Source organism: Macrosteles quadrilineatus, unplaced genomic scaffold, assembly GCF_028750875.1.
Source record: "Macrosteles quadrilineatus isolate MER2022 unplaced genomic scaffold, UCM_ALF_1.0 Scaffold_5__1_contigs__length_97177068, whole genome shotgun sequence".
In the NCBI taxonomy this organism is placed as follows: domain Eukaryota; kingdom Metazoa; phylum Arthropoda; class Insecta; order Hemiptera; family Cicadellidae; genus Macrosteles; species Macrosteles quadrilineatus.
Genome location: NW_026542598.1, coordinates 65,911,694 through 65,972,559, shown reverse-complemented (window position 1 = coordinate 65,972,559; position 60,866 = coordinate 65,911,694). Strand labels below are relative to the sequence as shown.

At 37.3% G+C, this 60,866-nt stretch overlaps 2 protein-coding genes across 2 annotated transcripts; one reads left to right on the top strand and one right to left on the bottom strand.

The window, feature by feature from the left end:
* The first annotated feature begins 29,339 nt into the window (after window positions 1–29,339).
* Window positions 29,340–35,193, top strand: LOC128995656 (uncharacterized). The gene is made up of 3 exons (XM_054420673.1): window positions 29,340–29,505; window positions 31,229–31,554; window positions 32,116–35,193. The coding sequence occupies exons 1-3, from the start codon at window positions 29,340–29,342 to the stop codon at window positions 35,191–35,193; spliced, it is 3,570 nt and encodes a 1,189-aa protein (XP_054276648.1).
* A 1,760-nt stretch (window positions 35,194–36,953) lies between these two features.
* Window positions 36,954–38,276, bottom strand: LOC128995655 (uncharacterized protein F54H12.2-like). Its single transcript, XM_054420672.1, has one exon. The coding sequence runs from the start codon at window positions 38,274–38,276 to the stop codon at window positions 36,954–36,956; it is 1,323 nt and encodes a 440-aa protein (XP_054276647.1).
* Between the last annotated feature and the right edge of the window lie 22,590 nt (window positions 38,277–60,866).

Below are 60,866 nucleotides of genomic sequence, written 5' to 3'. Positions count from 1 at the left end.
TTTCAAGATAAAAGTATAAGAAATGTCAAGGATAAATAACCCTTTCCTACAGTCACGACAAAGTTGGCTTCCTTGCACTGATTATAGTACAGAAAGCTGCTAATTGCTGCATTTACTTTGTCGCACCGTTTATACTTTGGCGCACGGTTTATACTTTGGCGCACACCAGTATTGCAATCAAACAACACAAAACAGCGTGATTTTATTATGCACGTAATCCGAGTATACTTGGAAATAGGTTGGCAACACTTAAAGATACTATTAATATGATCAGCTGATTGACTATTGATACTACGATTTAACCTGTCATTTCGTGTTTATATTCTATTTTCGTTCAACGCTTCGTGTGAACATAACCTAAAGTGTAGTATTTGAAAGAATAATTATAAGTTTACATGTTTGAGAATAATGAATTCAGTGATTGTGATATATGTGTTCACCAGAAGAAATGCATAGCAGAAACTGCAAAGCATTTTTCATTAAACCTATGTCCTGAAAAATGCAAGAAAGAAGTATGAACTGGTGCGTAAGTAAGAAAGTTACAAAATTACTTGTTTATTCTGTTTATACTGATTATTACTGTTTATAAGTGTACTCTTGAAAATAAGTGAGACCTAAAGAAAGATACTACGACTACAATCAGCTGATGCAGTGTTTCCCTGTGCGATTGTGCTTCCGTTCAACGCTTGGGTTTAACCTAACCTAAAAACGTGATGTATAGTGTTTGAAAGATCATTTATATACTTTATAGTGACTGTAGGAAAAATATAACTATTAATTTCTTTGGAATGATACGGCCACGTTATAGCTGTGTGATTAATTGAGATAGGGATGCAATGATGCATACTGGATGTACTTTTATATTGGTTAAACATGATGACTGTTAAATGGAGTGATGTGCCTTGCAAACGAGTAGCTTCGCTACTGGCTACTTTATATTCAGCTAGGACCATTTATTACAAGCTTAAGTTCTAATTAACATAGTTTTGAACCATCCAAAAACTGCTGACATTAGCAATTTTTATGTTTTTTTAAGGGAATGGTCCAACACACTCCTATTGTTACTTTCTAGCCGCGAACTTTTGTAAGCATTAATTGATAGCTCAATGAAAATATTATATTTGGGTCTAGAATCGGTTTCACTTGGAGTCGAACCAGCGACCTTCATACTTTGAGGCGAGCGCTATTACTATAACCACTTAGTACTACTATTTTCACCCAGACATTGCGTCATGTCTCATTTCCCTTTGCAATCAGTTATACAAACCCAAATAAAAAACAAACTTTGTAAACATCTTCGTCGTTTTAATTCCTAGTTTACAGGAGGATGAATGATTTACTCTTGTTTCTAATCGCTTATTTACCACTTCTTCAGTTTTGTTTTCCTAAGTGCAATATCAGTCTGAACGTTGCCTTCGAAATATGGATCATATTTACATCGGTGAACCGCTCATACCGCGTCACTATGACTTGAATGTTTCTATGCCATCGATCTCACATGTGTCATAGTATGAGGACTATGAGGTGCTACGTCTGGCAGTCTCATGCTCATGCCATCTTATATCATTGTCAATTGTCAGTAGTGACGTGAGTAGGTGGAAGTCTTGTACACCCTCGACTAAACATGTCTTCGTCATGTCATACCAAGCAAACATGCCAAGTATGCGGTGAAGTGGTGAAGTAAAAGTTTTATTTTAGGTCGGAAAAGCTACAAAGACTTTGATTGATGCAAAAGTGATATTAATTGTGTTTAGGCTATTGTTTTTAAAGCTGAGTAGCTATGGTTCTCGCCTTCAAATCTGAAGATCACTGGTCCGATTCTAAGAGAAGAAGATTCTTCCAGATGAGTTTTGTAATTGAGCTATCTATCTAACTAAGTACTGACGTTAGATCGTGATAAATCAAGGTTTGAATTGTCTCCTTAGAAATAGCGGAACTGGCGTAAAAACACACTCCAAACATTATCCAATATTAACGAAAACTATATAAAACAATTCGAGCCTTTGAAATTGAATTGATATGACTATAGCTGTTCCTACTAAAGTATTAAATAATAACAATTAGATCGTTTTCTTTGTCTGAATTTGCCTTTTTTGTATAACAGAGCCATAATCGAAATTTCTTATTACACCCTCAGTGAATGGATAAGTAAAAATATGGATTAGTTTTAATCCCTTGTGAATTATTCTGTTTTTGTATGGACGACATTAAATTTCAATAACATGAAAACAAATCTAACCAAATATAAACTACAAGAAGTGAGTTTCTGTATATTGCCATCAACCTTAAGTGCTATAACAAAAAATGAGTTGTAAAAATTTTCCTTAAAATAGTAGGGAAAACTTTTCCTCAAGCAGTGATCATATATTTTATTCAGTCACATATAAAACCTTTGACCATCGATGGTTTATTCAAGGATTCTAATAGGATGTGAAATGGAAATTCAATGGTATAGCAGACTAAAGCTCACATCAGTGGTAAAACACACTGGAAGTAGTTTAAATCGTAGTAAGGCATTACAAAAATCATAATACCTAGCCTTGTATAAATAATAATTCTGACTTATCGCTGCCACAAAACACCGACGCTACACGCCGTTTCTTATAAATATTCAAACTTTCTCAGCCAGTTTCTACGTGCCATGTTCACTTTGAGAGAATCATAAAAATATTACGAAAGAGTACAAATAATAAATCCACCAGTTTAATTCTGTATGCATGTTCCCGGCGTATAACTCTTCACTTAGCCCAGCTTAATTAGAATTACGCCACGGACTGGCAAAAGTTCAACTTTCCCGAGACACTCCAGCCCCAAAGATGGAATGCCGCGGACGCTATATGCAACAACGGTTTACAATTTCCTACTTTCCATGGTGTTTATGTGCAACGGTTCAGGGATCAAGCTCAGATGTTAATCAGAGGTGACAATAACAAGTGATGACGTCATCAGGTCACTTTCCCGCACGTCCGCGTGGTCAGCTGGCTATCTTCCCGCCGAAACCCGCGCGGAATCTCAACAGCTGATTTATTACGTCTGTGATGTAACTGTAGACACGTTGGAGTATTTATGGAATGTTTTGGGAATTTGTGACGGCTTCGATGGTATTTTATTTAGTAATAGCTGTCAGCTCGTTTTATATACGGGGTAATATTTTCAGGTATTGACCTAAAGACTTAATAATCAAAGTAGTTGATAGATAACGCCTCTACACTTCTTGTAGAGCTCAGCAACTTAAACTGATTATGACTAAAATATTGTTTTAAAACATAATCTATTTAATTATACCGAAAAAAATAGACCAAAATATCTTCTTTTGTTATGGCGATGAACTGAAACTAGTGTTTAGAACAGTTTTTATAATGAATCCAGATCACATTATACTTATTTCTTAGTTTTCTACACCAGTGTATTCTTAATTTCGTATGTTTGAAACTCAAACGTGTTTGAGGGAAAGCGATCCAAGTCTCTAAATATTTGTGGATGTGCAGGGAATCAACCCCGCACTCCCCCGTAGCCCGAGGCAGTAACCATTAAGCACACTCCCTACCTCAAGTTTATTGTATGTAGTCAGTAATTTTAGATTACATTACAAAAATCACTTTAACATATTTGGACACGTTTCTTAGTATTTACAGAGAGGTATACACCATCCCATGACTCTACTTGGTAGTTAGCGCGCATATTTTCTACATACAGCAGATAGCAGTAAAGGTCGGTGATAACATCGATTAAGATGACAGACATCTGATTGGAAAGATCACTGATTGACAAGCTTTCTCTGTTGCTGGACCTTTAGCCTGCTGCTGCTGTTGATTGCCTACTTAACTGACTACTGTGGTTGATAATATTCCCGCGATCCAATCAGCAACATAACACTTAACATAATGGTAATTATAGTTGTAAAAATCCTTAAGAAACGAATGATCCTTAATATTACTGGAGTGTAATTCGTCTTGCATAAGCCGTTATGTACATTTATCACGACATTTTGTAGATTAATTGTTATATTTTAGTGTGTAAGATATAATTTGTATAACATAATACTTGTTACGCTCAACAGTTCAGTCAGTAGATATGTATTTAATTATATTGATTTTCATACAATAATTTTGCCCTCAGAATTGTTTAAGCTAGTGATAAATACCGAAACTTTGTATCTTATCTACTATGGCTTCTTCGATGGTACATAAATCGATTTTAAATGGCTAGGATATTAATTAAGTCGTTTGGTGCAATGACGTTTCTTCCTAAAATATACTTTATAGCCATATAAGTCCTGTTGAAAAAATAACGAAAACATGGACAAGCAAATGTAAAACATGGGAAGCAATGTAAAACCCCAGGAGAAAAAGGTTCAACAACTAAGGCTAAATTAACCCTATCTTAGCTTAGCATAACCTAAAATACTCTTGATTGACATTTCAACCCATCTTGTGACTACAGTGCATTAAAAACTACATTATTTGGTTGTCGCAAAAAAACAAATGATATAAAAATTAAAACAGCTTTGGTCCATTTCTGCTTTAAACACCATTGCACCTTGAATTCGATCTTTTACCTAATTAGAACATGTTATACTGAGTCTCTCAAACAATTTGATAACAGAAACAGATACACTTCTTCAATCAGTCTGCCGTAGCATAACGTTGATGAATACCAAAAGATACCAGAGCACACATTTAGTTGTCTCCAGTTTGAAACAATGTAGTATTGATGAAAGAAAATCGTATTTTACAAAAGTAAATTTCTTCGATAACTTAACTCAGTACTACCTTATTATTCTTACCCTGGCTACAACTTTAACTTTACCAAGGTAGTTGATTGTCTACTACTGCCTGTAGTCAAACCAACTATAATCATTCTTGCAAGATGACGTGGAGATCGAAGCAGCTGTTGAAGTGATAAGTGATATCAGGTGATACTGGACGGGCCAGCTGATTGGACAAGTCAGCTGATTGATGAACTCTCTCCCCTTGTCAACGTCCCTCGCTCCTGTACAAGCTGTCAGCACATTGGTTTAGCAGACGGTCATTTTAAAAATATACTTAAAGAAGTAGCACTTCACTGATATCTGAAAGATCTGCGATCGTCAATGATAAATATGCATTTCATGAATAGGTGTTAATTTTGTTTGGATCAAGGTTTATACAAATCATTATTTAGGAATTAGAAATGCAAAATGTTTATATTATTGTAAACAAACTTCGAGGCACATCTCTTCACTTAACATACTGTAGGTAGTGTTCAAATTTTAAAGACCTTATTTTATCAACGATTAAGTTGAAGCTGTAAGAATGTTTGCTATTATTCTAGTTGGATTTTTCCAAATTTGACATTCAAAGTTTAAACTTTACTGCCAGGTACTTTTTTGCTTTTTCGGGTTGCAGTGGTCAATTTCTTGTCCAAGTTGAAGATAATTTTTTGTTCTTTCAAAATAAATATTGATAACTTTAAACCAAACTTTTCATCTGAGAGACCTAATATAGTTCACATCTTCTTTTTCATATCAATTTTATATTTAGGAGCCTAATCCTTTTACTTGCCTTGTTAGAATAGTCATACAGTTCTGAAAGGAATTTTTTTTATCCGTTGCTGTTTAACGTTTTCAAAACTATGTCAACCTCGCCGAAGCTCCAAAAACATCTAGAACTCATACGAATTATTAGGTCCTATATCTTAAAGTGGCAGAAGTGTTCAAATTATTGGCTGTGAGTTTTACCTGTTTTACAAAGTACAGCGCATAGCTGCATCGCACCAGATGATCTGAGCCTCGCACCAGTGAAAGTGCATTACTGTACTATCAATATGCAACTGCGGCGTGGGAGAGCCACTTTGATCTGATGGACTAGCGAATGATCTGATGAATTAGCATCTAGGCTCCCAAGGCAACTATCGTAAGAGGAGTCTGTGATGGATTCTGGATTAGGAAATGACGTGCAGACGATGTAGCATGCAGGCTCCTTACTAGTTTCCTTGTCTGATTCCAGGATTTGAACAAAATTGTGTCTGCATTTGTCTATAAGTCTTAAGAGGCTTTTAACCACTAAAGACCTTTGAAATAGCTAAACATACCAAAACTGGTAACAAACATATTAAATAGGTCATAACGATATCCAAGTTTACTTCATATGCTTCCAATTATTAAGTGATCTTACATGAAAATCACTCGCTCATTCAAGTGGAAATGCAATGTGTACTCGTTGTACCGTAAGTGACTATTGTATTACTATCGATGATAATCTCCATATTAACTAATCCACCAGATGTGGCCTCGCCTACTAGCCAAGCTGCATGTTTATCACACACTTTCACTCGTATGTTTGCTGAACAGATCAGCCATAACGATGCGACTAAGGATCCAGTTCAGGAAATGCACTTTGCATCTGACAACCTATGTGCGTTTCCTCTAAGTATACTAACTGGATGTCTTCAATGACATATACTGTGTGTACTTGTATACAGTCTTAAGACTGTTAACCAGATGTGGTGGTAGATGTGATTTTTATTTATTTTTTTTCCTCCGGATTATGTACAGTATGAGCATTGACTATAAGGCTGGTTAGCCTGTTTTACGTTTGGTGTGTATACCACACTTTTTCCAAAAATTTGTTTTTTTGTCATAGTCATTCGAACCTACGAAAGTAATAAGGCGAAACCATTGGTCTTTAGCAACATTTATGGTACCGGTAAAACGTCATTTTATGGTTATACGTATACATTATCACAATCATGAACTACTATCTGCTACAACAGTGCTGGATTTCATAAAGAGCGTACCTATTTGAAATACACTAAGGAGTAAATGAACAATTCATTTCCCTTCTAAAGAAATTCACTGAAAAAGCTAACGTTTATTCTAATAATTTCAAAAGTAAATATATTCAACCACAGTTTACATTCTCCAACACCTCCACACGAAATAACCATTTTTCACAATGCTTACATGAACGAAGTCATTATGGAAGTGATCAATAATAAAGATCGCGAGCGTACAATGGGTTCATTACCATCCCACGGAGAGTCCCGACCACTCGCATTCGCCATCACCGACGTTTGAACTGATAGTCCCTCATCGACAGCGTCGTGGAGCGGGAAAGCTCTGGATGGATTGATGAGTGTGGAACAGCGGACCACGGACCACGGACCACGAAGCAGAGCACGATCGGTTATGTAATATCGGATACACAAATGATCGGACCCTCGGGCACTGGCAGTGCTACACTTCCGGTGGCGCTGGGTCGGCCTGATGCATGTCAGAAGAGATCAGAAGTCTGTGTCAGAAGTTTATTTTAACGTGTTGAAAAGATGCACTGAATTGTACGTCGGAACTCCACGTTGTATGTACATTCTAATGTAAAAATGTGGAGTGCCCCTGTCTTCCAATCGTGGGAACATAGGAGCTAAAGGCTGTGTTCATAATATTTGGGTGTGGTGAGAAAAATACATCATGATTTTCTTTTAGCAGGAGAAGGTGCAAACTTTAGTCTTTTTACTGTCAAACATCGTCATGGGTCATTAATTAAAGCACGATGACAAATGGGTGTTACTATTCCCTCGGTGTCAGTGGTAATCGTGGTACTAAATCCGTTTTTACAGAATCACTAAGATAACCTCTCTTTCTATCCTGTAATCATACCCCACTACTAAGAACAGACTACAAGCCATCTAAGACAAAACTTATCGCGATAAACCATAAATGGGACAAAGTTTGTATATGTCTTTTACGGAAATACCACCAAGCTTGCCTTACTTTACTTTTCAATGAAATGGCGACCATACAAAGTAGGTATTTTAAGCCAAGTATGAATGGAGATGAGTGTAAGATGAGTGGCGCGATCTTGTAGTTAGTGACTATCTTTAGTGATGACTATAAGTTAGTGACTAAGACTCTTCATAATGGTAAAACAAATTTGTTATTCTTGTTTTTTACCATAAAAGTATCAAATTAAGTCATTATTGTGAAGCACTAGTAGTAAAGCTACTAAGTAAGCTAACTACTATAAACTGCCATTAATCTAACAACGTTACAAGATTTTAGGCGGTTATATAAGAAACTTTCGAAGTATGGATTATAATATCTTGGGATTAGAAAATACAAACTCCTAGAAAATTAGTTTTGTTTCCTGTTCCATCACAACCCGTTTATTGCGTGTTATAGAATCATTGGTCAGTTCGAAATTGTTGCTTAATAAACCTGAAATTGTTTGAGAAGCCTAGTTTTGCTGCTTGTATTGCTCGTGAATGTGTTCCTGAGAAAGATTGATCTTGAAAGATTTGGATCAATTTGGCTGCTGTCATAGAGCAAATGAAATGATAGACTTTTAACAATTACTGTTTACGTTAGATAGTAAACTGTAGTCTTTGAGTTTAGGCTGTTGTCCACCCGAATTTCCATGAATGAGGAAGTGTATGTATACCTTCTGTGACTGCAAAAACTTGCGGTGAAGTAAAAAAAAAGTTAAGTTAAAGTAAGAACTGTTCAATTTGCACACAATTCTTTTCCAGACATTTTGGTTTAAGAAGGGGAGATATTAAAATCAGTAAAAGTCAAAATGGCAAAGTCCTTAATTGTCACTATCTGCTTCTATTATTTACACTGAAAATGCATACATTTTTAAAAATAGTAGTTTACAAACTGTGCAGAAGTAGTGATACTTATCCTTAGTCTTGTCTAAGGATGGGTTGAAAAGATTACCAGTAAAAAAGTGTGGCGACATATTTGGAATACTTCTTCATTCAACTTTTCCTTTCTAGTCATCCACACGGTCGTTGCATAAGCCAGTTTCAGACACAGTGTTGAGCCACTCTACAGTATATCTATGGGGGCCACGTATCGCTGTGTCAGCGGTTGTATAAATCGGCTGTTTACAAATACTGGAGCCAACAGTCTCAGTGAAAACATTCTACATAAGCAGCTTCTGTGTCGTTACAACCATTGACTTTTGGTCTTTTGGATAAAGAAGTAGGACATCCCGTCTATAAGGACAGTTGTAGTAATATTTTTATCCCAAAAGACCTTAAAGAGTTACTCGCATCTTGTGCTACGGTCTATAATTGTGTTTCTTCTCTAGTTTTTGTTTCTGAGTTGGTTTATGTGGCGAATGCTAGCATTCAACAAGTTATCATTTCAGTTTAGATGGTTAAACATTTTTTTAGTATGTAACCGTTTCAGTACAGTTCTTAGAATTGATAGTTATGTTTAATTTCATAGCAGCATAGTTTTACTCATAACAACACGGGTAACGGACCAATGAGGTTCAAGGATTGAGAGGAGAGATAAGAAGTAAAATTGTAATGATCCAAACTTCAACTAATCAGCTGTTCAGACCGATTTTGTGGTTGAGTTTTGCAATTAGTGTTTGGTACAATGTTTCGTTGCATTACTGTCATTGGCAATGAGAGGTTATAAACGAAAACATAACCTCTCTTAGATGTTGTGAGTAGTGATGTTTAGTAGTTAAAACACTGTCTTAGGTAAAGTAGTGTACGCAACTTTCGTAAATAGTGCGACACTCGTAAAAGTTTTTAAGGCACTCGCCCAAGCTCGTACCTTAAATTTTCTACTCGTACCGTTAACACTATGTTTACGCAATCGTTGCGTAAACTGCTATAAAAGTATTCTTAAAGACTACTATAACGTATAGAAATCAGTAATTTGTATCAGAACACTCTGTTAGTGACTCAATTTAACTAGATTCTATATCCTAATATTGGTTACAAAATAATGGAAATGTAATATCTAGTTCTATCTATAGCCAAGTACAACACAAAGTTTAATGTTGTTGATGTATTTTATGTTACGAAACAAACTAATTACAATAAAGACCCTCAGCTTAGAGCAGTGTATGTGGTTATCACATTGATTTATTGTAATCGAATTAAACATTTTGATTGCAGTAGTCTAAATATGATTGATATATCCCTAATAACTGGAAATGTTTCGGTAACAGTTATATTCTTACCAAAATAGTATAACTGAAAATGGTCAACATCTTTGGATTGGATTCATGAAATTAATTTATTTATTATTATCAACGGTTCCACCATTTTTACAATGTTGATTAACAATAACAATCAAGACAGCTAGATTTCAAATGACTTAAATAATGAACAATATAAACAATCAATTAATAACAAAATTACAACTACAATCTATTTACAATCAAGACTTTTGCAGTTTAATAAAAATATTATAAGGTTACATGCAAGTGCAATAATGACGAAAGATAATGAAAATGCTCATTGATAAATACAGTAATTACCTACAGTACACACAGAAATACAGAATACACAGAAATTACAGTAAATACAGAAATGACCTTCTTGTAACATTCTTTTAATTATTTTGCAAATTCTCCCAAATATGTTCATTTGAGAAGTTTGTCATTTTATTAGGCCTCATGCTATATGAATTATATGGCGAAACGTACACCGTTAGCTCATTACTATAGTTATTTTTACTTTTATAATTTCGATATTTTTTTAGCTAATACAGCGTATCTTGGTTTGGATTTCAAACAAATTTGTTGTGTCTTTCCTAATTTCCCTTATAACCAACTTTAACATACAGACCTCCACCTTCTTCCACCATCTTCAAGAGCTTCTCTGACTTCAGCCCCTGGTGCACTAATTTCTCACTCAGCATTAAGGTTAAGCTGTCCTTAGTTGTTGTAGTTAGAGAGAAATTATTGTTCTTTCAGCATGGTTGCAGTCATCGTTTTAGTGAAAATTACGTTTGCCAAGGATTGCTTGCTTATTATTATTATTATTATTATTCCTTGTTGTTTCACAGAAGTTGAGGCCTCAACATGTAACGGTCTACACAGATTAAATACTCAGGATCGTTCATGTCTGAACATGTAGTCGTACACACAACATCACTTCCAAAGTAACTGATGACAGCCACTTAGCAATGATATTGTTGTACTATACAACTGCAAACAGCTGGGAATACTTGATCAGCTGTTTTCCCCACTCTTACTTCGTGTAAAGAAGGAAATAGTCACGGGTGTGTTTCTCATTCAGAGATAGTAAGGGGTTCTGGAAAGTCGCAAAATGTAAAATGCAATGAAACAAAAAATATATTTAAAACTTAAGATTTTGGCTATACTACTAACCGAATTTGGATATGTATATACTCATTTTACGCAGAATTTAATCCTCTTTGATATTAAAAGGACGTTGTTTGCGTCCAACACACTGTTTTTGAACTACTCGAAAAAAAACTAAAAAAAGTACTAAAATTTAATTTATTTTAGGCTGCCATAATGTAAGCTCACCTCATAGAACGGTGCAAACTCAGATTACACTTATTTGGGACCAAATGAAGGTAATAAAACAATTTCCAGCTTGCTGGGAATTAATTCCTAGAAAAATTCTTATTTGACTGGCCTATTACAGTAATCGCACTCTATAATAACACCCGATTTCTAAACAGGGTAAACGCAGTACACACTGTGATGCAGCTAATGGCTTATAATTGTAAACATCCTCACCTCACAAATGATACGGGAAACTCCTAGAGACGTTGATGGAATGCGGAACACCATACGAAGATGAGACTGCAAAGGGTGGTTCAAATTGGCTTTTACTGACCAATCACAGTACGCCGTAGGCTAAGCCACCCAATCAGACGTATTATCTAATCATCGGAGTTGCCACTAACCAGATTGGAATCTGAGAAAGCTTCATCGTTAAACGACCAGAATGGCGAACCCATCTTCGAATGCGTATCACTCAATTCAAATTTCTCTTTCCCACCGGATTGCGCAACTCAAAGAAGTTTTGAGAGCGTTTAGAGCTTGTTGTGCAACTCGGTAATTGGTCCATGTTACGTTGATCTGTTTTGGCCCCGAAGGGAGCGATGCAAATGTGTGGGAAATCTGTATACAGCTTAGCGACAAGCGCTCTTCTCTTCCTGATTTCAACTACTTTTTCTGCCACCTGTTTGGAGTGGACCACTCCGTAACTGGACTTATGTCAACTAATGCACGGATTTGGAGCAGGAAATTCCAAAGGTTTTTTGAAGCGTGTTCTTCCACATGAGAAAAATTACGCCGACTTTTGGAAAGTGAATACGATTATGTCAGAGTGTATGAGATACTTAATAAATATATGTGTTTCCATTTGTGTGGAATTTAAAGAGATTAGGAATTGGATGGCTTATATTGTGTGTATGACCTCATTGGCCACATTTGAATCATACACGATGTGTCCTAACCAAAATCCCTATAGAGTAAACATCTCACCTTTTAAAGAAACTTATGAAGAAAATGAGATCTCGAAGTTTGGACATTGTTCATTGGTAGCAAAATATCTCTTAAATAAAGTATCATACAAACTGAGGGTTGCTTGTTCGACTAATATGGTTTGATAAATCCGTAAAAACACAACATGTAATACCAAGCTAAATTTGAAACTACAGACAGGTCGAAACACAGTTTCAAGTCTATATACATAAAATGATGGCTTTTATGTAAACCTCATTTACATAAGCAAAATAAAAATAATGCCGGTTCTAGGACCTTCTCAAGGGGGCTACCGGGGTGTCTCGCACTCCTAATAAAAGCAAACTAGGGGGTTCAGGGGTCCTCCCCTGAAAATTTGGATATTTTAAAACCATTTGGTAACTTTCTAAATCAATTTTTAATGTCTAGAACTGTATCCGAAAAAAAAACCTTCGTTACGTTTTTAGGAGGAAATGTATGTTCTAGGGGGAACAGTTCATGATATTCATTATTTGAGTTTAGCTAATCTGTTCTTGACTGTTGGAGGATATAGGTTTGGATATTAATCAAACTAACCCACCGACCAGATATTCAAAGTTGTATACATACACGTCTTGTGAAGAAGAACCTTGAGGAGATATCTTAGATTGTACGACACCAAATATTTTTTTGTGATGACCACATAAGTCGCATAGCCCGTTCCTTAAACAAAATTCAATTGATTAAACATCTCATGTTCAAATTAATTTGAACATCGTACAACTTAAATTTTAGTCCCATCTTTGAACATTTGTTCCTTCCTTGTATGAAAATATAGGTAAAGGTATTTCCTAGCCACACTGAAAATTCCACCGAGGAAAATCAAGGTGAGCAACATTACTCCAACCTTTCTTCTCAGCCGCGAACCCATATTTTCCCAAGATTGACTTGCAGATTCTGTCAGAGACTTTGGTCCGCCCGGTGACACATCTCTGACGCTCCTCCCGAAATAAATCCACCAACTTTCTCCGCAACATGATATACGGACTTGCACGGCAGCGTAAACTTGTGGGATAGGACTGTCGCGGCGCGCGGTGCGGCGTACCTAGCTGTAAATAGTTGAGATAGAAACTCCGTGGGAATGTTGTGTTATGTCACCATTTATGTGACCTTTGCTATTACATGTATTACGTTTCATGTTACTTCGGATTAAATAATATCTTTCGGTTACAACATAATGGAAAGATCTTTATAATATGACTTAATCTTTGCACCTGAATACCTGAGACCAAAGAATTTTTTCCTCTCCAAGCTCAACCTCTCCACTCGAATACTAAAATACCAACTGGGCTGAGCTTTAGGTCGACATAAAAACGGAAACTGCATATAGTAATCGCAGATTACCCATGGGTAAAATTTCAAATATATTTGCCAAAGTTCTCTTTGCATAGTACAAATTCAGACAGCCTGTTATTGTTTTTTGTATTTGTGTTTCCATTTAGACGGGGCACAATTTTATTTTACCAAACTTGAACGAAGGGTGGATGTAGAATACAATGAAATGTCTGGTACCGGTACAGCTTTCTTACTAGGATTGGCAGCTTTTTCAGCCAGGACTATTTATTTAATGATCAATGGGATATAATCCAAGCCCACTTACTTGAGGATAAGAGCTTTAAATTGATACCCAATATGCCTCACGAATACTAGTGGTGGCCTATACTAGTATTTTTCTAGTGTTTGTGATATGCCTATAAAAATATTTAGTGGTCGATTTGCTGGACACAAAAATCCAACAAATTCTGTTAATAATATAGATGAAAGCTGATCACATTTTTGGACCATTACAAACCTACAACATTTTCTCGGTATTGAACCAGAGAATTTTTGATTACTCAAGCACTATAATTTCTAAGCTATCCAGCTAGTAGAAATAGAAATATTTGTAAACCGATACTTTTGGCTATACAGCAGCGCTCCAGAGATAGTGCCGGGAGTTTCTACTACGGAAGTGACCAAGCCACACGCAGATCAGCTGTCTACTGCAATCAGGAAATTATTAGTCAAGACTTATTTACTTTCTATGGTCAAGTGTAAGGTCCAAGGGTCGCTTTCGCTGCGTGTTTTGGCAGAGTCTACAACTCACAGGTAACTCTCAGCTGTCAGTTCACAGCTGTACGTAGGTGAGTATGGAATGCAGGTGTTACGTGTAAAGTCATTATCTCATTTGAATTTGGCACGAGCAGATATGACTTGCTAATATAGTCACATCCTGCTGTTGGTGATTCTGGCACAGATTTCTTGATACGTAAAATGTTGGCCAAGCCACTTTTTAATACATAAAAATTTTAGGAAAACCATTCAATAATCTCTATAGTATGTTGAAACTGATTGATTGATCATTATTGTTTTGTTTCGTCCAAGGTGCAATTATTCTAGTCATTTATGTAAGGCAACTCGTCAATGCAATAGAATGCAAAAATATGCCTAGAGTATTATAAAGAATAAATATTATAAATCATACTATAATATTATAAATGAGCAAGTTCGGATGTATGGATGTATGTATGTTTGTGACAAGTAAACGCGAAGAATACCGGTCGGGTTGGGCTGAAATTTTGGCACGATGATAGCTCACATTCCCGATTAACATATAGGCATATTCTTATCTCAAAAATCCTTTTGGGCTCCGCCCCAGTGGCTCTGCAGTTCCCCATGTTAACCTTATGAAAAGAATTTAGCCAGCTGTTTCAACTTAAAGAGTTGGTTCTATGATATGCAAAAGCATTAAAAATGTATAAGATTTACCAACATGGTGCAGCACTATTATTTTTTTCATTATTTATGAAAACAGCTAATTTGAATAAGCTGCAACAGTCACAAAACTACACACAACTGTGATACACAATGATAACTGCCAAAGTAGGATTGTTTAAAGTTATGTTTATTTTTTTAATTTCATGAATAATTTATGATATTTTGCAAATTTTTAATAATCTATCTTTCTCTATTGTGTAGGTGAAGTATTAGAACATTATGGCTTAGTAGATGTGTAATACTATCGCATACCGTAAATTTGAGTGTGTGTTTTCTCACATCGCAAACGCAAAGATCGGGTATAACTGCAATAAGCATTTTATACTTATTTGCCAACCCCGTGCGAAGTATAGTATATAGATAACATAAAATAATTTCTACTCATAATTTTTATCCAGCATATAAGATATTATTGATATCATACGGCAATAACAACCCTACCATTCTAAACAGAGTAGGTATGACGGCGTTGGGATAGGCAATATAGGGGCTCTGTACTGCGGGGCTTGCGTAGTGGAGGGCGTTCCTCACTAGACCAAGAATTGAGTTGGGATGAACGTATCATGAACAGTTTGAAAACTATAATACATTGTATGGTTCATTTAGGAATCGGAAATTAAGATGTTTAATATAGTGTTACTTTTGTTTATTTTTCTTGTCAATATATTTTACTAAACTTAAAATACACAGGTTGAAGGGGTATGTTTAAGTTTTTTTTAATTTTTTTATTATTTTTTTATTATTTTTTTTATAAGAGTAATTAGACCAATAAAGTAGTAATACTAAATTATAATCATGTGCATTTCAATAATATTGGCTTATTTCCAGAATCAGTTTCGGTATTTGATTAAACGCAAATTTATTTACAAGTAAAAGGTATTAATTTCAACCAGTAGCTTTTCTATACCGGTGTTGACCATTTTGATTTGTTGTGATTTATCATATTGGTTGTTTTACACTGCAGTTATGTTACAGCACTGTTGCCTGGGTTGTTCTTTAAAGTTTTGGACGTGTTCAAAATAAAGAAAATCAATCTACAAACAGTTTCATTAACCGATAACATTTTATCCGAATATAGATTATTAGACCCATCTGTACTGGATGGTAAAATAGTGTAAGCACCTGCTTATGGCAACCCTTTAAATTGTACCAAGTAACCGGTTTCGGCACCGAAGTGATGCCATGCTGCATCGCACCACTTCGGCGCCCCATGCTCTAAACTATTACATGTGGCTGTATTATTGTACTTAACAAGTCTTGTATAGCCTGAGGATGACACCAGTTGGCGCCGAAACTAATTGCGATTTTCATTATAACCATAAGCAAGTCCTACACAATTTAAATGTTATGAGCATTAATATAAATCCTTCTGAATTAATCTTACAACTAAATTTCCTACCAGTGCCTCCGATAAAAAAGCTTAATACTCTAATACTTAAATACTTAATACTTATCGATGAAATGGCGATCATACAAAGTAGGTATTTTAAGCTAAGAATGAATGGAGATGAGTGTAGGAAGAGTGGCGCGATCTTGTAGTCTTGTTAGTGACTAAGGCCGACATTCCTTAGACACACATGTTAATTAATAGCCCATACAGCTAATGGAAACTAAGGGACCTACAGTTAATAGTGGAATCCGAACCACATTTCTGCCTTGATATATATGAATTGGTCTAGTTTTCAGGATAGTACTGCGGATAGTCGTAGTACTCACTTGAGATGGAGTGAATATGTGGCTGTTTCTTTCACAGTGGTCCCTGTGGATTACAACGCAATATTTATGTAAAACCATTGTGTTCCTAGATAGTATAATGCATGTTTACCTACCACACAGCTTGTTTTGACGAGGGTAAGCAGAGCTGCTGCTACTACTAGTGTCAAGTGGCTGCTTTCTCCAGAGACTCTTGTCGGTCAACGGCAGAACAAAGGAAGTGGCGTTACATCATGTAGAAAAACAACAGACCGAGCCCTTGACCGCAGCGGTGGTCGGCACCCTTCACTGAAAACACGATTGTGACGTAACTGACTATGGGTATAGCATGTCATCTCTGCTTGTTTACTAAACGAGTCTGTAGCTAGAACCATTGGTGTCGTGCCAGAAGCGACCGTGCCAGAAGCGACCCGTGCCGCTAGCGACCCACCAATTTTCTACCGTGCCGCTAGCGACCCAAGAATTAACGAGTATGAATTAACGCGGATTCAACTTATATTCTTAACAAAAACTAAACAGAATTTCACTATAAAGCCATTAAAACGATATGCTGTCACATTAAATACATAACAAAGTACTCCCGCGCAGCAGTCCTGCAGACTAAATTTATTCCCATTTGGGGAAGAAATAATAGTTTTTTTTATGTAAAATTGTATCGTATAATTCATACGAGTACAGTATACATTTACCAACACATATCCATAAATAAAATAAGCAAACTATAACAGTTTTGTAGACTCCAGGTGCATTTATTGTAATAGGCCTATTTATTTTTTATTCGTTCGTGTATGTGTGTGTGAAAGTTTATGGACATTAGTAAACAATGATAAGTATTTTTTTCCAACTGCAATGCTTTAACAATGGCGGATACAAGCCGAAACATGTAAACAACCTACTATTTGAGCTGTTTGTCGGATTATAAGGTATGTATACCTATTTATCACATTGAATATTACAGCTCAGGAGCTAGAATGGAAATGAATTATAACCAAATTACTTAAATTACAAATTACATATTTTTTTTACGAATGGTGTTTTTGTTCTCTCGGGGCATCAAAACGAAAAATAAAATAGGTCCCGGGTGTAGGTCTTTCAATGGAGACCTACGGTAATAGCTTATTCCCTAAATGGAAAAGAGTATTCTACCACAACTAAATGAAGAAGATTTTGATGTTTCTAGTCATAGTATGGCAGCTTACAACCCCTGATGTTGTTGACCTGCTATCACGAAAAATGACTCAGACTCTACTAACTCAAAAATAATAATATGAGGAATTTATTGTAGAAAAACTCTATATATTTATAATGACGAATACAGCTGATGATTTAGATAAAAAATTCCCAAAAAATTTAAAACGCTTATACAAATTGTGGCTTTTGTTATGCCTATAATCCCGGTTATGTCACAAATATTGTTTCTTTTGCACCTGCTAGTATGTTGTGGTAAATGTACGATTTGTATATTTGTAAATATTTTTTTAAAATTTAATGATTTAAACTATATAGACTATTTTTATTGTTTTTATATTTTTGCACTGTTAGATAAAAGGTGTAGGCCAATAAATCCATTGCATTGTTATTAATTATCTGTCATAGGCTATATCATCCAACTGTTATTGTCACACAAATAAAAAAAAAAAAAAATTGTAGCCAGACTGTTGATTTTTTATTAAGAAAGTCCCTATTTGATTGGCTGTGCTTTCTGAACTGAAATATGTATTTCCTAAGATCAAATTCAGTATTTCATTTCAGTTTCGCAATATGTTTTGGAAATACATTTACTTCTATTATGCAGTAAATTTGGGGGAAGGGAAGGAATCATTTATAAACATCGGAGGGCCATTTTAAACGTAATGAAATAAATGAAAAATTAAATGAAAACAAGCTGTTGTAATTAGACATACGCTTTACAACGGGCAGGACGTTGAAGAAAGAGTCCAACTATCTATTTCAAATCCTAATCCAAACATAATATGTTAACAATTGTTAGCACGTCAACTTCATTAAACTCTAAGAAGCCACTATCTCCAAACAGGCTAGTAGCAAAAATCCAAAGTTTGACGATTCGAATGGTTTCTGCTTTTTGAATTTTGTCTGAATTTTATTAGTCCATACCTTTATTTTTTATTGTAGTTATTATTTATTTTTTTCTTTCAACCAAATTATTACCAATTAACTGTCATGTCATGTTTTATAAATATCTATTTTTTTTTTTTCAATTTAGAATATTTATTTACTGATAGAGGGAATTTCTCACGCACGGACAGTAGCCTGTGTGAGAGGGATTTCATATTTAATGACTATGTCAGTATAGTATTACATAACTATGGCATAATTATAAAATATGTACTGACAAAGTATTGTAATATGGTATTTTACTTACTGAAATAAACATTATTTTGATTGTATCTGATAAACTACCTCCACGTGAAGTTTTATTTAGATCTTTTGAGGTGCGATTAAGTAGTAGACCTATACAAACACACATCCACCATCTCATATTTACATATTTATTTAATAAATTGAAAAATAAAGAAAAGATAAGTCAATTGATTATATTTGGCTCTTATAAAACGATAAAAAATTTAGAAAAATTGTTTGATTAAGTTACCACACATAACTCGAGTCTATGCTAGCAGCTGGTAACTAGAGATGCTAAAACAGCTCTTTAGGCGATTATTGGGCTCTTCCAGGTGGTACACATTACTATAACTGGGACTTACATATATTATATGACTGGGACGGGTGGCATCGTCCTGTAATCCAGCTACTAGGAGGTCACGAATTGTGGATATTTATAGGCATGCACTGTGGATGCGATACTCCCTGGTGTGGATTAACGTCCGCACGAGTGAGTACTACGACTATCCGCAGTACTATCTTGATAATTAGACCAATTCGTATATACCGCAAGGAAAAATGTGGTTTGGATTCCACTATAAACTGTAGGTCCCTCAGTTGCCATTTAGCTGTATGGGCTATTAATTAACAGCTGTGTCTAAGGAATGTCGGCCTTAGTCACTAACAAGACTACAAGATTGCGCCACTCATCCTACACTCATCTCCATTCATACTTGGCTTAAAATACCTACTATGTATGGTCGCCATTTCGTTGAACAGTATTAACAGTATAACGAGAATAGGATTTGTTTATAAGCGATTAACACCGATTTGAACAAAACATTGTAAAATCCTTTATCAAACAATGGGTCGCTAGTGGCACGATTTTTGCTGGGTCGCTTCTGGCACGGTCGCTTCCGGCACTTAATCGAACCATTGGTCTTTGGATACTATAAATTATAAATTTGGTTCGCATAATCACCAGAAACTAGTAGTTTTAATCAACGCACTCTGTTAATGGCCATCAGCACCTCTTTCAACCACCTACATTTTAATCAAAAACTGACTGCTGCTCTAATGTGTGAAATATATGTTTACTTCTATCTGTGGTAAATGCTACAACGTAATATATTTACTGTATGGTTCTAGATAGTAACAAAATATATATTGTAGCATCTGTGACCTATTAGTTGTACTCCTTAAATTATTTAAACTTCTTTACAAGGTGAATTTTAGCTTTCCATCGCTGATTCATCTTAATTGTGGAGTCGAGCTAGTCCACCTGGAAGTACAAGATCAAACAACAACTCAAAATCATTGTTACAGTGAGAAAAAAATTCACAATACATAACTTTTAACACATTTGAGGCGACAATGATATATTGCTAATTGCTGACAAAGACGATTCTACAGGCTGAACCGATGTGACGGCGCTAGGATAGGCAATATAGTGGCTCTGTGCTGCTGGCCTTGCCGACTACAAGAGTCCGTCTGTTTATAGTTCTATGGTCTCTACACGGCCGGTCCTCACGTACGCAGCCCCTGCATGGTACCACCTCACCTGCAGAACCGCTAGACGGAGGCTGCTCGTCGTCCAGAGCAGAGATCTCCGACAGGCGACAGATTCACCCTGGTACTTGAGGAACTCCGTCATCAGGGACTCCGCAGCCATCACGACTCTCCGAAACTTCGAGCGAGACTTGAAGAGACGGCGGATGTTTCTCCGTGGGAACACGTCAGGGACATGGTTGCTGAGGAGGTTCCCCAGCTCCACACACAGATCGACGACTAACCTCTAGAACGACGTTGACGTCTACAGGTAGCTGAGCTACCAGGGCTTGGACCCACAGCTTCCCAAAAGTATATGCTCCTAGCGAGCAGGGGCTTCACGAGATGTGGCGCTAGTCACCAGTCACCCAGACTTGGACTTGGACTTGGCTTCCGATGGGTGGCGTATTTTATTTTGGTGTATTTCCCTTTTAACAGATATCTGATGGTTCGTTCACTGTATAGCTATAGTTTTTCCATAGTTTTTTTCACTCGGAAAATTCTGTATTTTCCTGTAAAGGTGATGAATCTGTTTGCAAATAAGTTAAATTGTGATTAGTTTGTATAGTACTTTTTATTATAGTTTATGACGTAGATTTTCGATCACTATAAAGTGGAATGGTCGTTTAAAAGCTCATCTACATTCTTCCGGGAACTCCCAGTTGGACAAAATCATTAGAGGAAAGCTGCACTCGACAATGAGTGGACCGTTGGACAAATCTCTATGTTAAGACGTCCGCAGCACGCTGACAATGTCGAGGACAGGGGACGGCTAGATGACATGTCCAATTCTGGTAGGCAGATGTGGAGGAAGCAGTGGTACCAACCCTGCCCGACCATATACGTGAAAACGCTCTGTTTCCTGTCCAGCGTCCAGGACTTTCTCCTTACATAACCCAAGGTTAGAGTCTGCGACAAGGTGGGCTTCTGCACCAATTATCTACACCTTGTCATGTGTTGTTGATTAGCCACCGAGACAGTAGCAGTTGTTCAGGTTAAGAAAGGAAATTCAACTTTGCCGGAGGAAACATAGTGTAGGACGCATCATCAACAACGTGCTATGCTGCACTTATTTTATCGTAATGAAAATGGTCTAACCAATAGCTGCTCACCCTTATGAGTAAACCTGTAACCTAAATAAAGGAATGTCATATCTTCACTGCTTTTCCTTGACCTGCAAATATTGAGACATCCAAAAACCGCTTGACCAACAGTTTCTCTTTTGGTTCATATTTATTCATCTTACATCTCCACAAACCAAACGTTCAGCAGATGTCTTATTAACTGCGTGTAGCTCAGTCATTTCATTTACCCATGTTGTTAATATTAAGATCGAAATGTGAGCCTTGTGATTTACGGAGGGAGTTTTGTCTTTGGAGTAACTCAATAATTACTTTCATAAGCTTAACTTTACAACATTTTACATCTCCAGAGCGTGGATTGAGGAAAATTATTCATAGGCATGAATAGACTATGTTCGTGATTTACCCGTTTGTAAAAATCCAAGCATAGCAGTAGTTTCTCACTTACTCGGAACCCTTGGAACAAACGCATGTCTTCTTTAAAGTACTTTAGATATTTAACACACTATTAGCTTTGCTGGCCATGCCAGCTGTCATCGTCATTTAAGGACCGAGCAGGTTTTTACGTCCCTAGGGCCGCAAAATCGGTTGCTTAAACGGTTGACCTAATCACAGTTGTCGTTTAGAATTTAATAACCACCTTCAACCTTTAAACGCCGTTACTCTCATCACGCCATAATCAGTTGGGTAGAGAGTCATTGCGTTGAATAAGGTAGCAGAATTTATCGAGGTTAATCAACGCATTGCGCAAGTTATATTACCGAGGAAACTCTCAGAGGAAAAGGAAGTCCACCTCCCACGATGCAACAATGACTAGCCTAGGCTGGTGTGATATATAGACACTAGAGTAGAGCCTAATTGACATCTCAGACTGAGACTGCTATAGTGGTGTTTATGACTCAGGACAATGTACGACTATTGTGTGCAGGCTGCAATGAAATCCATCATCTGCTTACCAGTAAGGTCTCTATTAAAATTGCTGGGATAGAGAAGGATCGTTGAAGCTAATTTACCTGGTCAATGTTGGGGTTTCTAATTTGAGAGACAGCATATTATTTATTTTTCTATGAGTTGCAAACCATGTTCTAAATTTATTTGTAGGCTATCAATATTTTCGTTTCTTGTTCAAGTTTCGTTGTAATCGTTAATTTGACTTGTATTGAGCAAATCTTGTTTGGAATATTCTTCAATCATAAAATAATAGGGTTACCTAGACATAGTTCGTCAGCAGTTTAAATCTTAGAAATAATTAATGTAGACAATGCCATACTTTTGATTGTTTTCAAACTGAGGCTTTTGTGACCGGAGCCAGAATCTCCAGCATTTCGGTATCAACCGCGTCGCCAGATGAAATACACTGTTACTCTAGCTATGAAGAGGCGTCCAAATATGAGTGTAGCCACTGGGGATTCCACTTCACCACCCAGTCAATTTTCCCTGAAAATACGGTTCTTGTAAATACACCTATGGATACTTTTGGCTAATGAAACATCAAAAATTGAATATATTTCAGATGGGCTTTTGGGTCTAAACACTCCAAAGTGATGTTAGTTTATTAGAATGATTATTTGATGGTGTAAAATCTTTCCCTAATATATCTTTGAAACACATACACGGACACAAAAACAGCAATTCTGCAACATCCCTTCGCTAGCCTTTTTTCCACGGCTGGTGCTTATCCCCTCTTTTATAAGAATGGTCTACAAAACATCAGCAAAATCGTGATTGGTCTACGGTTTTGCCACAATTACAGTCATACTTAGGTGATCCGAACGTGGCCCTACTCTTGCGTGACCAATGCTCTAATAGCAGTCAAATATTGCTTTCCCGTGCGTGCGGCCCCCGCGCTGCCTCGCTGTCTGCGCTGTGTTTATTACTAATAGGACACGGTCTTCACTCTCCAGTGCGAAAATGTTTTCCGGCTTCTGAACCCATTAAACGCCACGTCGGTTTATTGCAGTTTACCACTCTAGGCTGAGAGATTTGCTGTGAGACTTTGCGGAAGTAGTCTTAGAACCTATTTTGTGTATAGTAGTTTTAAGAATCACTTTCATTGCTTGGAACTAGCTTTTACACGGAAATCTTTGGTGGGTAACAATATCTTCTTTTGCCTTAACCTTGATTAGGTTGTGAAAATAACGGCTTACTAAAATGCGCAAATTCTCAAAATTATTCTGTTTTTTACACACCAGTTAAAAACTTCTAAAAATAAATGAAACTTCGTTAATGGAAAAGGTAGTAAAGCATTTATTCGTATGGCTCGCTATACCAGTTCTGACATACGACATTTATAGAGGATATAGTTAAACTCAACCTCCAACCAAGTTAGCTGCCAACAACGATTACTTTCTCTAAGATAACATCCACATTGGTAGTTGGGTAAATGAGTTCACTATTAAGTTTGTTCTTTCGTTTAACTTTCCAAAGGTTGATTGATGATAGTGAAACAGAAGAGCGAAGATGCTTTTACTTCAGTATCCAAAACAGACCCAATGCCAAAGAAGTATAATCTCTCCTTGTGATTTTTGAAACACTGACTCTTCTCGACCGAAGACCTCAAACCTTCCTCCTGCACTGGATTTAGTCAAAGAATCATCTGCCATACCACAATCCTGAACAATCCTATTGGCTCCTTTTGTAATTTGTATTATTTTGTTCGAAACCGCATTCCTCTATCTGATTACCAACACGCCCCTTCTCTCAGAGGGTAAAAAAGGACCATGACTTCCTAAGTTCGCCTCATTAAAGAATCATTTTCATTCAATTTCTCTCACCCGGCACCGAAGCAGCAGAATTATGAATACCGGGTTTTCCTTCCAATTTTCTGAAATCTGTTATATTATTCCTCCGCTGTTCCCTGGTAATTTTCCCTCTACCTTCTTGCAATCATAAAAATCATGATTCTTGATTCACAATCCTTCAAACATGAGAAAAAATAAGACTGCCAATTCATCCCTTAAATTTATAAGAATTTCTAGCATGAGTATTCTTTAATTCACTTCGTTCTTCTGAATAGTACTATTCATGTTGTTTCTAGTCCTTTGTAGTGTGTGCATCATTCATAAGCTATGGATAGTCTAATTAAAGGACCAAAGTTTCCATGTCCGCTCATAAATGTTGTCAGGAATTGATCAATTAATTGAACTATCTTCCTCTGTCGCACTTCAGGCATGATATAAAATAGTTCTCTTCTCTTGTTCGTGTCTCCAATCTTTCTTGCCATCTATCTAGCGTTTCGATTCTTCGTGTACGCTCTGTTTCTTCTCCTGTTCCCTGCAGATTTTTGTCCGGTCTTCACTTTAACCTCTCTACTATCAACTCCACACCTTTGGCCTGCAGTGGAGTAGTCGAAAGCACTGACCATGATGCCAAGTCATGATCCCTCGCCACTTGTCATATTTGTCATTCAACATCCAGTGTTTCATTAGCTACAAGAGAGAGGCAGAGAAAGGTCGAGTCAAGACCGGGAGTGTACGTGCTGACAACACTCGTATCTTCCATCAATCACCACAGCCGCGGTGGTGTCCCGCAGGGTTCCACTCTGGCACCCCGCTAGTTGCTTGTTCCGCTGCGATATTATCGCCTGTTCTTCCGGGTCATTGCCTGCCCCGGATTTAATTTTATTTAAATTTATTTAGATCTGTTATTTACCAACTATATACTTGGATAAGTAGTTACAGTGCTCGTCTAGTGTTCAGAAGGCCACCGGTTCGATCATGGGAAAGGTCAGAAGCTTTTTGACGTTTCTAAACTGGATCGAGCTGTCCTTGGTCATTGCGCTTATCGGATTTTTTGGATAATGAACTTGCTGATAATTGGTCAAGGTGTCATTCTGTTTATTCATTCTACAATCATCTTTGCCCTAGATTAAAATTCAAAATTCAAAATGGCTTGATTCAACTACGTATTTTAATTCTCGAACTGGCTTCAGCTTTGACACGCGATGGGAACGGGATGTTTACTTCTATCAACGCTCGAAGGTGAAACCAAATAACTTGAATTATTTGCACATGGGCTCTTAATAATTTATTTTGTATTATTTACTGTCAAATAAAAGCATCAGTTAGTGTGGGCCAACAGAATCTGTATACTTGGTATTGCCATTGGGATCTTACTTGGTTACTAGACGGACACAAAACCTGCGTACATATATAACACTAATGCTCAACACGTTTTACAAATACCATTCACTTTTCCCAAACAACACACATCAAGGCCCAAAACTTACATAACCACAACACCAAACGTATCTTAATCCCAACATTTCGCCTGCTTGAACCCACATGCAAGCCCATTAAATATCGTTGTTTAGCTAAGCCTCTTGCTCGTGACCGAGTCTACTTCCTTCCTGGCTATCAGCTATAAGCGATCGGGCTCTAAATAACTGGGGACAAAGTTTCTCTGGGACTGGTCCACGGGTGAACTGGTTCTTGAGATTTATCGAGCTTGTTTCGTAACTCGATTGTTCTATTACAGCATCCCCGGTCATATATAATAGTATATGTTTAGATATAATAGCGCTGTCGGACGAGAAGTGTCGGAGAGGGTATTCAACACTCGCCAGAGTTGTAGGATCATGCTTATTATCTATTGTGCCCGATGACCTTTGTTATATAATGCAGTTTTCAATTTTACAGTTGTAACACCATAGTTATTGGCAGATTGTCTTTAGATAATGAGAGCTATTTATTTTAATGAATCCTCGTCCTAAAATTTATTTTGATTGACACGGAACTGAAATTAATCGACACAGTAATTCAAATTAAAATACTGTCACAATGAATTTCAGTGACTAGTTCGCCTAGTTCATTCTCAAATCGCCTACTTCTAAATTCTCAAACCACAGACCAAAAGACAGCAACAAAAATGAATACGTCCTTTTATATTTACCTTTTAAGGCGCTTGTGAATCTATTTATTGGCTGGATCGCACATAACTTCACATGAAGTTTCCGCTTGTAAAAGCTAGACTTCCTACTCCAGAGGTACCTCGACCCCAGTGTGCCCAGATGTACCTTACCCCCAGTGTGCCTAGATGTGCCTCACCCCCAGTGTGCCTAGATGTACCTCACCCCCAGTGTGCCCAGATGTGCCTCACCCCCAGTGTGCCCAGATGTACCTCACCCCCAGTGGGCCCAGATGTGCCTCACCCCCAGTGTGCCCAGATGTGCCTCACCCCCAGTGTGCCCAGATGTACCTCACCCCCAGTGGGCCCATATGTGCCTCACCCCCAGTGTGCCCAGAGGTACCTCGACCCCAGTGTGCCCAGATGTACCTTACCCCCAGTGTGCCTAGATGTGCCTCACCCCCAGTGTGCCTAGATGTGCCTCACCCCCAGTGTGCCCAGATGTGCCTCACCCCCAGTGTGCCCAGATGTACCTCACCCCCAGTGGGCCCAGATGTGCCTCACCCCCAGTGTGCCCAGATGTGCCTCACCCCCAGTGTGCCCAGATGTACCTCACCCCCAGTGTGCCCAGATGTACCTCACCCCCAGTGTGCCCAGATGTGCCTCACCCCCAGTGTGCCCAGATGTACCTCACCCCCAGTGTGCCCAGATGTTTCCTCGCCGCTGATGGAGCGTGCAATGCGTTATCTCCTGATCAGTGATCAGCTGTTCTTGTAGTGAACTCCCGTCCTTCAGCACGATGGTAACCACGCCGCCAAAGGACGCTTTCACCTAATGAGCCATTTACCATATCAGCTGTTGCAAGGTTTAAAAACTATCGAAATGCTAATAACTTTCAGAATAAATGGCTTTCTATTACTAATTGTATTGTTTTAGTACCTAACGTACATTATTACTATTTATAAGGGTCACGTTCATAAAATAAAGCAAATCATGTCACATGTCAAGGCTACATTATGTTGTTAAATCCCAGATGCTTACCTAGTAATCAACTCCACAGTGATACTAACTTCTCAAACCTTTGTCCAAAACTAGTTTTGTGTTCTAAAATAAAATTTAAGATAATAAACCTAATTGACCACACGCTCCGTTTCTTACTGTGGAACTCGAATGAAAGTTACATGATGTAACTACATCGTAACTAACAATTGCTGATAAGGAAGTTAATATCTTACTGCAGTAAATTGAGTGAATTCTCTACGCGTGCAAGTCATGCAGTTGCGTTGAAATAATTGTACGAAACTTGGAATTATCCGTTGCAAATTGGTAAGAGGAACTAAGCTTGATTGTTCCTGTTCAGCTGGGATACGCAAATGCGGCACGTAGTCAGGTTATTCGCGAGAGCGTTGTGGAGATCTTGGCATATTGCTCCGAGAATAAGCAAGCTTGAAACACATCTTCAGAGAAGTGCTATAATTAGTAATTCCTTTCCCAAAAATAACTATCTTATCATGATAATGCATAAATTTAAATTTATTCAAAAAAAGTATTTAAATTTATTAAAAAAAATTATTTCAAATTTTTATAAGGTTGTAAGTAGCTGATAATAGCCGAGTTCACACATGCCTCCCCTCCGGTAATTAGTAATTACAATGAGTAATTACAATTAGTTTTTTTTTTTTGTAATAAGTTTTTTTTTTGTAATGAGTTTTTTTTTTTTTTTGTAATGAGTATTTACAATTAGTTTTTTTTTTTGTAATGAGTTTTTTTTTTTTTTTTGTAATGAGTATTTACAATTAGTTTTTTTTTTATGAGTAATGAGTATTTACAATTAGTTTTTTTTTATGAGTAATGAGTATTTACAATTAGTTTTTTTTTTATGAGTTATTAAAATTTTTATATGTAATTAAAATTATTTTTTTCGATAATGTGTAATTAAAATTATTTTTTTCGATAATGTGTAATTACCAATTAATACACATGTTGTAGGTGGCAGAGGGTACTCCTACCCCTTCCTTGATTTTTTAAGTGTAATTATTCTTTACATCTTGAGAAATCATCGTGATGTTGCTTCCCACACACTAATCCCAGGCGGGGGGTACTCATCCCCTCCAGTGTTGTGATCTTCTCACAAAGATAGAAAGGGAGCCTCGACAAGCTCTCCCTTCGCCACCCTCACCACATGTTTCAATATGATTTATGACGTCTAGACACGTGGGTGCGTTGGACTCAACAGAGAGGGTTCATCGCAGACACTATTACATCACTGTCTTAGCTAAGCTGAGACAGTATGGAATAGTTCTAATTATTAGTTTGTTTGTTTGTTTGTTTGTTTTTTTTTTTTTATTTTTTTTTTTATTAATTTACATTATTGAGGAACCAGGAAGTCAAGCATTTAATATATTATATCTAACTTAATCCTACTAATACTAAAGCTATTGGAGTCCTCGGCTTCTTATCTCCGCGTCCAGGTTTACATATCGCTGCAACGCTATCCTTACCGTGTCCTGCGTGTGAGTGTCGCAATATGTCCGTAATTCCCATTCAAAGGCCACATCAGTCATCGCAGACATCAACTGTGATATACTCATTGTCTTCATTAAGGATTGTTCCCATCGTACTTCAACCTCGATGCAGGCTTCGATTAGAGTCATCTCACCAATATCATTGATGACATTGTCTTCAGCCTCCGCCGAAATAGAAGCATCGATTAACTGTTCATCATTAATATCACTTCCAAAGGACATCGTGATGTTTGCTGGAGTGTAGGACGAGAAATGACGCCAAGATGAGAGATCTCCGCTCTCATCCCCTCCCCCTCATCCCCATCAACCCCCCTCTCATCCCCTTCCTTCCAAATAACAAATCCCAGCCCTATATTAAAACATCATTCTGCTTCCATTACTCGTGTAGTGCGGACGGACTAATCACCAACCCACTTCTACAGTCGATAGGTGCATAGCAGCATCGAGATTTTGGATTAACCTCTCAATCATAAAATGTAAGTACATATCATTATGTATACAGTACTATATATTTATTGTTATGTATTTCATATTTAAACAAATGTAAAAAAGAAGTGACTAGAATTACTCCAGGTAATTAAATTTACTAGGAAGAAAAAGAGATAAATATATAACTTAATATCACACTTGGATTAAAAAGTTTGGATTTAATTTATATATATATATATATATATATATATATATATATATATATATATATAATGGTAGTAATACTATAAAGTAACAATATTACGAAAATAAATCCAATCTATCGTGAACTTAATATCATACTTGGATTAATAAGTTTAGATTTTAATTAATATAAATAGTTGTAATAGTACTATAAATCAACAATATTACAAAAAGAAATTGACTAAACAGAAGTGCTCTGATCGTAGCAAATAGTGAACGTAGAAAACTAATAAGATCAATTAACTAAAATGTATGAAATTAAAAATATTTCTCTTGGTTGAGAAAAACATTAAAATATTGCATCAAAGGTTTTTAGTATGTATATTAAAAGTATTTATTTATGTTTTCAGATCATGAATAATAACACCGTACGGCGTAGTTTCACTTGTGCCCTCTGCGACAAGGCATTTACGCGGAAGGACAATTTGATGCGACATACTAGAGTCACTCATGGTGGTACAACTGAAGCCTGCTCTACCTGCGGGACAACATTTAGGCGCAACGATGACTTAAAACGTCACATGCTAAGCACACATCGCTAACAGCCACAACAACCGGAGAACCCCGCATTTAGACAGAACATTGCTATTACTACCACAAGTAATCGGCTTGTACCATCATCCAGCGCTCCCGACTTCATCCCAAGACCTGGACCATCGACTGCCCCAGACTACATTCCAAGACCAGGACCATCGACTGCCCCAGACTGTCCGATGATAGCACAACCCACTGTACCTCACCTTATAGGTACGTTTTAAATAATATAATCACCAATAAACTGTACAATCGTTTTAATTAAATATAATTCGATACATAACCTTTAGTATGATAGCAATAGAGTATTGAATTATCTTTGAACTCTATTGTTAAAATACTAGTAGTAATTATATGCTTTATTCATTCATTTTATTTCAATACCAATTATTTCACAGTAAAAATATGAAATATATATTTATCTTTTGTCACTTTCCTTGTAGGCATACTATAACAAATCAATATATCATATTTCATTTTATTTCAAAACCAATACGTTTTACTATTTCACAGTAAAAATATGAAATATATATTTATCTTTTGTCACTTTCCTTGAACAATAACAAAACAATATAGTATATAGTATATAGTATATTCCTTATCATTACACTCTTTTGTTTAAAGTAAAAATATTTTTTTCATTAGGTTTTAGTGTACTTGTTCTTTTCTGCTTACTAGAAACGTCAGCGGGGCCGAGTCATACTCGGTTGTGGTTAATTGGGTTTAATCGTCAAAACAATACCAAAAATAGATATTTTATAATTTACGAAAATAATTTTATTACAAACAATAGACATCCAATCGCTGAAATAACAACAACTATATAACGTAAAAATACTATATGCAATTAAATAAATTGATATAAACTTCTATGATCTTGTTTATGTTTACGAACTACTCACACCGAATTGTTAGGATTAATTTTTTGTTGGTTTGTTTGATATAGGCTACACATGTGACGGTTGCGGGAAAACATTCTCCAGGAAGAATATCTTACGAACACATGCCCGCTTCAGCTGCAGAATTCATAGATCTGAGACAGCACTCAATCAGCCCTCACCCGCCTCACCATCCATCAACCTGTCATCACCTCAGTCGACTAGTGACGAGGATGATACTAATGACCAGGTCGAGATTCCTGACAATTTGGCTCCACAAGGGTTCGAGGAAATTGAGACGGCGTTCAAAGGTCGGCTTAAAACCTATTGTTTATCCGAGCCTGCCGAAAACACCGTATCACTGCTGGAGTTCCTCAATGACATTCGAGATAAGGTAATCACACTCATGCGGACTATATTAAATCACACTCATGCCATTAAGTGTAATATATTTGTAGAATGTGAATTTGTAAATGTTCATGGTGATACATGCAGGCGAGCTTTCAAAACTAAAAATGTACCTTTTTTTCAATCGTCTCACATTGACGAATTAGTGCAAGAGTTTATTCAAAATGTATTACTAGAAAAGGAAACATGTGAAATGAAAGGATCTGGCTGGAGCTTTATCAGGGTTTTGGACATGCAAATCCGTGTAAATGTCTATAGCCCGCTCAAAGGCAGTTCTTTCATTCAACTGCCGCATGATATCACCATTAAAAAAGCAACGGTTAATGTGCTAAACGATGCGGATGAACGTTGTTTTGAATATTCAATACTTTCCAAATATTTTGATAATCATCAACATCAACTAACACCTAACATGTTCACAGCAGAAATTAGAGAAAGAGCAAATTTAAACTTTAATGACTTAATTTTCCCTGTAAGCCTTAACCAAATCCGCACGTTTGAGCGCAATAATCCAGGTGTTAGTGTTAATGTGTATGGTCTGGATAAGAAGAAAAAGAATCATTTCATGGACCCGGACAAACACATTGTCTACCCTCTTCGTGTCGCAGATCGTGAGTTGGTCAATCACTTTGACCTACTCCTTATAACAAATGATGTCACCACCCACTACGTTTGGATCAAGAGCTTTACGAGATTGGTTTCATCCCAGCTGACTCTAAGAGGACATCGCCTTTACATATGTAAGCGCTGTTTTGCACACTTCGATAACCAGCCAACGAAGTTAGGTCTTAGAGGAGAGGAACGTCTTTTGGAGCATCAGCGATATTGTTTTAACAATGCTCCGTTAAGAACTGATCTTGCGGAAGACAAAACAATACATTTTAAAAATTTTGAACGCACTCAACGAAGTCGATTCACCATATACGCTGACTTTGAATGCGCACTCGTACCTCTTGAGCCTGAACAAACAATCGATCCTCCGCCAACTGTTCCACCGCCAGTATGGGATCCCGCATTAGCAAGAGGAGCACGTCGACACCGACCTGGTGAAATGCTCAATGCCAGAAATGTCCATGTACCATATGCATACGCCTATTACATTCGAGATGATAATAGAAATGTAAGTGATGGTGACACTGATGACAATGACCATACAGCTTTGACGTTCTCCAAATTGCGTCTGTACAGAGGTGAAGACGCCGCCCAGCACTTTATCAAATCGATACGGGATGACGTACAGAAGATTGGCGATATAGTGTATGGGCAACGTCTGCCGAATGACCCTCCACGGTTAACACAGGTGGAAGAGGATTCTTTCCGCGAGCAAACAGTATGCTACATATGCAAGCGAGAATTCACAATACTCGACCCCCGTGTTAGAGATCACGAACACTCTCCTCCCTATACTTACAGAGGAGCAGCACACCGTTCCTGTAATATCCGCCACAAGGAACAGGACACTATCAACATTTATCTCCACAATTTATCCAATTACGATGCTCACTTTATCATCAGAGAGCTATCCGTTGATAAAGGAAATATAAATGTACTCGCAAATACGGAGGAAAAGTATATCACATTCTCCAAACGATTTAAATATCCGGGAGCAGGTCGGCAAGGTGGTCTCAAACTACAATTTGTTGATTCCTATAGGTTAATGTCAAAAGCATTAGGGACATTAGCATCAATCCTGCCGGCCGATAAATTAAAAATTACAAAGTCACGCTACCCCAATCAAGAACAGTTTGATCTGCTTAGGAGGAAAGGTGTATTTCCGTATGAGTACATTTCATCGATGGAGGTACTCAAAGAAGATGTCCTTCCACCAAAGTGTGTATTTGGAGAAGGAGTGAGTGATGCGGATTACGAGCATGCGCAGCGAGTATGGGAGAAATTTGACTGTACGACCCTCGGACAGTATGCTGATATCTATTTGGCGACTGACGTATTGCTATTAGCGGATGTGTTCGAGGGATTCCGAGAGATGTGTCTAACACATTACGGATTGGACCCAGCGCGTTATTTAACACTACCATCATATGCTTGGGACGTAATGATGTTCAAGACAGATGTTATCCTTGATACCCTACAAGATATTGATATGTATCTGTTTTTTGAGAAGGGTATTCGAGGTGGACTGACCCAATGCGTTACTAGACACGTTGTTGCCAACAATAAGTTTACCAGAATGGAAACAATTGGCAATGACCGAGACGGTCAGAACGCAGCAGCATCAAGTGAATATTGCGATGAAAGAGATGACGATACATTTATAATGTATTATGACGCAAACAATCTTTATGGCTGGGCAATGTCGGAACTGCTCCCTCACTCCGAGTTTGAGTGGTTATCACGTCAGGAATGTGACGACTTGGACATTGGAAGAATTCCAACAGATGGTGAATATGGATATGTGCTGGAAGTAGATCTAGAATACCCCAGAGATCCAGCACTGCACGATCGACACAGGGATTTACCATTCTGTCCCGAGATATGCAAAGCACCGATTAATCAACTCCCATACTCGTTGGAGGAAATTATCAATAGTGGAGCAGGAAAATCGAAGAAACTAATGGCCACACTGATGGATAAGAGGGAATATGTAATTCACTATCGCTACCTACAACAAGCTATAGAGAATGGATTACGTGTAACTCGAATCCACAGAGTGATTCGTTTTAAACAGTCGGCATGGTTGAAACCGTACGTGACTATGAATACCGAACTTAGACAGCGTGCTGCAAATAAATTTGAGGTAGAAATGTTTAAACTTATGGTAAACGCTGTCTACGGTATGAGTCTTCAGAATGTGCGCAAACATCAAGATTTAAAGATTGCATCATCCCGCAAAACATATACAAAGTATGTAGCAAAAGCTAATTTCAATGACCGTATTTGGTTAAATGAGAACCTTGCCATACTGAATATGTCAAAAGTGCGGGTAGTACTGAGCAAACCCGTCTACGCAGGGATGTGCATTCTGGACCACAGTAAGAGGTGGATGTATGGTTTCCACTATGACATGGTAGATAGGTATGGAATCGATAGAATATCGATGATTTACATGGACACCGATGGCTGTCATTATTCAATACGTACTAAGAACGTATACCGCGACATGTTAGAACATTTGGACGACTTTGACACCAGTAACTATCCCCGGAACCACATTTGTTACGACGGAGGAAACGCTAGAGTTCTGGGGAAGTTTAAGGACGAAGCTGCCGGTGTGGCCATTAAAATGTTCATTGGTCTGATGTCGAAGCTGTATTGTTTCACGTATAGCATCTTAACGTGTGCGCCTGAAGGAGACAACGGAGATGGTGCCAACTGTATACCGCCGCCTGTGAAGAGAGCAAAAGGGGTAAATAGAGCAGTAGTGAAGCGTGATCTCACCATAGAAGATTATTTGAATTGTCTGTACAATAAAACTACTAAAAGTACAGACAATCAACGTTTTCAAAGCCGTCACCACATTTTATACACTGTTGTGGTGAAGAAGCGCTCAATGGCACCGTTTGACGACAAACGATACGTAATGCCAGAAGATGGTATCAACACGCTACCTTGGGGACACTATGCAATACCACCATTAAGGGTACCACAGATACTTGAGGGACCTTAACTACTGCCACTGACCCTTTAGTGGATACGATACTCTCCAATTGCGCCACAACCTCTGTCCCCATCATAACTGATATATTATTATTGATTAGTAGACCAAGGTCCGCATGAGTGTGATATTAGGTAGAGTTATTTATTGAACAGTCTTCATTAGTATTAGATTTTGAATACAATTCAAAGATGTTTTGATAAATAAATTCTTTAATTTTTTCCACTTCAAAGTCACTTGTAAATATTTCTAGTCACTGACTCCTCAAAAGTATGCATATATTTGTAAATAGTATTTTAGTTAATAAACAGATATATTTATTTCACAAATTCTGATTGTAATTATTTTCCTATCATTCATAGTATAATATTAGACTTTGATCAGCATTCATAGACTCTGAACAGAAATATTTTAATAATAATAAAGGGAAAAATCATTTTGTTTTCACATTTAAATAATCAGAGTCTATGCGCTTTAAACTAAAAATATGATAATAATGATGATGAACACAGGTAATAAAGTATAACAACTGAAAATATTGTTTGACAAAAGGAAAAAGTTTATTGGTAATAAAAAAAAATATATATATTTAAAAATATATATAATTTACAACAGTACAGTGATTAGTTTGTCTTGTGATACATTTGAGTAAAGAGTCTTTTGACGATTCTATCATTACGATCAGTAGTGTGTTCATCAAAGAGTTGAACAAAATCCATCATCTTCATACTGAAGTGTGTGCTGCAATACAGGAAAACCAAACAGTAGTGGGCGCAGACTGAAGACGTATCACCTTGAAGTCGGTATGGATTGTACAGGTAATGATGAGCGTTGTGTCGCAGGAATGTTTGATATAGTGGTAAGTATGGCGGTTGGCCGTAACTATCAAAATATTCAAGCATCCCCTCTCGATTCAAATAGAAAGCCACCCAGTGAGTCCCACCTTCATTGTGTGGATCAGTGTTTACAATTATTGCAGTGTGTGGTGAGATGCGTCGTGGGATTCTGTCAGCAGCGTAGACTCCAACATTGCGCACAGGAAGTGTGGCTAGATATTTTTCAATCTGTAGCGTGTTCATTCTACAGTATCATAACCAATAGTAGCAGTAGATGCTGTTTTTGTTGTACTGGTAGAGGTGCTAAAACAAGAACAGTAGTAGGATCTCGCATCTCCGCTGGTATCCAGACATTCGTCCAAATTTGTTGTCAAATGCAACCAACCACGTATTGCGACACAGTTGGTGAGCGCACATCGACTGTATGTAGACTTGTGATTTCGACATCGTAAAACGTTTGTTGACATTAAATTATTGATTGAAGTGATTGATTCGCAACCAATTGCACCGATATCGATTATATTGGTAGTAACAAAGTCCATCACATGATGACGCTTTAAATATTCTTTCTTTTCCAATCCCTTGACATAAACCGTCGGTCTTTTTGATATACAATCAGTCAATTTGTTAAAAAGTTCGTAGTACGCAATATCACCGAACTCCCATCGTAGTCCGTGGCAGTGTTTTGTGAGCCAGTAGCTTTCCCTCAGTTTTTTATCTGATAACTCTGATCGATCGTAAGGTGGTTTAGCAATATGATGCATAAGTAGTACGCCGGTGTCGGCTTCCAAGACGCAAACTTCCTTCAGTGTATATTCATTTTGATTGTCCTTGAAACATTGAATGTCCACAATGATGGGTGATGATATATTCAATTTCTTGAATGCTCTGCGTAAACGGTCCATCTCAAACGAATGTTTATTGAAGACTGATCGATTAACCGCCAAAGTCCACAATTACATTGCGCTGTCGATCAATCTCGATAACATTGTCAAACTCGGCATAAACCAAACAGTTGACAGTTTCGGTAAGCGCGTCGTCGAATCCGAGTTCCATTCGAACACTACCGTTACGCACCAGATTCCAATGTGTAGTGTCACTTGCAGATAAATCTGGTGTTAGGTCGAATGCCATCAGGCAGTATCCTTGACCAAAATCTTCCCTACTGATAACAGTGCCGGCATCGCTAAAATGTACACCAGAACCGGAGAACATCGAATGATATGCCATAACATATTTATCCTTTGATTTTTCAAAGTGGGGCTGTAACGGTTTTGATGGAACTTGTTCTCCGTCAACATATAGACAAAAGAAGTTTGTTTTAAAATGTTCGAAGTTGTAGGGATTCTTTTTAAAATCTCCATTGTATGCGGCGTTCGTAACCATTCCCACTATGACGCGTTTCGGCACTTGGCCGAGAAACATATTGTCCAAAGTCTTGTTACGTATTCCAGAGGGTAGTGTGAATGTTTTCAGCTCCACTCGTGTGATTGGATATTTTGCCGTACCAGTCTGGAGTGTTTTACTGTGCGCCAACAGTGCGGTGGGACTTATTTTGCATCTTCGAATCCAGAGACTAATATCGACAATATGTACCTTGAATTCACCAGCACTGGCCATAATGGAGAAAGCATCTTTTGATCGAATAAATTTAAATCTCAACTCTACGCCATTTAGCATGAACTTATTCTGATTGCAAATATCCACATGCAAATGTCCGAGCATATCAATCTCACGGCTTTTATTAGTTAGTTCCCGTCTCGCTTTGAGTCCTTCATTTTCTTCCGCACAATCGTTCATGTCAATTCCATCGTCAGTGTACCAAAGACTGCATGTTAGATGTGATTTTCTAGCATCGTATCCATAGTTCATTAACGTTTCAACATACGCTCGATATGCGTATGTGTTGTTTTGGGGAGTAACAAGTTTTTGATTCATAAACATATCAACTTGACTGAATAGTGAGTGTAACCAGTTATTGACCGGCCCAACTGTTTTCGCCTCTTCGTCAGTAGTGACCGCAGTTCCGTTAGATTTAACAATAGACGCGGTCAATTGTATCATTGTTTGTGAAAGGTCAGTGTATTCATCACCATTACCCGGAACTACAAACTCTATTGGCGCATCATCGGTCAATGTGGATATTGGTTTGTACTGGACCCATTTGCCACTTTCAATACTCGTCTGCGTAGGTGGTAAGGAGAATAAATCCAGCTCGGTTTTGACACACTCACATGATTTTTGATGTAGGAACGACATTTTTTTTTCTCCTCCTTCTTTAACTAACTAAAAATATCAATAGACTTCAAATTTTTACTGCGACGAGTACGTTTCTTCGGCAAAGTCACCTTCTTCCTTGGCTCTACTCCTCCTCGTCGTCGTATCCTCCCTACTAGTCTCTTGTGTTTCACTCCTCCAACTCTTCTTCTTCTTCTTGATGTAGACGTCCGCACCCTAAGAAGTTTAGCCAACGACTGTGGTGTAACAGGCTTTCTGCCACGGCCACGCATTGCGCGTTTCGCGTTATTCTTACGCGTTACGCGTCGTTTCCTCGCGCCAATGTCGCCGCCTCCGCCGCCATTAAACATCAAACGTTCTATTTGTTCGTCAGCTTTACGTTTCAACGATCCAGTAAACTCTCTAAGTCGTGAGTTGGCGGCTGATTTTGGATCTGTAACTTTACCACCTGCCAGATCGGTTAGGAATCCAACACTGGATCTTAACGCTTCTTGTCCCACCGATTTTGCTCCGGACTTGATCAGTGGCGCGATAGTGCGAATCATACCGCCCAGAAAACTACCGATTCCATGTCCTCGCTGATATGGTGCACCGTGAAATACTCGATCAATAGCACCGCCAGTCTGTTGTAATTGTTGCCGTCGGTAGTATGCCAAATAGGGATCATTCAGATTGATTATCATTATTGCTGCTGTTGCTGCTGCACTCTCCTAAAATGAAGTTTCACGTACGACGTTCCAAACATGAATGGCAGTTTTTTCCCTGTGTGATCCCTCAAGTCGATTTCCACTGTTTCAAATGTGGATTTCATAACGGGTACATAGTGCGGACTTGTGAATGACACTGAATTGTACGAACCGTACTTGTACGTATCTATATTGATGTTGACTATATTCAATAATGGCGCTGTAGTGTCGCCGATAAATTGTGGCTCTATCAAGTCGCAATACACATAAATGTGCGCTGGAATACCCAATGCGAGGTTTGGCGCTTTAGAACCAATCAATTCGGTAATATTGGGTTTTAATATATTTTTCTCGTCATAATCGAAACCCAACTGCTGTGATAGTTTCTCACTCAGACTCACATTCGATACGTTTCCGTTCATGATCCTGAGTTTAACTCTGTTGATTCTCGTGTCGTATGAAAATTCCATATAATCGTGGATGTCTTCATGTTTGTTTATTGTATTCAATAGATCATCAAGATTCCTATAGTATCCGCCTGTAATTTTAACAGCGAACTGTTCTGTATCACGGATCGTCGATCTCGCTAGTAAACTATCATACTGAAATCGTATTGTTTCGTCATCAACATTGTTTCCATTCACCACAAATGAACAAGGATAGTGAATGTCCACCAAAGCCAACTCCCACTTGCCGTCTAATTGGATGTGTTTGGACAAGTGTGTGGTATAACTGGTCACTGTATTTTGTGGGAAATATTTCATAGAACTATTGCTGGGCAATGTCATGAAAAATTGACTGATACTACTAGACATGCTGTATATCGTGCGCAGCTACCCAAGAGTTAAACTCGTCTCCGTAACCTTCCCACTTCACTAGGTATCGCTTACTGTGTCCTCGACCTTTAGTCTCTATTATTTTATCAATCTTAAACAAGTGATTGTCGGGTAATGTGACTTTTTGTATTTCCTCTTCATAAAACTGTCCATTCAATTCTTCACCATTGAGATCGGTAAGTGTGTACAAAGGTAGTGGCGTAAACACATTCACTCGATGTATCGAAAACACTTCTTTACTCCAGTTTGTCTCGTAGCCTTTGCTAAATCTCCCTTTCTCCCTGGCTATTCGAACTGTATCACCTACTTTTAGTTTTGGTTTCACTCGTCGTGATATCTTTTTAAACATATGTTTTAATACATTGTAGACGACATGTTTGTCACCACCGTCCACGTCTACAGGGCGTAGTCTATTGCCCAAACTCCTGTGCACACTATTGTTGTACGCATTCACAAATTCTTCCAATACATTGATGTAACGATAAGTGTTTTTATGAGTCAAGTATCGCCACATACGAGTCTTCAAGGTCTTATTAACTCTTTCGATCACGCCGCCTTTGATATCAGGATTTTGTGTGGTTACATATTTTATTTTATATTTTTTAAACAATCGTACGGTCTTTCTACCTGTGAATTCACTCCCTTTGTCGGTTTGTAAGCACGTTGGTGTTTTATTTGCTTCTTTGAAAATATTCTCAAAAGCGGTAGCCACCTCAGCACCTTCCTTCTTCTTTAACGGCCTAACATAAAGACGCTTACTAAACACATCAATCACTGACAGTAAGTAGTTAAAACCATCATTGTATTTGCTCAATCCTCGCATATCGTTTAAATCCGCCTGCCATAGTTCATATGGTCGAAACACCATATAAGGATTGCGTTTAAATCGTTTACGGACTGGTTTATGCAAAGTATAAGTGTCTTGTGTTTGTAACCAATCAACTATTTTACGTTTGGAAATATTTTTCTCCCTCGCTCCTCGTACTAACGGAGCTACGCCGCCATACGAGGCAGGATCGTTTGGATTATAATACAACTGTTCCATTGTTTACGGTTCGTACGGTTCCCAATTGTTGAGTGACTGCACAATCGAATCTTGAAGTACCTCTCTTCTCACTGCACGGTGATCAGCGACCTGCCTTTGTGGATACGGAGCGTGACCCACCCGCCTGACATATGCAGACTGTAAACGATCTGGTAATAAATATCTCCTTCGCCCTGTCACTGACAGCGCGGCTGCCCCCCCTCTTGCCCCATCATCAGGCTCATCCATTGTTTCTTCTACCGAGTCATATACTGATTCATCTGTTGCCTCATCAAACGTTAAATAGTCCAACGCTTGTTTGTTATGTATATATTCTTTAGGGACATTCATCAGTTTCAATGCGCTCAACATTTCATTCCATCCTGGCGGTAATGAATGTGCCGCTCGAACTCGTACGATTGCATGTGTCACATCGACTAAATTGGATCCTGGTATTTTGTTACCCTGTATAATCACTTCAAAATTATCATTCCAGCTAATCAAACTGTCGTCGCGTGTTATGAAGCGCAATAAGTTTCGAGCGCTATCCTTATAAGTCTTTGAAAATGTTTCAACAATTTCCTCTATTTGTCCAGGGTAGGTCGCTTGTTAGGTTCTTGCTGCCCATACTGTCTGTCTCTTTCACCGGCCTCGTTAATCTGATCACCTAGTTTGGTGTTCACAATGGGGATACTAACTGGTTCACGATTACTTGACGCTACGTTTAAAAAACGATGTAACACTTGACTGTACAACTTCCATTTATCACTATCATTGAGTTTTTTATTATTCATTATCTCTTCCATTTCGTCATCCAAACTTTTGTATGAACGTTCAGTTGAAAGTGACTGTTGATTAGCCGGCGATTTTAAACGATCAAATAACTCTTGTGGAACAATGACCATTTTTTGTGCATGCTCCATTGTCGTGTAACTCTGTGTAACTTCACGCACGGTGTCTCAGAATAGAATGACAAATCTTTATATGTATGTAGACGTAGGAGTCACCTGATTAATACAAATTTTAGTTATTTAAAGCTGATTGTACAACTGCTTGCAACACAGTACTTAATAATAATGGGATAATAGTTCCACCTCCTTTTTGTACTAAATATTTGCGTTTTTTATTCCAGCATTCACCTCGTTTTACAATTCGACGAAGAGTAGTCTTGTGTCTTCGCAATTTTTGTTTTATCTTGTCTGATAGAGGAACGTTACCTCGTAACACATTGTAAATACATTCACAAACTGTACGAATAGTACTCAAGTTACCCACTTTTAATAGCCCTTTGCGCTCTTTTGGAGTAGCATCTATTAACACTTTGAGAAGCGCTCTGTCCTTCCTCAAGCACGACATGATGATAACTAAATTATTTTGTTTTCCTATTTTGTTTCGGCATATACACAAAATGATTATCATCATCTGGAAATATATTACTCTGTATTCGCATATCGTCAGGTGTTGATTGTTTCAGATCTATCAATAGGTAGCCATGTGGTTTACTTGTTGCATCGGTATACGCCTCCTCGATAAACTTTGAGTTTTCTGGATGGATTTGTCTAGCTAAACACTTGATCTGCACTCTATCTCTAGGATTCTTAAAACATACTAAGTAATGCGCATTTAGTGATATGTCTCTCTGGCCATGTCCTTGGTGGAAAATATTTTGAGTTATAAAAAACACACTAATATTCCTATGGTGACAACCTTTTGTAAATAAATCAACCACTATGTTGTTTGTTTCTCGCATCATATCATCTATTACCACAAGTATCGGTTGATTACCGTCAAAGTCTTCCATGTTTGGTAAACCTTCAATGTATTTTATTTTTGAGTTTAATGAATTACCAACTCCTCCTCCACCGCCACTACCATAATGCCAGTATATGCTAGAGAATAATGTGTCACACATTTCTGAAATATTATCAATAAACCTTGAGACAAACACTGATTTACCACTACCTGAAGGCCCCGCCACAATGGCGGAGAATGGGTGTAACCACTTCAAAGTCATACTAACTACTGATACCAATCACTCATTGCTTTAACTATAGTATTACCTTCGGGTATAAGTCAATCATTTTAGTCATGTGTTTATGTTTGCAAATAAATCAAAAATTTATTACTTACAAAAACTATCAAAATCTACATAGGTTATTTTAAGAATATATATACATACATTTTTTTTATTTACGTCTTGATGTTTTCTTGCTTTACAATATTTACACAAATTCCAACGGAGTGAATGATGCGCCGGGCCTGGGTGAGCGTTTCACCAAGCGAAGGCGATCTCCGAAACCGTTGTTGTAGCGATCGATGTCGGCATTGCTCACCACATCATTGAAGCGTCTCGGCAGATAGACTCTCAGGTAGTAGTCATCTCCCGTCTGGGCCTCAAGGATGACGATGATTGTCTCGCCGAATGGTGTAACCGCTCTCTCCATCATCGTTATTAGGTATGGAACCTCATCAATCAAGTCGGTCAGTCTGGTGTATGTAGGCGAGTTGTTCTTGCAGGTGTTCAATGCAGTCTTCAGGTCCATCGGTGTAGCCGCCTCAGTGGTCATCACGTTGTCCATCTCAGCAATGTTGCTCATAGCCTGTGTGTGTAGTGGAAGCTGACAGTGCTGGTGCTAGTGGTGTGGTGTTGATGAACTGGAGCAGACTGGCATTTGTCTCAGACAGACTGGGGCTTTTTATTCCAATCAGCGGCCATTTTAGTTGGTGGGAGAGTGGGGGTGAATAATAATGAACGCAGCTGTTTTAACACACGTGCTAACAAATGTCTAGAAAAAAGAGTTGGTTGTCATATGTGGATAGTTTATGGGCACATGTGTTCATTAATTCCTATAAACATGTCTATTGCTTTTTACGTACCACACGTTTCTTCGGTTTTACATCTAGCTCGTCACTTTTGCATGGTGTAACAGTTTGAGTTAATCCCGTGAGTTTTGGAGCACCAGTTTTTTTATCAACCCACATGTTTTCGATCTTTTCAATTGTTTCATTAACACTCTCTTGCACTGTTTTGTCTTTGTCCAAATATAAACCGCACATGAACTTCATGTCGACACCTTCATACACTTCTATTTTCAATAAAACACTTCCTTTGTTTGCTGGATTTTGCACTGCGTACATATTACCTTTATCCATCCATGATACTATGGGACAATCCGCTGGCGGCTTGGGTACCCATCCTGACTTTTCCATCTTGGTCTTAGCCGGGGAACTCTTCCTTTTCTTCGTACTACTTGTACTGTTTGTGATTGGAGTCTGTTGAACTGCGTTGTCCGTCATACCGTCTATCTCTTGCATAAATGATTGAATGTATTCGTCAATGCTGCAAGAGGGATTCATACTCACACTGTTCGGCTGCTACACTGTGACTGACGTGATATGCAATGAGTTAGGGTTGAGGTGAGCAAGCCACTGCAGGTGTGCCAACAGAATATTTTAATAATTTTTCAAAACATGACTCGTGGTTTAAATTTTGACACTCTCTTATATGTTGTAACCTTAGCAGAATAGGTTTACGTAATAATGTTTCTATCTGTTTTATTCTTAGTTTAAAACGAATACTATCTAAATGTGAGTAGCATCTTCTGTCTTCATAGTCCGCAAAGTAAAATATAGTAACTATTGGACTTGAAAAAAATACACTTTTCTTATAATTTTTCGTCATATGTACGCTATTTTTGTCATTGGTTGATATTAAAGTTTTCCTCGTAGAATGTGTCTCTTGCACGTACTATCGCACTTTTAATAAAAAGATTCCAACGTAGATCATTATTGATTCGTTTAGCTTTTTGTAATTTACTCATAGATATATTTATTACCACTCTTGCACTTCCATACATAATTATGTGTGTGTGAAAAATATCACTAGGGGGGGGGGGGATATTGCAGCACTACTCCCACTACTTTCTCAGTTGGAAAGAGTGGGGGGGCTCATAGTGCTCTTACAGACACGGTCATTCGACATTCCGTCATCAGGCTAGTAACATGTCTCACTTCCCTAGTGACATATCTGACGAACAGTTAGTTTCTGCTTGTAAGGCCGCAGAAGAAAAATTTACCACGGAGGAATATAAACATTTGGATGACGAGTCGTTGGAATGGACCATACGATGGTCAAACACTTCGAGTCAACCTAGAGATGAGGGTGAAGCTCAGCAACTGGAGATCATCAAGCAAAATCTTCGATATATGAGTGCTGAGCTAGAGCGCAGAAGAAAGCTGGAGCGTGAAGAAAACCGCATGATAATGAAGATGACAGATGAAGAGTTTCTGAGATGGTTGAATAGATAGTTAGTTTAAGATTTTGTAATAAAATATTAAATAAATAGTAATAAAAAAAAATATATTAAATAAATAGTAATAAAAAAAAAACAAACAAAAACAAACAAACATACAAAATAAACTGTTGGTCCACAATCCACAGTGATGCGGAAATAATCTCTCACTAGGAGAGAAGTGGTGTCCCATCGTCCTTCCCTCACCACCTGTTTCAACAGATTAACGATGTCTAGACAGGGTGATTAATGTGTGTGTGGGAAGGAACGATGGGGACACCCCTTCTCTCCTTGTGGTGACTGCCACTATTGCATCACTGTCTTAGCTATGCCAAGACTGTATGGAATAGTTCTAATTATTAGTTTGTTTGTTGTTTTTTGTTGTTTTTTTTGTTGTTTTTTTTATATATATATATATTTTATTATTATTAATTTACAAAACTTAATTCTACTTTAATTACTACTTAAATCTACTCCTCCGTGTCTTCTCTCCGCTGTATAGATGCGATTATTTCTTCCACCATGGGGATAAGGGTTAGTAGGTTACTCAACCTAGCCTCCTCCTCGTCATCCCTAGGTTGAGCTAACCATCCTTCATTTAGTTCGGTTGTTGCCTCCAAATGTATTTGGAGCAACTCCTCCATCGACAGCACATTGATGACGTACTGTTGGTCTTCCCCCTCCTCCTGCTCGACGTTATTATCCTCCAATTCAATCCTCGCTTCGATGACGTCAGCACTCGCGATAACCTCATCATCCGTGATGGATAAATTACGCTCGCCATGCGTCTGCTGAGTCGCCGCGGTCTCCAATTCGGCGTGGTGTCTTGCCACTGCTTCATCAGCGGCAGCGATGAGTTCTTCGTCGGAGAACATGTTGTCTGTGAATGCTTGTAGTGTGGAAGCGCCGTAGCTACTCCCCTACACCAGCGCTCCAAGCGGCAGTGTTATGACACACACTCGCACACACACACACACACACACACACACACACACACACACACACACACACACACACACACACACACACACACATACACAGGGAAGGGGAGGAATATCCTCCCCCAGTTAGTTCCTCCCTCATGTGTCAACAGATTGATGAAGTCTAGACATGGGATTAGTGTGTGTGGGAAGCAACATCACAATGATTTCTCACGATGTAAAGAATAATTACACTTAAAAAATTAAGGAAGGGGGAGAAGTACCCTCTGCCACGTACAACATGTGTATTAATAAGTAATTACACATTGTCGAATAAAAAAAAAACTAATTGTAATTACTCATTACAAAAGAACAAATTGTAAATACTTATAACAAAAAAAACTAATTGTAAATACTCATTAACAAAAAAAAAACTAATTGTAAATACTCATTACCCATAAAAAAAAAACTAATTGTAAATACTCATTACCCATTAAAAAAAAACTCATTACCCAAAAAAAAAAAAAAAAAAAAAAAAAAACTAATTGTAAATACTCATTACAAAAAAAAAACTCATTACCCAAAAAAAAACTAATTGTAAATACTCATTACAAAAAAAAAACTCATTACAAAAAACTCATTACAAAAAAAAACTCATTACAAAAAAAAAACTCATTACCAAAAAAAAAACTAATTGTAATTACTCATTGTAATTACTAATTACCGGAGGGGAGGCATGTGTGAACTCGGCTATTATCAACTACTGTTGTACTATTTATTAGCGTTGAAAAGAAATATACATCATGATTCATTTATTTGGAGTTTCCCAGATGAATTTCTTAAAGTTAATATTTGACATTATATACGATAAGTTTAAGATTATATCAGACTTCAATAATGAATTTAACTTAGTTGTACACAGTAGGGCTCCTATATGTCTACTTGTTAGTGTAGTCCTTCAGCACCATTTAGCACACCCCCCCCCCCACACACACCGCGAGGCACTAGACAACTACACTCACACAAACATTCTAACTAGTTTGTGTACATTCTGTCCTCTTGTTCTTTAATGGGTAGTATATTTCGTTCAAACAGCCGTGGCACCTGAGGGATTAGGAGGCCCCAAGGGTTTCCATGGGGTGTCCTAATCCGTCAGGTGCCACGGCTGTTTGAACGGAGTATAGGCCTAAATTTGACAGGTCATAGGGTATGCTTTATCAACACGTTGTTTTGCCATTATTTTTTTAACTATACTCACAAATTTGTCCATGAACTAGAACTATCGGGATCTGGCCTATATTGTCTACTGTTGAACTTTCACTTCATCTACTCGAAACTCAACAATGTAACATCTTCCTCAAACAACAATGGGGGGATTCACTCGATGACCAGCTGATATGTAACCAACGCAACTGTCTATGCAACACAATGCAACTGCAACAAACAAAGGGTTTTAAAATAGTGTAAAAGTGTCAAGTTTTACAATTTATTTTGTTGGGTAATTATTGGCCGAAAACGGAAGAACATTTTCCTACTATGATTTTGGAATATTTTCTTTGATTCAATGATGTATGTACCAATCAAATGTTAATAATTATCATTACAGTAGTAGTCCAATTACAGTGATTCTACAAACATATTGAACTTCAATGATGAAATATAAGTAAGGTATTATGAGACACAATTTAACAACAACACAAGGTGTGATCATACACAATTTAAAAAAAAGACCAAATGGTAAAAAAAAGAATTTACTTAGTCTGAGTGATTATTTTTCGTCCGTTGTTCTATGTACCGAAACTATGAATAAACATTAGTATAGCAGAGAACCCCATACTATCAAATCCTTATTCAATTCAATGACAGTTCAAATTTTCTATGTCTATCAAACAATTTTCATGCAGTTACTCTCATCCTTGTGATAAAACGTGCTTTCTGTAAACATGATGTAAGGCATAAATACTAATAATAAATACATTTTTACTGTGCTTAAACTTATTTAATCATTAACATTCCAAAACGCATTTCACTCCGTCATCAATATCACTTATGACACAATTCAAAAAGCACATCTGACACAAGGAAAGCTGCCCATCAAGCAAAGGAATTCTTTAAGTGGTATGACATAAACCCGTAGATATTAAATGGAGACATTGAAGCCGATAGTTATCGCCTCTTGTCTCATAAACCTCCGTAGACCCTCCTCGGATTCCGAGTGATTCCGACCTATGACCCGTCCAAACCCGACAGTCACCCAAACCCGTTTGTTTGCGTCCATGTTTTTTCAATCGGTTTCGACACAGGTTGGGAATATTCCCCACAATTGCGTGCTTTCACTGGACACTCTGACGCAACCGACAAGTTCACTTTCGCTCTCTAGACCGGAAATGTCAAGATCATCGTACAAGTTCAAACACACCAAAGGTCATTAGTTTTTGAGACACTTTCCCTGATGGCAGCGTCGTGTTACAATTAGTTCGAGTGTCTTCCGCTACACGATAAAAGCGTTAGCGTCGCCGACCTGTTGAGGTTATCGCGGTACTTAGCGCTGTCTTGTCCACTCTGGTGCGAGGGTTTTCTGTATTTGGGGGGAGCTAGTGACTTGGCCAACTCTCGATATCTCTTGTGAATTTTATATAGCGATTGGACGAATTATAACTCAATGTTTTAAGATTTGAAACCCTATTTACGCTACTGGTTGTTACCATTTGACTGACACGACATTGGTTCGGAAAGCCTGTTGAAAGGAATTTTAAATGGACAATTGAAAGAGCTTGGTATACCACTTTCTAGACAGGCCGGTTGACCGACGTCGTGTGTTCAGGGGTGGATATAGGCTAAGGCTGAGCCTGAGCGGCAGCGCAGGCAGAGATGGGGTGTATACTGGAGTTGATCAATTATTGTTTATGTAAGAGACAATGTGGTTTCGTATGTTCATTTAAGTATCTAGGTAGATAGTATTTCAGAACTATTTACTCTATCTGTAGACTCTTACGCGATAGAAAAACCCCAACGTGTCAAAACTCTGTATAAAAACACAAATCCTGTGTGTCGTCATATTTATGACATCCACATGGAATTCCCATCCGCGGGCGCCAAACTCGAGCTTTCTCTGTCAAAGAGACCCGAGGCGCCCAGCCTTGCACAAGACTCCCGCCAAGCAGCCAAACACGCGCCAAAAACAGCTGATCGTTATGTATGTAGGTGGGCGGAGCTAATGTATGTCAGCTGTCAGCCTCATGCGACTTTATCTGCATTGTTTGATCGCCTTGGTGCTCATTTGTTAGTTCGGTTTTCACTCACTGCTCTAATACTTCACACTTGGAATTCCTATTGGTAAATCATTTGTAATGATATAGTACGAGACCCACGGCTTTGATTTGGCGAAGTTATGGTAAGAGGAGTGGGCAGATTGACGAGCTGGAGGATTAATTTGTATCCGTAGCGTTCAATAGGATTTGCTGGTGTATTGTAATACGTAAGAGGACTTATACAATTATAAAAACAGATCACAGGAATACTTTATAAATGGAGTGAAGATTGACTTCATTGTTCTTCTTTCGAAAACTTTCAGCGGGTCAGGAGGACGCTGAGGCTTGCTCTAGTATATAAGGCTCTTTTTATGTTAAAATATTCCTTTCCTGCGTCTCCCGTGTTACAGGCCTAAATTTAAAAACTGCAATTGTTTGTGTATGGTTAAGCACAGGTTAATATAGGATTGTAAAGAACGGTTGAAAAATAAACTAATAACAATTGTAACGCTAAACTAGTATTAGTCTACACTACAAGAAAGAATAAATGTTTCAAAACTATACAAATAAACATATTAAAGGACCTGCACTCAGGCTCAAAGTTTAAAATGAACTACATCCGAAGGTTGTTGATTTGATCCTGAGAAATGTCTTGCATCAACGGGTTCTTCGTTAATTATTAATTAAGACATATTATATGCACATGAAATTCATTAGGGAACCATTGTATACCAAGTGGATTTAAAACGCCATTCACAACTTTGGAACCACCAACATACTGTCATTAGTCTGACATTAGGTGGTCTATTACGACAGTTGGTGGCTAGACGATGACAAAGCAGAGAGAGTGATGATACAATTTTGTCATTTGACAGCTCTGTTATGACTCCGTCGCACACGGAAACACCAACATACTGATAGAAGTTGGCATCCCATATATGTTAAAGCAGTACCTACCTAGCCAGTTTAAGAAATAAACTAATATAGGTACTTCAACTGAGCCAATGACTATGCACTGGCATCTGAACCCTGAAACGGATTTAAAGTTTTCGGTCGGTTTTGGCCAAATCTTTAACTAAGCCAAACTGTAAAAGCAACTTATCTATACTTATTTAATACGCAAGCAGGTTTTTTGTGACAATTACTCCTTCGAACTACTGAACCGATTTACATGTTTTTGTGTCATTGGAAAGAGCGTAACATGAAGTTGTGCAGGAAACTTTCTTTTTAGGGACATAATTAGAGAGTGAGGCCCTGGGGCCCTTTAAATCTTCTTATTTCTCCATAAGATTAGCATGGAAAACAATTTTATGAAACTCCAGCGGTTGTCAGAAATTAAAAGTGAGAACAAGAACATATGTTAATTGTAAACAGTCAATTTAACAGTTTTCTGCCAACTTTTACTGAGTTGGTTGAAATGAAATATAGTAGTATTTGAATTTGGGTTGGCGTAGATATTACAATGGAAAAAAGCGAGAGAGCCTGGATAAACTTATATAATCTGTTATGTACATCTTGAGTATTTCCATAATCTTTGAGTCGAATCTTTTAAAGTCATCAGAAATTATTACTGTTATTCGTTTTAAAATAACGCCTGTAATACTTATCAATTGCTCGAATTCGAGCAACAGGGACACTAGTTGTAATCTATAGCACGTGATATGTCCCATAAAAAATAAATAAATAAATTACAATTTTAACAGTAGCAAAATCAATGAGTGGATATTCATCAAAGATTTATTTTAAAAAGAAATTGTCTACAACTGGTTCACATGGGTGGGATGTCTACTTACAAAACCAAAGTCATTGGATATTACATACTTAAATCATAAATGCTATGGTTTTCCGTCTCAGCCTTACTGACAGGCTATCGTAGCTAGAAATAGTAAAATGCAATAATTATTCCATATAAAGTAGTGTAAAAAACACGGTATAATTCAAGATATCAAGAAGGGAGAAGTAGTAAGAGGTTATTTGCGGTTGGCGGGTGTTGAGCTAACAGCATGACTCCATCAGATGACATTATACGACCATCACGGTGACAGGGGTCCTCCATTGTGATGGATGGATCTCTAAACTGAGCGAGTGAGATCTGCCATGCAAATCTGACGGGTTTGTCAACTCGGAGAAACCGTCAAGTTCATCTTCGTGGGGGTCCAAACTGGAAATGAACTACAAAGTATTGTGTTTCATCTTTAGTATCGTTTTATTGTTTATTTTTTATACGTTTCTTTCTTAATTATTGGCTGAGTATAATTTTGAACTAAAAAACGCAACCGCTTCAAAAAATATTATTTTTGAATTTTGACTGTACATTGATACCATGTGTTTTTGTTAACTGTTTACTAAAATACCTATTACACATGTTCCTCTACTCTCAAAACTGCACATGCTAGAGTGCATGATTGTATGTGTAAGTCAATACATATTCGTTGTATTACTTTAACATCGCTAGGAGCCATATTACGACTTTCCCATCCATTACGTTACCTTTCAGAATACTGCATATCAACAAATCTTCATTGCACGGCCATCTAAACTGTTATGACTTACAATATTCATAAGGTCTGCCTGTAGTTTATTACTATTGTTGGTCGATAATGGGAGGTATCTGGTAAACCTATATTTTTCTGGCTGAACGTACTTTAGGTTGATTTCGAGCCGCTAGATCGTTGTATCATAACTTAAACTGTAAGCACAGCACATATGGTAAGACACCAAGTAAATGGCGCATCACTATTTTTTCTGTGCTACTAAAGGTTTGGTGATCGGTGGGATGAGTGGGAATTTATTTCGGACCTCTTGAACATCTATCTACGGTCTTAACAAACCATGCTTGACCATCCACACTCTACAATCAGTAGTTACATTGGTAAAATAATTTATAAATAAAAAACTTTTTTTTCAAACAAAACGTTTTTGAACGCACTAAAAAGTAGAAAATAATTTATAAATATATGGAGAGTATAAATACTTGTAAGATTTAAAACTAAAAACGTGGGGTGCATGCAATAGATTATTTACAATTACCTTCACCTATTGAACTAATGTATTATTATAAATTGCATGCACCCCACGTTTTTCGTTTTAATTCTTACAAGTATTTATACTCTCCATATATTTATAAATTATTTTCTACTTTTTAGTGCGTTCAAAAACGTTTTGTTTTAAACAAAAGTTTTTTATTTATAAATTATTTTATACTTTTTAGTTTTTAATGTGTGTGGATGTTAAATCTATTTCAAGCATCTATATCAGATTAATACAGAGGCATGTGGGAAATCTAAGGTTTATTTGAGTTTATTTTCATATAATTATGTATTAGATTGAATGTATGACCTACCTACTATCTATAAATATATCAATCTATTTAATTTATTGTTTACTTTATAGAATACGAAATAAATAACCATTGACATTATTAACAAACACCTTTATATCTGCAATCAGATTGTTTATCTTTATTTTGAAATGTTTGTTTGTGTAAAGAATCTCTTGGGGCATAATCTGTACCTCTTAACCTCTCTGCTCTTCGAACTGTCAAATTTAAGTATTTACAGCTGACTGAAATTAATTGATATGTTTACATTCTTTCAAAATGTAAACATGAAAATCTGGAAGCCCATGGGGCGTAGCCCAAGGGAAATGTGAAGATTAAATTATATAACATTGCATTGTCATCCATTTGTGCGCTATGTTTCAAATTTCAAGTCTCTAGCTCATCGGGAATTTCGTTTAAAATTGATATCAAAATTTGTAGGAAAGTGAGCTAATAAAAACAAGCCCATGGGGTGTAGCCCAAGGGAAATGTGAAAATTAAATGATATAATATTGCATTGTCTTCCATTTGTGAGCTATGTTTCAAGTTTCAAGTCTCTGGCTCATCGGGAAGTATCAAAATTTGGAAGAAAGCGAGTTAATAAAAACAAGCCAATGGGGCGTAGCCCAAGGGAAATGTGAAAATTAAATGATATAATATTGCATTGTCTTCCATTTGTGAGCTATGTTTCAAGTTTCAAGTCTCTAGCTCATCGGGAAGTTAGTATAAAATTGATTGCAAAATTTGTACCGGACAAGAAAGCGAGCTAATAAACACGTTTTAACAAAGCACGAACTAAATTCTTAATAGCTTTCTCCTAATTACAACCTAAAGGACTAATTGACGCGGTTAAACCGACACATGACCGAACAGTCGTCAGAGACACTGTGTAAACGTGTTGACATATAGTCTCGTGACACAAGCGTGACGGACTTGTCACCGTGACTTGTCACGTGTTGTGTGTCTTGTCACGCGTGTGTGTGTTCTCTGTCAATATTGACTCCTTCAGTGTACAAAGGAGAGACAACAATATCGTCGAAGTCTCTGTGTGCACAACAATTTGTGACAGTGAATATACATGAGAATAAACATTTTGTCTACATTGTTCGTTTCGGTTAACTGTATAAATCGCATAAGAGGTATAGTACTCTCTGTATGTATGTATAAATTACCATGTAGGATTTCCGTAAGTAAAGGTAGGACTTAGAAATAAATTACAAGCCGGCAAACTACTCAAGGATTACAAAAATGCATTTTTTGTAACTAATATTGATAAATCAGTGGCTTTGAATCCTGCATGTAGATGTCTCATCCTACTGATTCGTACTCGATCTTACACTAAATCCATAAAATCCCTAACTACCCTTACCCTGAAATGTTGTGGGCGTGTATATGTTGTTTGGTTACAACTAACCCAGTACACCAGGTATAACAGTACTGAATAAGGAAAACACTTACAACTCATGCACCGACAAAGATTTACAAGTGAATGGACTGAAGCTAAGGTGGCAACTACTTAATGAGGCGGTCACGGCGCTCCTCGTCACAGCAAACCACAGAATAGAGAGAAGACAAAAGTATACTCTTTCTCTGTGAGTAAACCTACCTCTAGTTAGTTAGGTCAAGGCGTTCTGGTAGTTAATCATAAAAAAACACAACTTTGACACCATTATTTTATATTAATGGAAAATTCAGAAGCGTTTGTGCTTAAATACTTTCTCAATACAATATACAATACAAATGATAAATGTATGAATATGACTTTAAAAATGTATTCTAATGAGTACTGGTATTTATAATCGCACGGCCCTGGGTTGAAACAACTTTATACATTACACAATATATTAGTTTGAGTGTTTTTATTTTCTCTAAGAAAGTTTTGAAGGCCACCAAGTGTTGAAGTGTTATACACCAAAAATCAAAGGTAATATTTATTATTGAGTATTTAAGTAGGTAAGATAATATTAAGTATTTATTGTTTTTGTGTGTGTTTTTTACGACAGTAGAATATTTTACGTTTTAGAAGAGAACGGTCCAAACCCTGATCTTGTTATAGATAAAGCATTGACATTTTTATTTATCAGGGTAGACATCACATCCTTGTCAGTAGCCAATTCTTAATTCTAATAGAACATGGTCGATTAATCTTTCTACTAAGGGGATTTTTTTATAATAGTTCATTTAGATTGTATAGGACTAAGACATTGTATAGGTTTTTGGAAAAATTGCCAGAATGTATTAAATACATACAAAAAATAAAAATACATATATACATAAAAGTAATATCATTGACGTTTTGATTTCACAGTAGACCAAACCTATCGTAGCAAATTCCTCACAGAGCAGATGTGACTGATCCTCTCATAGCTACTGTCAAAATTCCATTTCCTCTCCTAGTTTTTATACCATTTTAGTTTATGATATAAGGAGGGTTTTACTATTCCTACTTAACGATTTCGGTCAAACTTCAAAATCTGGTGTATACAACTTAAATTAGTATTTTCTAATGGCACACTAGTCTAAAGCTGAACTAACTACGTTCATTTTAATCTAAAAACTTGTTACGCATAACTTAAAATTCTACTCTACTTCTCCATCGTCTACAAGTGTTTATGAGACCAATTCATGTCTTATGTTATTGTATTCAAAATTTACAAATTGTCATGTATGAATATGCCAGTTTTATTCAAATATAAAAATCTGTATAACTCTTCATATTTTGTTCAATAAAGACCTGAATAGTTGTGTTAAATTGTCTTCAGAGAAAGCTAGTGGACTTGGTTGGTACAAATGCACTAACACACACGTATTATAAACTGGTTGTGTTGACCGTATTGTCTATCTGACATGTCATCATCCTCACGTATACCATTGTCAGTGGTTGGCAGTCAGCGATGAGTTGATGCAACGCCCACTGACGTTGACAATCCTCTCAACCGGTGAAGCATGTACTTGTAATTGCCAGACCAATGGCATACCCAGTGCCCAGCCTACCTTCCTGGTCTCAAGCTATTGAAGCAATTCCACATCCTAAAGATATAAAGATACTGCAAACTCTACCCAAGAAACCGAATGTCTAAGCGCCTTAAAATCTGAGCAAGATCATCAGTGGTGGCATGTTCTGGTAGGTCCAATTGTTCAATTTCATATGACTAGCTGCTGTACCGTGCTTCGCAACGGGTAAAAAATCAGTTTCATAAGCATTGAAATAGATTTAGAATAAATTATAATCCATCATCAAGTTTTAGATTAAATAATCCTACCACATAGTTAGTAAAACTTATTTAATCTCTTTGTATCAGCTGTCTGAAATTGTGAAATGAGCATTTGGCAGTTCTGATTGTTTACACTTAAATGTCAATGCAAAGGTAAACATTGTGAATTTTCTCATGCTTTCATAGAGACCAGTTAATATTTACTTTTGAAAACCTCACCTTAAAACTTTGGACATCCAAGAAGCGTCGCCCGAGGAAAGTATACTAGATATATACTATACTATAGGAAAGTTCAAGTAGACTAAGGAAAGTGAGTAGGCCTATGACATTCCTAGATATGTAGACCATCTTTGTGCTTAATTTTGGCTGTATCGGTTTAGTTTAGTCGTGACAGCTGCCCAGACAGACATTACCTCAATTTTATAATAGTATAGATGGATAGATTACCCACTTAAACAACCTTATGGCCACAGAGGGGGAAAGTAATTTCATTCTTCTTTACAAAATCTACATAAATCGTGCAGTGATGTCCTGACTTCACCCACTATTGTTCCTTTAAACCACTTTTCAAAATCAAATTGATGAAGTTACGTTATCCTTTACGTCCCCTGGGTTGAAGTACAAAATTTACCTATGAAAACTTGGAATTTCAAATGACATTCGAAACCAGACTATTCTTTAGGCGGGCAGCTAAAACTTCGTCTTTGGAGTGTCTACTATCGCATTTTAGTATCCTGTTACGTTTAATTTATAGCATGCCCGGCACTGCAAGATTATGCAAGGTATGCTGCCGTCAACTTATACTTCATCTTTTGAACCATTTTGTCAGGAATCCTGTAGTCTACATAGAATAAAGAAAACATAGTATCTCAGCATCAGAAAATCTAACACACAAGTAATCTTAATACAATTTACAGATATATGTTATAGTCTAAAACTCAATAGCTATGTGTGAAGAAACATAGGACATCTAAATATTGATACACAAATTGGGCAAATAGCTGAAAACAACAAGTGTTAAAATAAGAAAACGCGGAAACCATAAAAACCATCGGTGTCCACTCAACACAATGATCACAACTGAACAGTCCGAGGACCCTCAGGACTGGCTTGGCAGAAGCGGAACCTCTTCTTCGCTGTTACTTCAACTCCACTCCTGGTCACCACCCAGGGCACGTATGTTGCACCACTGCGGGCGCTGCCAAAGAAGCCTCCATCACAAGGCTCGGCACGCCGCACAATTAAGCTCTGATATAATGTCCCGCAGTGACGTAATAATTGACCAACCTCGTTCACTTGCTCGTCCCGACATTAAAATTCCCCGCGGCGGCCCCCAAATATGATGGCGGCCTGTTATACTATTCGGTGGTACGTAACGTAACTTCCTTGTGTTTACGTGGGTGAAAGTACCATCCAAAGTTTGGATTTTAATTTTCGATAGTGATTATTTTGTCGTAATTTCATTGGGTTATGAAATCAGTTGAGTTGATGTTGCAGTGCAAAGGAATATCAGGTTTGTTAAAAAATATGTTTTGGCGAGTTTAGGTTTGTTGGATGATTCAGGTCAAAAGTCTAATTGAAATGTTAGTTATAAAGTACATATTGCAGTCTTTGTAATTATGAGCATTGTTCAATTTCGAATTAAAATTAGCATTCGTGTTGGCTTTGGTAGTTGAGAAATGTAGGCCTAATCTGCTGCAATTGGCCATGAGGACTTATGGCAACTAAATATTAAATTCTTGGAAATGAAATGTTTTTATTTGCTTTTAACATGAAAAACATGCATTGCAATTGTCAATGTTACAGTCACTTATCATACAAAGCAAACCATGCAAAAATAAAGATTTGAGTAAAAAACCATGCGTTCTACTCTACAAAGTTCTACTTACACAATAGGCATATCTTTTTTAATCGAAATCCTCAAGTCTGGCTGGACATTTATTAATTAGCCAAATTTTCAAAAAACTTTTTAATTTTTTACCTTTCAGTTCTTTGATTGACTTTGGTAATTTATTAAAAAATATTGCTCCCTTGACATAAGGGCTGCTTTCTGTTATCTGGAGATTTCTCCTCACTCTGAAAAAATCATTACCCTGTCTAGTGTCATGGTCATGTATTTGTCCTACATTAAAAACTAAATTACCAGAACAACTGCTAAATTTAACCAAACATACAACCTGTTATACATACATAGCGTACACAACAATACATACAACAACAAACACAACAAACAAAACTACAAAGCTATACAATGCATCTCACCCAAGTAGATCTTTCTCATAAATTTTAAAATGGCAGTTGTGTCCAACCATTCAACCTAGTAAATTATCATGCATAGATTATCCAACAAAAACGAATATTTGAATAGGAAGGTCCACCAAGAGTTAATTATATACAAATGTATTATAAACAAACACAATGCAATAAAAATGTAAATGCATTTACAACCATACCATTACCATAGCAGAGTGACTGGACGATTGCATGGCCAGTTTTAAACAAGTTTCGTTTACAATATATTTCCAATATTTACATCTGCGGTCAGCGATATACAATGGACTTGCCGTTTACATAAACCTACGTAAAGTATATCTTATGTACTCGCTGCACGTTTGAAAATACTAGAGAAAGTGAATTTGTAATTTTCTATTTGACTTTAAGAGCGTCGTTTCCTCTACGCTTCTTATCTGTGGGTCAGAGTTTTACAACGGTCGCAACACTCATGTAAATCAACAATAATGTTTCAGAGATTCTAATCCGCCGATGTTAAGTGGAGGTCAGAGAGTTCAGAAGGTTATGAGTTTCACCGTAATTGTTCATATTGGTAAATTTAATTGAATGTAAATTCCTGAGTTATTGTATGTACGAAAGCATATCCTTATATATAATACGTGAAGGCGATTTCTAGAAAACACTACTCCTCCGTTAATAATTGACGGATTTTTACAAACGACGTGTCAAAATAAAGTATTTTTTGTGTAGACGCCCCCTTTCACCAATTCATGTAGTAAAAATCCTCGGGCTTTGCCCCATAGGCCATCAAAGTTGGAGTTTCTCCCATAAGATTAACATGGGGGAATCTAAATATTTGATTGGAAACTTTGTCCCCACTAATTTGAGAGAACGGTTGGGCGTAGAAACTTGGTAGAGGTGTCCAAAGAAAGGTCTTGGTCTGTAGATGAGTTATCAAAAGAAAAACTAAGCAAAATCCCTTAGGACTCAGCCCCAGAAGCCTTAAAAGATCCCTCCACAGAGTTGTTTACATTTTGGCCATGAGAATAATACTTTTTAATGAAACAGCTGTTCATTTTTAAATTGTATTTCAAACAACACATATTTATTGGGAGTTGAATTCTACCAAATAAGTATTTGCAATGTTGTTTTCTGATTTTAAAATTGATTTTCTTCTTTATCATGCCATGTTTTGCAATATAACGTTCCATTACGAAATCAGTGGAAAATCCTTTTATCACAGCAATTCTTAAATTATTTCTCATTGAACTATCTTATATCTATTGTACGGGTTGGTGTGTGCCTTTTTCGCCACTTTTGCCTACATTTTATCATATTATTCTACAAAATATCAAATATTTATGTAGAAATATCTGCTCTTATTGTGTCTAATAAAATCCAAACTTAGAAACATTGCCTGAAATGGTACCTATCTTGACAAATTATTTGCACCTGCCTATATTACGGACTTTGGCGCACCGAATTTGTAACATTATTGAAAATAACACGACATTTTGGCTGTAAAATATGGTACAAAGAGAAAATACAATTTAAGCAGCTACTGTCATGACCTAGGTCAAGCTAGGTCATATTCCTTTTAAACTAGATCACATAATCCTTTGACTGGGACGGGTGGCGTCGTCCTGTAATCCAGCTACTAGGAACTAGGAGGTCACGAATTGTGGATATTTATAGGAATGCACTGTGGATGCGATACTCCCTGGTGTGGATTAACGTCCGCACGAGTGAGTACTACGACTACCCGCAGTGCTATCCTGATAATTATACCAATTCATAAATACCAATGCAAAAAAAAATTTGGTTCCAATTCAACTATAAACTGTAGGTCCCTTGGTTGCCATTCGCTGTATGGGCTATTAGTTAACAGCTGTATCCAAGGAATGTCGGCCTTAGTCACTAACAAGACTTAAAGATCGTGCCACTCATCCTACACTCATCTCCATTCATACTTGGCTTACCTACTATGAATGGTCGCCATAAAAAACGTATTAAAGGATTAAAGTATTTATCATATACGTTGATTAACAATATGTAAACGTCAATATATACGTAACAGCCATTTTACAGTATTTTTGCTTTTTGGAAATGTTCCATTGCTATGTCATATGCATTATTTATTTCCAATGAAGCCGCTAAGATCATATGAACTAGGAGGCCCCTAACAGTTCAAGAATAAAAGCCAACTTTACTTCATGTTTTCCACTACACCTAACATTCCGTAGAGAGATTATATTGACAACTTTATGTTATTGATAAGGCCGAGACAACTAACTGACATCCCCCATGTCAAGGAATTCCAGCTTTATCAGTAACCCCATAGTCAATTTCTCAAAACTATGCTAGAGGGTTCATTCATTGGCACAGAAGTCGATTGAACTGACGCGACGTGACGAAGGAAAATCAAACTTACACTGTAACGGATATAACTCCCTTTGAAGTTAGAACGTGTCTTCTCAACAAACATATATTTTTTCTCAAACACTGATGAAGTCGCGGAAGTGTTTAACTACAAGATCCACCAATACGATTTAAATACTATTTAAAGGTTCTACCAAAGGAAGAGATACCATATAACATTCTAGTAATAACTCCGATGACGTACAGGATAGGAAATATTTTAATCATTGAATGAACAACCAAATTTGGCAACTAACGCAATATTGTTATTTTTTACACTTATTACTCTTTGAACAATGTTAAATGCTCAAAATATGTATATTTCACCCAATACATCGCAGTTAGATGAATTAACGTAAGCCTTGAAAGTAACCGTCGATTTCGACGGGTTTCCCCTAGTAATAATATAATAATGTAA

What these genes read in the sequence shown, in the direction of transcription:
- LOC128995656 (XM_054420673.1), top strand. Translation starts at nt 29,340, where the DNA reads ATGAGAGATCTCCGCTCTCATCCCCTCCCCCTCATCCCCATCAACCCC. An exon ending in CCCACTTCTACAGTCGATAG is followed by an intron (nt 29,506 to 31,228) that starts GTGCATAGCAGC and finishes TGTTTGATATAG; the next exon opens with GCTACACATGTGACGGTTGC. An exon ending in TCAATGACATTCGAGATAAG is followed by an intron (nt 31,555 to 32,115) that starts GTAATCACACTC and finishes GGTCTGGATAAG; the next exon opens with AAGAAAAAGAATCATTTCAT.
- LOC128995655 (XM_054420672.1), bottom strand. Translation starts at nt 38,276, where the DNA reads ATGTCGTTCCTACATCAAAAATCATGTGAGTGTGTCAAAACCGAGCTG.